The following is a 72,089-nucleotide window of genomic DNA, read 5'->3' as shown; positions in this document are numbered from 1 at the left end:
TCTTACCTGTGGTCTGAGTTATACATAACTTAAAGTTATCATAGTTCGCTCACATTTCTGCAACAGCACGCAGGAATGCTGGAAACCCCAACCAGTCTGGCAATCCGGCAATTAACTGAAACGTTGAGATCGCCACCTCGCGGCTCCTTCTTCCACTTTAACTCCTCCTCTTTCGAGTCAATCGAGGAATAATAGAGAGTTTTAGGTTAGAGGACGCAAGTGGTTTGCGTCCCCTAACCTAAAGCTCTCTAATGTCATGCGTGCACAGCCAGTGCTCCCTCTTTGTTCCGCGTGCCGACCGCAGCATAGCAACGATGAGCAAACGAAAAACGCTATGGCGCTAACTTTATTTCAAGTGCAGGGCAAAATGGACGCAAGTGTAAGGAAAAACGACAATGAATGAGCGCCGACGGACAATTTTATTGAAAAGAACACAGAATAAGTACAAAACGGGAAAGTGTACTTCTCTCTCGTGCTTATACGTCCCCTGTGCAGCTTAGCCAGTTTATCCACTGGCTATCCACGCGCTCGCTGATACCGTTCTGCATCCACACTTTCTTTTAGTTTCAGAAATAAACAGCTATACGTGGGAATACAGAGCGGCCACGGCAGCAGGGAACCGTGGTTGAACAAAATAATGCAGACAACACGTAGAAAACGAGAAAGCGCGGACCCTAGGAAGGCAATCTTACACCGTCGTAAACCGGAGCTGAAGCTTCACGGCAGCAAAAGAGAGTGATTTGTAGGCTAATTTCCTCTAGCATGTTTTCGAGGTTCCCATTTCCCAAAGGCCGTAACGCTGTACTTTCGCATACGCGTGTGAAGTACACGACCGTGCCATATGTATAGTGTGTCCACGTTCCAACGGTTCCGGCTTTACATTATGGAGCCCGAGTTTGTAGTAACGACCGGCTCAATGTGCCCCGAGTTCATACGCGAAGAGCTGGTTATAATACTCGGGAATAGAAACTCGGCAAATGGATTCAGCCTATAATACCTCTTTCTACTGAAATGACTTTTCACATCCCTCCACATACTCGAAGCTATTACGCGTGGATACGGCTCGGTATTTTAATAACAGCACAATAACCTGCACCATCCAAAACGTAAAATCGCACACCGCGAGAGAAAGATCTCTCGTGCACATTAAGTACAAGGTGCTTCAGTACCTTGCGGGACACTAACTTTTTATCCTTAAATACACAAGTAATACAGTACTAGCATCATTTACGGATGTCGTTAGTAATGTGATCCTCTTTGGCCAGGGCTCGGATAACTGTCAGATCCACTGGTAGGCACCCCGACACCTCGGGTCCGGCCATTCAGTAGTATCACTCTTTCCTGGAGGAGTGCTTTCTCTCCTTACTTCACCTTCGTTTATAGTATTGGCTGCTTCTGCCGGATAGGCACCCCTACTGGAAACAAAGCACATATGACAGTTCTTTCTCTACAGACTGATCCATTCCCTTCGGCGCTAATACAAAATTTGTTCACTGTCCGTATCTTAAGTACATCTTGCTTTCTTATCTGGCAATATACTTATATTTAAGGAGTTACAGAGCCAGCCACAGGAAAACTCCTTTTAGCCACTTGTTCTATATGTGCAATGTCTCAACGTTGCACTAATAGGTTGGCCGATTCAACAAATGTTCAAAACAATGTGTGCATGAAATATTGAATGCCCGCTACTTCTACGATGTTTGCGCCATGCGTGTTTTTGGGGCGTGACAGGCACATTCAAAATGCGCGAAGTATAACAGTGATTTTTCTTACCTGTTTACCAAAGCAAACAGGGCTTCAAGTATAGGAAAAGGAGGCTACTTGTGTTTAATTCCACTGCAGCGACTCCAGCTCACCCTTGGCATTAAAGCTAGTGCGTTGAGCCTGCACGATTGCTGCCATCTAACAGTTTAATTGTGGTGCCCTGAGTACGATGGTGGGTCGTTTGCAGATGCGTCCCGGCTGTGCAGACATTGATTGCATTAAGTTTCACACAGTCGTTTCCACGCAATATCACTTTCAAAACCACTGGCGTAAGTGAGCGTTTTCTCGATTGTGTCACCTTTACTCCTGGCTAGAAAAAAAGCCTTTTGCAGATTCAACACACATTTTGGAATTTAAGTAAAACGAATCTTTCGTTAAGCAGCTAATTAAATGTGATAAAAATACGTTTCTTCAGAAACGCGCTTTGCAGCCTAGGAATTACGTGTCTGCCATGCAAATCAGAAAGACATGACCGACGTCAATCGCACTGCCTCTGGCATCGGCTCACGTTTCATCCCGCCATCTCCGGTATCAGACCAGTTTACTATTGCACTCACTCTAGGAACAAACCACCTTGCTCGGCATGAAGCTGACCGAGCAGACGAGCCAAACCCAGGGATGGAAGGCATAAAAAAGCTTCCTTTAATAAAGGAATTACGCGACTGAAGGCATATATTTGTGGCGCTGAGGACATTTAGGTACCATTTGCTATTTTACCGCGTAATTCCGTAAAGAACGGAGCCGGCTGCAGGTACACTGTAGGTGTAGCATATGTGGGGCTGCATATAAACCGATTCGTCATGTAGGGTGTCCCCCAGCTAACGCTAGCTAAGCGGTTCAAAAAATATATATATATATATATATATTGAAATGCACGGTGCGAGACACGATTTTACGACATTTGGCATTGGGGTAGTCAGTTCTCTGACGACCAAACACCGTAGATCTTATAATTGTATCTTGCAGTGGTGTTTTCTGAATCTCTTGTTTTTCATCAAACAGCTTCGCTAACGTTAGCTGGGACACGTGCTATATGAGTGCTGTCCTTTGTGGGAGCTATTCACAACAAAGTCGTGAAGGGTTTGCCTAGAAAGCTTCGCTTTAAAACGTTACACTCTCGTTCAAGATTTAAAACCGAGTGCCGAGCCAGTGTGTCTATCATGTGTAGCCGTTAGGCTCTGGGATGCCGAATATGCCAGTCATACCTACCCGGCAACCGAGAAAAGTGCGGACGTTGTACTGGCGACGCCGACGTGAATCACCCGGCTGATCGGCAAGAAACGGCGGGCTATTCGAGCTAGCGACGCCAGCCAACACCGCCGTGCGCAGTGCCACCCGCAATGCGCTAGCGGCAGCCTGCCCACAAGAACGACGCGGCGTCCACCGTCATCTGCGTAGCATGCAGCCAGTCGGCAAAACACGGCGATAGACGCAGCAAACAGAGATCAAGACGCGGATGGTACGGGGTCTCAGTTCGACACGGTTGCATTGGTTACATCGTCTGCGTCCAAGCTATAGGGTCCTCTGTACAATGACCTTTTTTGTGTCGAGCCCTATAACAAGCCTTTACTGCAATGCCATACGACAACCGTCAACGTGGCATCTGGCGTAAACCAGTCAGCGAATTAAGCGATGATTTTCCTCTATTGCGAAGTCGTCGCTCGCTTTTCTATACCGCACCGTGCTGCTGCGTCGTGTTCGCCCTCGGACGTCACGTCATCAGGCCTACCTCGGCCAACCCGCCGACAGCACAGTTTTGGCGAGGCGAATTTCGTCTGAGTCTTCCACATGTTCCGCTACTTCTGCGTCGCCTCGTTTGATTTCAAGCGCTTTATTTCAATAGCAGGTTTGTTTTTTTTCCTTTGCTTACGTCGTTCGCTGTCCTACTTGTGAACTCCTTTCATTCGGGCCAGAACACAACAGCTCGTAGCTTTTCACTGCCTTCCTTCATCGTGGATTTCACTAGCTCTACGGAACCACCTCCGTTCCTCTAGACGCCTGGACCTCCCCCTATATCATGATCACTGCGGAAAAAATTTTCGACACCTACTTGAAGGCTGCCGGCGGGGACGACATAGCACCCTGGCGCCAAGCGGCGTTGCTCGTCAACGCCTTGAATATTGAAGGCCAAGTGGTCTACTACGCTTCAAGAATAGAAGAAGAAGGGTGAATCGACAGCGGCAAAACAATGGATGCGGCATTGACGCCGACAAAAGCAATCGGATGCTTGCAAAGCGACCTTGACCAAACTTGATGCATGGTTCGCAAAGTCAACAAATATTCTTCTCAGACGGGAGCACTTCATAAGCAAAAAGCAAATGCCAGATGGATCCTTTGCTCACTATGTCAGTGTCCTTATGTGGTTAGCCATTTAGTGCGAGTATGGGGACTATTGTGACGCCAGGGTCTTAGCTCAGTTGACCTTCGGAATCTCCCGTTCTGCTATTCGCAAGCAGCTCTTGACTATCATTTATGGAGAACACCTAACGTAGCTGAAGATATCGGAAGGTCTATGGAGAGAATTGCAGCGGCCTCTTGGAGCTTTCAGCAGCGGCGAACGAAGTCAAGGCGGCGCAGAGCACCGCACCTATGCGAACCCGACATTCTGGGGGTGCAGCTGAGGTAGGAGGCAGCAGACAGCATGGGGGCAGTCACGCCGAAGTCTGTCGAGAAAGTCGCCACGAAGAAGTCCATTCTATCTTCTTCAAAGACATCGCGAGGCACTTACTGCTATCGCTGCGCATCCGCAGCGCACAACGCCAGCTTCATTCGCCGTCCTGCGTGTTATCAGCGATGCTATTCCTGCGGGAAGATTGGACACTACTCAAGAGATTGCAGAAAGAAAGCGGTCCGTCTGAAAAAAACAGCACGTAGTGGTGCTGTACCTAATATCCAAGAAAAAAAATTGTTCTTGCGTTCTGTTTTGCCTGTGTGCTGCTATGATGTTTGCCATATAGTTGTTGCTTTTTCGTTGAGTATTATTTATCTGTGTGGTATAAAGCTGATGGCCACACACGAGACCACGCTTGCCATAAGTTTCTTAGTCGCTTCCAATTGAGCATAGTGCTTGTTCAATGAGTAAGTTTCAACGTTTATTCTATTGTTGAATAGTGGCACCAGTGTGTGTTAAAGTTGTAAGAGTGTTTTTATCTACTCGTCAGAGCTGAGCTGTAAAAACATTTTTTTGAGAAATTTGCAAAAGGGGAATATATTGATGAAATGTGGCACTTGTATGCTTTTGCATCAAATTTGTATCGACTTCTCCTGCTTCACATAGTGCCAGTTATGACATTCCTCCGCATGCTAGTAACTTGGCTTACTTCGTGTTAACTAAATCAAAATTTATTTTCTATATACTGTTGTAATGATTGCTATCAATCTGTGCATTGTTCGGGTGCAAAATGTTTGGTTGGCAGTGCAGTCCAGCAGGCTGCGGGTGATATTTTACTCAAGAGGAACTATCACCACTAACATCGTATAAAGCCGTTCCACATGGTGTATCCAACTCTCGTGGGACAACTAACGTCTTATATGCACGGATGCGTACAATAAAGGATGGTCTTTCTCCGAAAACGCGTGCATCTTTTCTACTGCTGCAGCATGCACGCATGCCGCCGCAATCCTTTGGCTACGCAGGATCACAGAGCACGGCAAGAAACACGTCCGCCCGACACTGAGACGCGACCGCAACAACGTTGTCAATTTTTTCGGATGGGGACAACCTGTGGCTTGCGTTTCAGGGTTGTAGCAGAGAACTTCGTAAACACTGTGTTGCCCATCTCCGCTTCCTGTTTATTGATGCATTGCGCCAAGAGGTGATTATCTTCACAGGAACAAAAAACGCTTCGCATAAGTGTAAATTCGAACAAAATGTAAACAGCAAACCTTCCTTCTGCTAGTGAAACGCTTGGAGTCATCCGTTCTGGCAGTAAATCATACGTTATTGTCATAAATTTATATCTCCGATTATCATTCCGTTTTCTTCAAGCTACAAAGGCACAAAGCGCGAAGTAAAGCCAAGCAGACTCGCAAGCACAAACTTGTATCCATGATGTACGCGAAGTGACTGAATCTTTCCGGCTCTTAAAAGCTTTTGCTTTAAATATTTCGATGGTAACCGCGACGTAGGTGTGTGGCAGAAGACCCTCATCTCACCCTGGTGCTCCTTTGGGGAGAAAGTGTAATGGAATCCTAGAGAATTCACTGTCGCATTCCAATTAATTCGCGACGTTAGCAAGATTGAAGGGTTTTTTCGCTTAAATAAGGGAAGAGGTCTCTGTAAAAGGTGTCACATTTCGGCCGTCCCTTATATTATTTGGTCTTTCGTTTGTTTCTTTTCTCTGGCACTGCGTCTCGACTCGGTATCTGCTCATTCCAAAGCTCAAAACATACCTTTGAAAGTACTTTGCCTGGGGAAGAAGTAGCCAAACGACCGTACTTGACAAACAAGCATGGCAGTTTCAAGAAGAAGCGCGCTCTTGCTGAGGTGAACCCATTTTCAGAACAAGCAAAACAATATCCGCAGCTGCGCAGGGGTTCAGCAAAGGGAACTCTAGAAAAACGCTGCGCTGACAGTATACAGAAAGTAGAAACAAACTCACGCCTTCTTGGCCCGAAAATGCAGGCTCCTCGTTGACCGCAATCGATGACCGCAGCACCCGCAACCCGCCGTGGTTGCTCAGTGGCTATGGTGTTGGGCTGCTGAACACGAGGTCGCGGGATTGAATCCCGGCCACGGCGGCCGCATTTCGATGGGGGCGAAACACCCGTGTACTTATATTTATGTGAACATTAAAGAACCCCAGGGGGTCCAAATTTCCGGAGTCCTCCACTACGGCGTACCTCGTAATCAGAAAGTGGTTTTGGCACGTAAAACCCCATAATTTAAGCAGCACCCGCAATCCCCAACGGGACCGACAGCCTTGACTGAGCCCTGGACGCCTGGACTGCGCGAGCTTATGCGTAGCACGCTATAGTGTGGGCTGGCGCGCTGTGCGCATGCGCGCGCTATGTGACCGGCGCTGCCCTTAACACCACAGGTGTGATAAGAGAGCGGCGCTCGTACCACGAGCGGTGCTCTGCAACTTTAACGTCATTCGCTTGGCCAACAAAGACTCGGACTTTTTTTTTTTTCCCCGCATCTATTTTTGACACAGCGAGCACTAATGTCAAGACAGCCGCACTCGCATGACACGCAATGTTAGTTCAATCCTCGAGTGATTCGCTTCCAGCTGCGGCTCTATCACGGGTGATCTTGTATCGGGTTTGCCAATCAGAGGCCCAGACAGTGTCAAGGTCATTTTGTTCGTGGTGAGGCTTTCGGTTGATAAACGACCGATTCCCGATGTCCGAAACTCTGGCATTACGTCTCAGAACTTCTTGTTAGACTAGTTCATTATTTTCAACAAGAATTATGGCGCGAAATACGCGCAGATAAGAATAACACCGACGAAACAAAACGGACGAGTGCCGTGCTGCCATTCTAAAATTATTTAGTGCTGTTGTGAAATAAATTTGCAACAGACCGATATCATGAAAAAATTGGCGGCCCTTCCATCGTCGCCGAGGATTCCGGTAGCCTTATCATAGATATATGGCGGTAGCTAGAGAAGGATCTTTACAATTCTTTCTCCTCGTTTCCTAGCGCAGGAGAGCCAATCAAACACTTTTCTGGTTAGCCTCCCTACCGTCCTCTTGTCATACAATATCTCTTTCCTTCGTTCTTGCTTTTTTTACCTTAACAAGGTAGAAAAACCTTTTTCACCTTAACCCTTGAATTAATGGCCAGGGGAAATGAGAATAACAAGAAATCTTTACTTTCCATTCATGAAATGGAAGAATTAATCCTCGAAACAAAAAGGGAAATAACTTGGCTCGAAGAACTTCAAGAACCCTCCACGTTGCAGTTACGCATGTAACAAGTTGTTTAAACCATAAATTTCGGCCAGCAAAGCTGCAGTACAATTAAAATAATTACGATGCCGAGACAAGAAAAAATACATTACAATCACACAAGCGAACTGCACCACAAAAATAGCTCCTCAGACAAACTAAGTGGAAGTGTCAAATTCATAACGTAAATAACAGAAAGAAAAGTGCAGCCAAGCTATCAGTTAGACGTGACAAATATAAATATAAGTGTGTCACTTTGTCAATTTACAAGACAGTCAAGGACGAGTGCTAACATTCAACTAAATTTTTATTAATCGAAACAGCGTGAGCACATGGGAATCACCAAGGAACGGCTAAGAAACACACCATAATATGAATCAGAAACTCCACTGGAGTTGTCTAACTATGCGTAAACATGCCCCCAAATTTAAGTTGCCCCCCCCCGCCCAAAATTCAAGTTGACCCACCCCCAAACTTAAGTTGACCGACTCCCAAATTTCAGTTACCCACCCCTACGTAATATAAGCTTCAAATTTTCTGAAGATCCCTATGTATCTCTATGAGACTGATCTTTTTATTTTATTTTTTAATTTAAGTTATTCCTGATCGCTTATAAAGCTACCAATCATCTACATTTATACTATTATAATGATTAAAAGTCTTAACTTCGCAAATTACGCATTTTTAGTGCAGATACAAGGTATTACACTTTTCGCGTGACGGGACTGAGGAACTCGCCAACGAATGCTTACGCGTTAAAAAAAAGAGGGAACGAGAGTATTATCCCATCATGCACAACTCAACACTATAGTGCAGTACGGCGTGTGCAGGTTCGAGACTTAGGGACGCTAATTCCTTTTGACGAAGGTGATCTGGCGCCACGCTGTTTAGTTCATTTGTATTTAGTTCGAAGTTAGTGTCTGTCCTGGTCCTCCCCGTCTTTCGGGCTTTAACTCTGTAGAGCATTATCAAGTCTGCCTTGAAGCAACCTGCCGAGAAAAAGCGGCGAGGATCTCTCCCGCAGGGCAAGTATCGCACGTACTTTGTATGTGCTTAGATTTATTTGAATCATATGTATTACTTAGTTCTGTTCATATCAAACCATGCCACACAAATTTAGCCTCACGATCATTTTGCAGGTAACATTTTGCTTCTCGAATAGTCCAGAACTGCTACGTTTAGCCGAGAATCAAGATGTGTTCTACAGGAGCGCTTCAAGCAACGCAGGGGCCGTATTATACGACGTACAATGAATATTCTTAATCGATTCTGTTCTTTCCTTATAACCCATCGCAATAAGTGGGTGATACCGGTAATAATTTAGGCGTCGCGTTCCGCCAGACAATGACGAATGGTGAAAAGAATGGAAATTGAAATGTAGCGTTACAAAATACGGGTCCTGTTGTAACGTCCCATTTCATTTTCTATTCTACTTTTCTTATCACTTAGCGCACCGAGTGACCACTCTCAGAGACAACGGCGGCGTGTTGGCGTACTAGTCATGTCCGAACCAATAACCAAGGACGCAAACAGAACGAAAAATCAATGAAACCTTGGAAAATATGGCCCTGTACGGCGTATGAACGTGCAATTGTTAGGTCACCAAACGCGCTTGGAAGGGAAACTGCTCAACTACATTCTTGTCATTGCTCTTTTTTTTTAGCCAATCATAGGGTAAAGCTTAATAATCTGCGCGTCTTATATTTAAATTCGTTCTTGAAGTGAGAAGTGGTAGTCAAGATACCTTACCACGATGCTGTAAAGTTCTAAGGAGATTGCTTGAGCCGCAATGATTGCTTTTACAGAAAAAAAGTCACGAAGAACACCGTAAAACTTCGTTCTGTAAGAGTAAAGTATCCACTTTCTTTATTTCCTCTCATTTAATTTAAGAGTGGGGGAGCGTTGTGAGCTCCTGAAGTTTGGCAGAGCGGACGACTAATTAGAAGACGTCTATCTCGGTGAGCGGTGCCTGACACCTCAAAAGAAAGGCGCTTTGCCTCTGCTGCTAAAATGAAAGAAGCTCTTGCCCTCGCGACTGATATTGCCGCTAGACCTCTCAGACTCGTGCAGTGAAAAAGATGTGAGACGCTATAACAGAGTTCCCCCCGCAAAGAGACACAAACCCAAACCTCAGGTAGTCGAATATTGGCTTCTCGTTCTCTATCGCTTATTTACTTAGTCAGCGGGAGAAACTTGGTGCTCACCCCCGGTGATCACTGTATAAGAAAGTCAGTTCCATATATATTTGCAAGGTCGAAGTTTTACGAAAGAGAATATTGTCATCCGGGTCACCCGAAAATTCGTGAGTCAAATGCTGTAATCCAACTTAACTTTTGTTATGCCTACACAGGGCTCCCGTGCTCAAAGCTGTCGATCGATTCGGCCTTACGTTGCCACCTGCTAGCCTCCTGGTTATCTCAGATGGTAAAGTGATCGCCTCTGAAAGGGTGCTGGTCTCGAAATGAACCTCGGACATTTTTTTTTTTTTTTTTAACTGCGAAGCTCTCAAGAGAAACCCGCATGTTTTTTCTCTATAGCTTCTCGGTACCCGCAGGTGGATGACAACTTTTCGCTTTCACCTTTCGTGTACTCGAAACCCATTTCCTTCTCCAGCCTCCCAACAGTTCCCTCCTCACAAGGGTGATGTTTCTCCGAGGTAGATTGGGGCTTGGGTAGCTGCCCCTCTCCGTGACGACCTCTGATTAGGAGGTGTGTCATGGGTGACGATACCTGTCCCAACTGCAAAACCCGGGCGCAAGATAACGCATGTGTACGAACCCTGCATAAGGACTTGCCCGTGTACAAGATACATCAAGGAACCCATGCTAAGAAGAGTAACTTGTTTCCGATGCTACCTGGTCAGAAAAAAAAATCCCCTATAAATGTCGTGTGTGTATACTGCCCTTCTTGACGTAATATGTGATCCGTGGCCCAGAAATGCACAACGCGTTTTCGCAACTGCGTGAATTAGGGAATGTTGAGTTATAACTTGCATGAATTATATGTACGTATCAATATTCTGCCTTAGCTTAGACGCGGAATGTGTACCAGGGGAAGCAGGGATGTGTACCAAGGACGCATTGTTGAGAGGGAAGGTACTGTTCCACAAAAAATTCTCTTTTGTGACGTATTTTCATTGAGAGAAAGTACCAAGTGTAACAAAAACAACTCGTCTTAATCCGTGAGGCGCCCAGCTGACCTTACTGAGTGCCAGCAATAGATTACGTGTAGTACCGAAGAAATGGTCACATGAAGTACTGCCTTCTAGAGTCCTTACGCTGTGCATGTTTCGTTGCTGGTTCAAAACTGTAGTTTGGAAGTAGTTTCGCTGAGGGAGGCGAGTTATGTTCTACTTTCTTTCGTTAAATTATAAAATCTATAAGAGCGTAGGTTCACATGGGCTTTCGTTATACTGTGGTCCCTGCATGGTAGAAGGTCGATTTCATTAATCGAATGTGGCCTGCTCTCTCCTGCTTTGCTTTAAAGTAGCCCTCCGCGAATCGCTAGACAGGATTCAAATGGACAAAGAGGAGGAATCGGGCTGCCAACTTTTGCCAACTTGTAATATTTGTTGCAGCTTATTTCGTTTCGTTATCTACCGCCAATCTCTCTAGTGGGCATGTGCTATTTGTGAACGAATGACCATCAACATTCAACTTCCAAAGGAAAGTGAACAACTCTTGGTTGCTTTACACATCAAAGGGAAACAAACAAATCATGAAAGTGAGGAAATGAAAACACTGCATGATCACGAAGGACAGCAGCAACGGGACGTAACGACAGTAAGCATAGAGCGAGATATTCGCCGTATGCAAGGGACGAGAAAGAAACAGGCGTGGGGAACGTGCACACGAGCCTCGAGAAATCAAGAAGCCAGAGAAGAAGCACGAGACCACCGAACCTGCCTGGCGTTTTGTCGTTCTCCTGCGCCAAGCGGCAAATCCACGCCATGCAATTCTTGCTCTATGCTGTCACTCTTGCAGGAATTGCCATCGGTGTCTTCTTCATGATAGCCTTGCAGCTGTTTGGCTTCTACAAGTCGGTGAAGCTTCCACCTAGGCCACGTACCAAGCCTTTTGCCAAGTTCCTTCCGATTCACTTGCCGCAGGTGAGCTCGCCCATGAATTCCTATTAACAGATAGTTTAGCACATTAGAGAACGGTATACTTTTGACAGAAACTGCTCAGCGGACGTTATATTCTACTTAAATGTCTACGTTACGAGGTCATGCCACAATGTGCACCCAGCTGATGTTACTGAACTACGTTGCCCAAAGCTCATGTTTGTCCGTCATTATTTACTCGTTACCGCTAGGCTGCCTTTTGCAGCTTGAAATACGTGTAAATGTATTTGTTTCCCTTAGTATAAGCATCGAATTGCGCAATACTGCCCATACTGGCTCCCGCGTCGCATTCTAGACACTCGGATGAACAGTGTGCCCCGTGTTCTGACACTTCATTTCGCAAAAAAAAAATTAATGAAGGGCCTGGAACTGTCTAGCTCGACAAATTAGGTTTCGATATCGCAACATGTTCGTGTCGCGTATATTCTTGCCAACGTGTCACTCTCCACGGCGCAGAAGCTGCTGAGGCTGGTGCAGCCCGGAAACTGGAGCAAGCAGCGAGGCTTCCTCATCGTCGCCAACCTCTTGGCGCAGTTCTTGTTCCGGGAGTGGAAGGACAGCATCTTCTTGCGCAGGTAAGGCGACCAGGGGGGTGCCCAGCGCAGACATTTTCTTTGGTCTCATAAAAAAAAAATGGTCTCCAGAATAAAATAACCATCACTCCCGGCGCCACTGAAAGTCACCGATTTTAGCTTTATCGTTTTAGCTAGATTAGGCGAATAAGCAACGAGCAAAAAGTAGAGTGCACACTTAAACCCCGTCCACCTGATTCTGCCTCGGCGTGAAAAAAAAAAATTTTAATTGGGAGGCCTATAGTTCCAAAGCCACGATCTGATTGTGAGGCACTCCGTAGTGGGGAAACTCCGAATTATTTTTAAACGCCTCGGCTTCCTTAACGTGTAACCCAAATGCAGGGTACGTGAGCGTTTTTGCTTTTCGCTCCTCCATCGAAATGCGGTCGCCGCGTGCGGGGCTCGAACCCGCGACATGGTGTTAAGCAGCGCAGCGCCGTAGACAATAAGCCGCCACTAAGCCAGCATCGCCAGCACGCAATTAAGATGTGCACGTAAAATCTTGAAACTGTCCATACTTAATACAACAGCGAATTTCGTTGCATAATGGAAAGATAGCTTTCCTGCTGGCGGCAAACTCTGTCTGTGTACTTTAGGTATATTACCTTATACATGCTTCGATATTTATCTGAACAGGCAAGAAAGAAACTCAAAAAGGATATGCCAAACTCTTCGTGCTTTCACCAAACCTGCGTATTTGTGCTAGCTAGAGCCCTACGGACGAGATTTGCGAACGGCAGGGTTATGGTTACGGCAGTAATCTCGCTTTCCATGCATTGGGCCCAAATTTGAGACGAGGCCAGGATGAAATGTACTTGCGAGCGTGCAGTTGACATCATGCAAGCACGTCACCACGTTAAAAAAAACTAACTCAGTAGAAGCAGTTATTTGCTGCGTAACTACTTAAGGCGAACAACCGACGCCGTAGATCTATCACTAAATATATGCCACTACATCTAGCCAGAATAACAAGCCCAGTGGCACGCAATTTCCCGTAGCGCAAATAATCCTCATTACGCGCTTCTAATTCTGATTACGCGCATGTCATTCTGGTTACCATGCATCGTGGTTTTTTTTTTTTTTTTGGCCAGGTTGCTCCTGAGTGCCATCAGCAAAGGTCTCCAGGAAGCTCAACGTGGCGCGGCCGGAAAGATATTCGAGAGAATCCAAGTGAGTTCGCCAATCAAACGAATGGTTATCGGTCGCTCACATGCTCTGAATGGAGCTCTATTTACTCAACCTCATCTAGCTGGAGTTACTTCGGAACAAAAAATCTTACTGTATATAAAGAAACATATTCAGAAGGGCTCTGCAAGTCATAGCAAATGAGTGCATTATTTGCAGCCTTGGCGTTTTCGTGGCCATCTATATCGCTCTATGTGTATCTCTATCGTACATGCTGATTCTCGGGAACTGGAAAGAGGCGCGGCGAGTTCGACTTAATGTAGCGTTATGCCTGAAAGCAGACAGTGGTATTAGTGTGCTGTGCGCGACAACTTCTTCAACGTTTAACTTGCGTTACTCCTTTTAGGTGTAAAAAGCAAATTATGTTTCGCATAACGGTGCCGTAGTGCGCTAAAAAAAAAATTATGGGGTTTTACGTGCCAAAACCACTTTCTGATTATGAGGCACGCCGTAGTGTGGGACTCCGGAAATTTCGACCACCTGGGGTTCTTTAGCGTGCACCTAAATCTAAGCACACGGGTGTTTTCGCATTTCGCCCCCATCGAAATGCGGCCGCCGTGGCCGGGATTTGATCCCGCGACCTCGTGCTCAGCAGTCCAACACCATAGCCACTGAGCAACCACGGCGGGTGCGCATATATACGCAAGCGTGCATACAAGAAAGTCAGGGTGGAATGCAACGCTTTCTCAGCTTGCCCTTTAAAAATACTAAGCCGCGCATATTAACTGCTTAAGGCAAATTCAGAGTACTGTGCAAATGTATGTGGTCCTCAAAAACAAATTCTGTGGAGACAACTGTGTGTAACTCATGAAAACAAGCGATCTGGTCACGGTACTGCCTCTTTAGTAGTCAAGGCTCGTTGCTCAACTTTTAAATTACCACACTCTTATCACCCGGCCTAACGAAGTGCTATCGCGTCAAGTGCTTTTCTCTTTCTTTCTTTATTCGCTCTTTGAGAGACTGTGAAATTTGTTGCCGAACGAATGCATCAAAAGCACCAGGAGCCCCCATCGAAAAATATTAATTTGCATGAGCTGAACACCTTTTTTTCCTTAATAGTTCAGTCTCAGCTTTTCTCATTACCGTTTCTTCTTTCCTTTCTTTTTTTTTCATGTTTGTTATAAGACGGCATATCCTAAGCACATCGCTCTTTCCTTTTTAATAACAGAAACATAGCCATACCAATACTCCTTGGAACAGTTACAAACCTTATCGTTGGAATTCCGGAACTTTTATTTCTGCAGCTACGGGAGTTTGACCTGAACAGTGATTTCATTACGTTCACGAAGATATCCGTCGACGACGTCGTTCTCCACGACACTTGGAAAACGCTCGAGGTAAGAAGCTAAGTTAGCCAGCAGGTTTGTTACTGATTATCAGCACGTGCTGGAAGCTATCGTCATCTTTTTGTGTACAGTACTTGCATGCCGGTCTTAACCGCACCTATCTTAAGAGCATTTGTGCAAGGGCCTAACTGTGTTCCGACGTGAGAGCCACGACCGACGGTAATTCGATCATCGTCGATCAAATCCAGCTAGCAGTTTTGACGTGGGTAGCCTAATTTGGTCATTTAGCCCGTTTTCGAGGTGGTCGGTGGTCGTCAGGACTTTCCCCACCGATAAAGAGGCGACACTGCACGAAAAGCACGCGTGCCCTTACGCAACTGAGTTGCGAGGTGCGTTCGTCATCGAAAGTTCAAATATTTAAATAGAGAGAGGCACGGTGGCGGGAGAGGAGCACTTTCCATGCCGGCGCTAAAGCCGCTGGAGATAAGACGTATGACCAATCGACTTGCACGTATACCCACCCATACTAGCGCTGCAGATTTGCTGGTTAACGCCTCTGAAGCACGCAGAGGAACAACAAACGCCCCTAAAATGCCCTCGCTGCAACAAACGCGCGCCTTGAAGCGCACCATTCTTTTAATAAGGCGAACAGCCTTGCGGAAGCGTTCGGCTGTCTCTTAAGGCGCGTCCACACCAGTGGGGAAACACTGGTGAGGCATCGGCAGAACCCGGCAGCACTGGCATCGCTTGAGGACATCTTTGCCGCCGCGACAAGCAATCGATTCGTTCTCATCTGTGATCACTGCGGCTGAGCTCAGCGAGTGCTGATAGAGGCGGGTATTGTTCCTCGCGGCGTTTGGCTACGTGAATGAATCGGCCGGTAACCACTGCTCTCCCCGATTGGCGGCGAGTGGCACGCCGCAAAATACACTTCAGAGACCCATTCCCTCCGCAGCAGGAAAATCTTGCCGCTCGGCTGCTTTCGCGGCGCGCGCATTATTTCGCGGTACATGCTACGCATGGTTTCTTCGTTGTTGTTGTTTTTTTCTTCGCTAGTGCGGACGCATCTTTACCTTTACGATCATTGTCTTATTGCATTCTTCTTTTTTTTGCCACAGTTTTTCCCGACAGCCAGCGTTACGTAACGCCTACGCGATAATAGTCGTCGTCTTCAGCAAAAACTCCCTTTCGTTTCGTTCGCAGGAAGTGGACATCTTCATCAGCCTGGACTACGCCGGCGGCGTGACTCTCGCCGTGGACGCCGAGCTCATCATCGGCGGCGTGGCTTCGCTGGCGGTCAAGGTGAACCACTTCTCGGCCAAGAGCCGCCTGCAGTTCTCCAGGAAGCCCTACACGCACTGGTCGTTCGCCTTTTACGAGGTGAATTGTTCCGCTGAACGCGAGGCGAGGCGCGCTCAGTCGCAAGATCATCCAAAAATGTTCACTCGACTGACCACGACGTGAAAATATTGCCGATGTAACGTACACCTTAAGGATTTTTCATTTACTCTGTTCCCGCTGTCAGAGATAATGCGCAAACAGCTGCAGAAGTGTATAACTTTGGTAATATCGAATTTATGTTCAAATCAAATCAAGTTTATTCATTACAAAAAAGGAAACGGTTAATCTTTTTTTTTTTACAGACGAGGTAATGTTATAATGGTAATGGCTCGAAATGTAAAGAAAACGCGTTTAGAAATCAACGTGTAGTGCTTTAATATGTCAATCTAAATGCAACTCTTTTAAGGATAATGCGGGATACTCGAACAACATAATCGCATTCAGGCGATGCATGCTTAAGAAGTGCACGGGAGATGTTAAGGAGGGGGGTACCACCTCGCACATTGTGGTTCCTCTCTGATTTCTTTACTGTAGGCTGCCATCACATCCCGCCTTTTATTATTCTGTGGTTCTATGCCACATCATCATTACCGTGCTTCTGCGATGCTCTAGCATTAACATTGGGAAATGGCGTCGACCTACAACCCTAATTCTGACTCTCCGACAGGAACCAAAAATCGTGATCTCTGTGGAATCCTCGCTCCAGGGCCAGAGCTTCCCACAAATCGCTAACATCATCACCTCAACGGTGCGTGTTCACAAACTCATTCGTAAGAAACGGGCCGAGTTCACGAAGTTTTCACTCGTAAATGCTGTGTTTGCCATTGGCCGACTGCCTTCGCTAATTATTACGTCGCAAGACCGCCATTGGAGGGCGCCTGTTCTCGAAAACAGTACTAGCGCAAGTATGCGTGTGTAGAATAGTGTAGTGTTGTGTTGGTGTTGAGTAGTGTAGTGTAGTGTAGTATAGTGTAGTGTAGTGTAGGGTTGCATTGCGTTGCGTTGTGTAGTGTAGCGTATTGCACTTTAGTCTAGTGTTGTGTAGTGTAGCAAAGTGTAGTTTAGTGCAGTCTAGTTTAGCCTGTTGTGTTGCTTAGTGTTGTGCTGTGTCGTGTTGTGCTGCGTTGAGTAGTGTAGCGTAGTATAGTCTAGTGTAGTGTTGCATTGCGTTGCGGTGTGTAGTGTAGCGTAGTGTAGTCTAGTCTAGTGTTGTGTAGTGTAGCTTAGTGTAGCCTAGAGTAGCGTTCTTTTGTGTTGTGTTGTGTAGCTTCGCGTTGTGCGCGATAATAGATTGCGAATAACAGTTTTCTTCCTTTACCGCTGCGGATTCCACAGATCAAACGAACGCTGCGCAACAAGCACACGATCCCGAGCTACAAGATACGCATCAAGCCATTCATCCTGCTGCCGGACTTGCGTATCGCGCCGCCGCTCCAGGAAAAGGTCAGTCACAGCGGCAAGCTCGAGGTCACCGTGGTCGAGTGCTCGAGGCTCGTACTCTGCGAGGGATCCTTCCAGCTGTACTGCATGGTCTCCATTGGTGAGGAATGTCATAATGTCATACCAACCAGCCCCTCACCGTACGCTACTAGACCTTTCTTAACGGAAAATTATTATGTGAAAAAATGACGAAAGAAATAGTCAACCCAGTCGCGTTTGTTTGAAAACGAAACTAAGTGATAACAATCATTCGTACTTGTTTACACAAGCTGATTACACGCTTCTCGTTTATCATTTGGAAACACTCGTTTAAAAGACACTAAAAGGAAACACTAAATCAGTGTAAAAGATGTTGCTCCAAAAATTTGTTTTTGGTAATTTCGCAATAATATGTTGATTATTAAAGCAGAAAATGATCTTTTTTTTTTTTTATTTCGCGCCAATCACGACGTGTCGCGCCGGTACGTCATTATTTTGTGGTGGTGTTTAATTTCTTTATGATTTCTTTTTCATTTTGGGCTTTGTAGCCCGTTAAATGTTCTTGCAACTTGCTCAGTTCACTCTTAGATTGTTCTAGAATACGGTGCAATCAATGATTATCAATAAAAAATTTACTGCATAAATAACGCCGTCAAGACCTCATGACATCGCGGCGAGCGTCAGAGCGGGAACTTGAAAGGCGGCGTCTCCGTTCGCCTGTCCGGTTTATCTCGCATCCTGTCACAGTGAAATTAAGTGGCATTCTTGGCATTGTAGAAGGGCAATTAATCAATGTAGCTCAATTATCTACCGCGGCTGAATAAACGTACGCTCGCCAACTAAAAAAATTCAAAACACAGATTGACGTTTCGGCGCCCAATACGGGTGCCTTGTTCACAATGAACGAATGCATGGTGGTCTTTAACATAAACGCGTCGGAAGACGTAATGCGCTTGCGTACAACTCAGGGAGGGGTCCCCGTGTCCGGTCTATCGTGTTAGTAGTAGAATGTATGCAGAATGATTCAAGGAGCAATCGGTATGATAATTTTTTTCTCTCTTTCGATGATAGAAGCCGAATTCCAGTTAATACTGTGTCCAGTCTTTTCGTGATGCTCCGCCAGGGCGCTGGAGACCGTGTGTCATTTGGCTACATCATTGCGATGCTGCTGTAGACTTCTTTTAAAGTTCCCCGTCTCGCCTACGTAGCACGCATGGCAGTCCTGGCAAGGCATATTGTACATGACGCCCGGAAATTTTTCTTTTTCGAGGCGGTCTTTCACTCGGACGAGTTGTTGTTTTAGCCTGCTTGAAGGGACGTGGCAGATTTGTACATCATAATCTTTGAAAATTCTTGATATTGACTCGCTCACGCCTCGTGCATAGGGAAGAGACGCCCGTTTTCTTGTTCTCATCGGCCTTACAAGGGGTTCAGCTGCACGCTTTTCTTCAGTCTTTATAATCTGGCCGGGGTAGCCATTGCTGACCAAGTCTTGCGTCACTCTCTTCAACTCAGCTCTGCGTGCGTCAGTAGTCGAGCATAATCGGAATGCACGGATGAACAATGTGGAGGCAACAGATCGTTTTTGTTCAAGGGGATGGGCCGAATCAAAGTGCAGATATTTCCCTGTGTGGGTAGGCTTTCGGTAAACACTTGTGGAAAGGCCGGATGCAGTGCGCATGACTTCAACGTCAAGGAAGGCCAAGCGACCATTAACTCCTTCTTCAACGGTGAATTCTATTGTGCTTTGGAAAGAGTACAGGTGCTACAGAAAAGGTACGACGCCTTCGCGGCGGATAATAGAAAAACAGTCGTCGACATACCGCAGGAACAATTTTGGGGCGGGCTGAAACGTCGTGAGGGCTTTATCTTCGAGGGCTTCCAAAGCAATGTTGGCACAAGAAAGTTTATGAAAGAAAGCGAGCGTACGTTTATTCAGCCATGTTCTTTCCTCGCCAGACGAGTTTTCGTCAAACCCTAGACTTCAATTATCTACCGCGTGTCTCCCAGGAGCGGGCAACACGTGGCAACCCCTCTTGACCGGCTGCTTTCTGTAGCTGCCGGCAGGCGGCGACAGAAGTTTACGCTTGCGTCGTACGCGGCAACAGCTCGCATCCCCGTAAGCGAAGGCAAATTTGCACTTTTAAAAAAGAACTAAACAGTTCACTGGGGCAAGTGTTACACTGAACGACTTTGACTCCAAGATGTCATACGTCTGCAAAATTTTAGCAAGAATAGCGCAGCGGTAAGAGCACAATCTATTTTTTCAAACACTTTAAGCGAAATATGCAGCACCCGGTACTTAGTGCGCGTTTTGAACATGTGTTATAGAAGGTAACGTAATTATTCGTTGTGTTTTCGAGTAATAGGGGCTCCATAGTGGAATTACTTGGTCGACCGCTATCCAATCGACACCTAAAAACAAGACAGCTTTTTTTTTTTTTTTCGTCAGTACTCCTTTACACTTCCTGCTGTTTGCGAAATTGTGCTCACACCAGCAGTATTATAGCTCTATGAAGGATAGGAAAAAAATGTTTTATTCCAGTGCTTTACATTTGGACACTTTTTCTCTCTTTGTGAAATTGCTATGGTTACGAGGCTAATCAAGTGGCGGTTAACAATGCTTTTTTATTCTCGCCACCCTCGGTTTCTTCACTGAAATAAAAGATGAACCACGTGCCTGCTCTTGAAAATCAGCTGATTTCGTACCCAGAGGACTCGCAATGGATCAACATGGACAACATTGTCGGCACGTCTTGGATACCCATCGAACTCGAGATAAACAAGGAAAGAGGCCACGCCACTGGAGTCGAACTTAAGGAGGTAAGCTCAGGGGAACAGCGACCGCTGCGAGACTTAGTAGGAGTAATGTCTTCTTGCTTCAGACTGTCATGATTGAAATTAAATAAGTAAACAACGCGAATGAGATTAATTGGAGTAAATCAAGCACACATAACAAACACGTGTTTTGTTTCTTCCTTTGACAGAAATTAATAGAAGGAAGGTTTCGGGAATGTGTCGTCGTGGACACCATAGCGCCGAACTCTCCCTTTGCAGCTGGTGGACTTGTCGAGGTAACAATGTAGCAGTACTTTTAGCTGTACTCGGTTGTTGTAGATTGCTTATGCGGCTCCTGTTGTTGTTGTTGTTGTTGTTGTTGTTGTTGTTGTTGTTGTTGTTGTTGTAACGGGAGGCTCTGAGCAAAGCTCACTTATCGGCGCTTGCGCTTGATACGCCCTCGATTTTTATATACCTATGATCCTGGCAACTCTCAAGTAATATTTGATAACCTTTATCAGAGATAACTTTACAAGGGCGAAATAGTTTTCTGAAATGCCCCTTCCATCTTTCTTTTAGGGAGATCTCGTGGTGTCGATCAAAGGCACGGATGTGACCGACATTAAGCAAGCCTACAAACTCTTGGCCAAACACGGTGAAAAGTAAGAAACAAATAGAGGCATGCGCGTTTTCTCGCGATTTGGTATTTATTTATTTATTTATTTATTTATTTATTTATTTATTTTCAATACTGTTGCTCTCCTTCGAGAGCGTGGCAGTTGGGCAGTACAATAATTCATCTGTACAGTGCAAGGAAAATAAAGTATAGGCCATACAAAAAAAACGACATAAGCAGTGCAAGTCATACATACTATGCAAGTATGTATGAATAGCTAAATAGTAAAATAAAGAAAGAAAGGTGAATAAAAAAATAAAAGAGGCATTGCAAGAAATGGCCAAGGAGAATGACGACAGCACATGTATCACTAGGGGCAAGTAATAAAACAGAAGTAACTAAAATGAAACTTCGAGCGTTTGAGAACCATCATGGCAAACGAATAAGCTGTCGTAAATGAGATGGTTTATTAAAATTTCCTAACGAATAAAGCAATCTGTACCGGTGTCCCTGCATGCATAGGTACTCTTATACGCACACACTCTTTTTTTCTATTTCTGAGATAAATTCAGATGATGATTCAATGTTGGTGTTAGTAGCATCAAGTTGGTTCCATTCTGCTATTGGGAGCGAGAAGAAAGAATGCTTAAACGTGTCATTTTTACACACGTATTCTGCCAATGTGTGCACATGCTTATTACGTGTAGGTCGAGCGTCGCAAAATGAAATGTATTCGGCGGTATCTATCCTAAAGTAATCTTTTATTAGTTGAAACAAGAATTTTAAGCGAGCGTATTTCGCTCTTGTCGATAGCGTCCGCAAACCGGACTGGGTTAAAAAACTTGTTGGCGAGTCTGTTCGTTTATATTTGTTATGGATGAACCTCACAGCTTTCCTTTGTATTGATTCTAGTTTGGTTATGTTAGTCAGTGTATGCGGAAACCAGACTGCGTTAGCGTATTCGATAACAGGCCTTACAAATGATGTGCAGGCTAGCAGTTTCGTTGACTTGGTTGCTAGTGCCAGGCTTCTTTTTAAGAAAAATAGTTTGCGCAACGCCTTTCAGATTATATTACTGATATCTTTGTCCCATTGGAGCTCAGAAGTCAATGTAACGCCTAGATATGCGTGTTCTTCAACTTCATTAAGTGGAGTGTCGTTAATTGCGTACATAAAGATTGATGATACAGTTTTCCTGCTTACAGTCATCATCGCGAACTTTTGTTTGTTTATTTCCATTTGTCATTTAGAGCATCAATTAGCTATGTCAGCTGGAGAATCATTTAATTTGATATGATCATTGTAATGATGAATTTCTCTGTATATGACGCAGTCGTCCGGGAATAGTTTTATATTTCAATTGATGTTAGCTGTGATATCGTTAATGTAGAGTAAGAAAAGCAATGCGAAAACACTCGTGTGCTTAGATTTAGGTGCACGTTAAAGAACCCCAGGTGTTCAATATTTCCGGAGTCCTCCACTACGGCGTGCCTCATAATCAGAGAGTAGTGGTTTTGGCACGTAAATTTAATTTCAATTTTTAAGAAAAGCAATGGTCCGAGAACATGACTCTTGAGGGACTACGGATGTTACTGCGACTGTGTTAGAAAGCGCTTCTTGTAAACCACAAATTGCGAGCGGTTACACAAGAAATCTGTTATCCAAGCAGAAAGTTCTCCTATACCACCATCATCATTAGTATTGTAATAATAATAATGATGGTGATGATATTATTATTATTATTATTATTATTATTATTAATAATAATAATAATAATAATAATAATAATAATAATAATAATATTATTATTATTATTATTATTATTATTATTATTATTATTATTTAACATAACGTTGACTTTACGAACGCAGAGTCACGATGAAAGTGGAAAGAAAGTCGGAATTCAAATGGCACAAGCAAGCCGCACTGGAACAGCAGCCCCAAACTCACAAGGTATGTTCTCAAATCAATTTCAAAAGGTGTTCATTTTATCTTTGTCCGATAACCGTAAGCCCCAACGAGCCAGTCAGCCAAGTACAAATAAGCGCCGCCAAAAGAGAGCAAAGTATAGACGACTGGCATGCTAACCAGGTGATGAAAAAAAAGAAGACCATGCCTGACAGCCTACAAATTCTGCTCAAGAGTCTTCTTTTGTATCCCTGTTCAGTGTTGCTCAATGTCGTGCGCTACTGGGTACGACAGATTGCATTAACACTTTAGAATTACAGTTCCCAGTGACCTATCAGAAAATCACCTACGAAGATCATTTTCTTTATCACCCGCCGTGGTTGTTTAGTGGTTATGGGTTTGGGCTGCTAAGCATGAGGTCGCGAAATCGAATCCCAGCCACAGCGGATGCATTTCGATGAGGACGAAATGTGGTAACACCCGTATGCTTAGATTTAAAGGCAAGTTAAAGAACCCCAGGGGGTCCGAATTTCCGAAGTGCCTCGCTACGGCGTCCCTCATTATTAGATCGTGGTTTTGGCACGTAAAAACACCATAATTTTAACTTTCTTTACCAGCATATCAATGATCAATACTGAAGTACAAGTATTCGATGCAAGATCCGACTGCAATCTAGCACGGGAGCAGTTTCCAAATCTCTCTGTGCTATCGGCTGCGCATGATGACGTAATAAGTGGCCGAGTAGACGTAATGCAGCTTTCTACAGTGTTCTAAGCTTCAAGTCGCCGGTAATTGATGCTTCCGGGAGTGTTAACGCTTGTGTGGTAAGAGAAAAGCCAATTCGAACACTTCGCGAAGCCGTAACGTGAATGTGGTCAAGAACCAGATTCCCATGTCCCGAAAAGGAAGAAGCATGGGTGACTAAGGTGCGACGTTAAGTGATAGGTGCAAAGTTCTTTTTTCTTTTGTTATTGGTTCTCCTTTTTTGTGTGTGGAAAGCTACAAGCACACATAGGGCGGGAGGGGGGGGGGGGGGGGGGGAATCGCACCAATAGCTCGTAAATTAGGAGCCTCTAAGCACAGCTGATCTCCTGCACTCAACACAAATGAAGATGGTCATCCTATGCCTTGAAACAACATCAAGAAAAAGGGGGAATACCTAGAACATAAGCGCACAGACACAGTTAGGCGATTTTTTTTTTTTCATCCCAGTGTCTTTAGCATACTTGTGACGGAAAGTAGCGCGCGATCACAAGGAAGTGTGCGAATAGCAAGACTTAACTCACACTGTTTATTCACTGGCATGGGCATGATGACGTAATAAGTGGCCGAGTAGACGTAATGCAGCTTTCTACAGTGTTCTAAGCTTCAAGTCGCCGGTAATTGATACTTCCGGGATGCCGGGTACACATGAAACAAAGAGCGCATGTGCAGAACACGGCTATCACAACGAAGGTGTCTGCAAGCGCTTGTCTCTTGTGATTGTGCTTTCCTGGCACCCCCTTCCATTACTCAGTTAACGTTTATTTTCTCTGTCGCAATCTGACGCTGTACGGTTTCGACCCTAAACTGAAGCACAACATGTCTTTCGAGAACCTCTCTTCTGCGTATGCTTATACACCAGCGTTAACACCAGGTTGCCCTTTAAAACACAGAGGTCGTTCGAACGTGACGGCGCAGGGTCAGCCTAATCAATATCCGCGTGCAAGACTAACAGAGCCCCCTACAATTTCGTGAATTGCGATTGCGCTTAACCTAATTGTGTAATTGCCATTCCGCATTGCCATTCGGATACCCGAATAATAGTTGAGTATAGGAACAATTCAACGATGGCCAATGAAATTCCAAACAAAAATTAAATGCGGATCCACGGGTACTTATATATTACTTTTGGAGACAGAGGGATAACAGGACGCCGACGGGGGATATTGGTGGAACGCAGGGCTCTTAGATGCGCTGCTTCGTAGCGAAAAATAGGCGGACATGTTAGAAACAAAGTAACAGACAAGACAAGACACCCACTACTCATCTAACCTGCCTTCTTTCTCTCGCTGCGCAACAGCTCCTCTCGCTATGATAAGGAAGCACAATAAGGCGTTTCGAGTTTTAATTTAAAAACCCTCCGCGCTTGTTTCAATGCTTAGTAATGAAACGGGTAACGTAGTCGCTGAAACCACGACTTGGGCACAGTTCACAGACATTTTTTCGTGTGTGAAAAGCGTCAAGGTCTTTTGCTAGCCTTAAAATAAACCACGAAACCACTTCTGCTTCACTTGGTTTTTTGTTGTTGTTTTTCTAGACTGGCGATCAAACAGGGCCAGCCCCGGGAGTATCCGCGATAGAGGAAACCAAAACCAAGAGTACCTTCGTCACCACGAAGACAACACTGGCTAGTCTACTCGGTCCGATCATTTTTCTTTTTTTTTGTTCTCTTATTTTTTTTCAAGGCAAACTGGGCCTTGTTTCAACTCTGATATTTCTCTTCAAATTCACATTTGCAAAAGACGCAAAAAATTTTTATTAGAGAGAGCAATTTGACTTAAATTTTTGCTGCTATTGAAATGAAATACCCAATTTTAGTGACTGTCAGGCGAATACATTTTAGTCTAACGAAATTAAAAATAAGCTGTAAATTTTAATATATAAGCACCAAATGTGCCTACTCAATGATTCTGCAATTAATGCACACTGTTATATCGCAATATTGTAAATTACATGCAATGTTAGTGTCTCCACAGTCGGCAAAGTTAGTCCAGTGTTTCACGTGTATTTTATTAGCGATGGCGTAAGATAATCCCTTTTATTATGGTATTAGCTTAATGCTTCCTTGCACCATTCTTGGCTTTCGTCCCTACCAACCATCCCGTGTCTTTTATGGGACTAAGTAGACATTTCGAAACGCATGCGACGGAGTAAAGCAGTATTAAACCCAAATTTGTCGAGCGTCGGTAACTTTTCGCAGTAGATATGACGAATAGAGAACAGACGACTGAAAAAAAAATGAGGTACGAAGACCATTTGTCTCTAAATTTCTTGTCTTTTTCGTTCCCGCTAGCTACCTCAAGCTTGTAGATGTTCATCAGAGTGAACCTGTGATCGCATATGATCACACGAGACTATCAAACATATGGATCGCGTTCCATACGAGATACTTTACCCATTCCTGGTCCCAACGTTAAAACTGAAACGAAAATTTTGTTATTCGTGCTATTGAATGGCAAAAGACAGGCAAAAATGGAGCAATTATTCCGAGTGGAGTTTTTGGCGTATTGAAGGCTTATCTGACAGACTGCCAAAAACTAAACGTATTGTAAATAGCGTATAATTCTTTGAACTTCTCAATCATAACAATGTGAGGTGTTGCCGTAAATTATTAAGATACAAGTTTTACCAAATACCAGGAGGCCGCAACGGTATGGCATACATGCCCAACTATAGCAGAATCATGCGACACATGCGCATTCACGAATTATCAGGGAGAACGACGTTCGAAGTCGACAAAATGCGTAATTGCAAACTGTGACACTGATATTTCTGACATTTGTTTTTCAGTTTGGTTTAATCCGTGTCAAACATTTCTTGTAAAGCATCGATTCCTGCTAAAATCGTTGAGCCACGGAGAGTTAAGGGGACGTTTTCTACGTTTCTGTCCGTAAGTCTCTCCGTGGGTCTCGGTCTAACATCCCCCCCCCCCCCCCCCGCCATTGCAGGTGGCCAAAAGACGAAGAAAATTGGCGACAGCGAGGACATTCAGACGCGAGCGAAATCTAGGAACCAGCCCATCGAGCGCACTCAGTTTGTTCTGTCGACGAGGGTGAGCGGTATACAGCAAGTGGCGAAAGCCACGAAGCTTCGGTTAGAACCCAGTCATGATGATGTCACAAAAAAAAGAACAAGAAAGAAAATGTGGTACTGCTGACGTGCTGTCTCAGATGGAAAGCTTTCTGTCGCCATAAAATGGCTATTATCCCATTTCTCCACTATGATCTAATTTTCCCCACCCTCTATTCTTCGCGTAACGATCATAGTAATAATGTGGGTATCAACACACGTTACACAAAGGCCTTGCAAGTAATCGTACATCTCACGGGCTTCGAAGGACTGGTATCGCCTTCCCGGATTAATCCCTTTCATGCAATATATTGCTTGTTTTCATGAATTATTAGATATTATACAAGAAATTTGCCCTTTGTTACTGGATTTGTTAATCATACCACCCCCATCTGTGATGCCTTCAGGCCTTTGAATTACACTAACTAAATATTATATGAGAAAATGAAGGGGGGGGGGGGGGGGGGGCAAAAGCTGTATTTCGTAAGGAATTCTTTCGTCTGATTCTGTAAGCTTTTATCATCGGTCCCAATGAGAGAGAAAGGGGCAAACGCTTTATTTAAACATCAGTGATGGAGGCGGTGGAGGCCCTCGGTAGAAGCCTCGCTGGTACAATTCTTCAACGCGGCATTGACGAACTCTCCACCAGGTACTCCTGTGCCGGTAAGGAGGTGGCGTCCCACCGAGAGGCATATTTCAGTGATAGCGTTGCCGCGATTTCGTACAACCGGATGAAGTAGGACCAAAATATTTATGAATTAAAAAGGACGTTACAAAAGACTGCCCCAGGTTTCTTGTTACCTTTAACCAAAATGAACAAAACTTTATCCGCAACAATCTTCCTCGCGTTCAGAACTACAAAGAGAAGTTGGAACACTTTTTAACAAAACATTTTACAAAACGTTTTGCACATCGTTCACCAGTCCATGGAGCACAGCTTCAACTACATACAGGAAAGATGAAGGCTCCTATTCATAAAAAGGTTCTTACGTAAGAACTATTCGTAAGAGTTGGTGTCAACCACTCATGATGTAGCACATTATAGCGTAAGACCTCCGGCCAATGGGAAAACAGCATTTATGAACTGAGGGCTTTGTGAATTCGTCTCCATATTCGCTTCCTGTACAAGCAAAGCTTCGAACTTTAGCTTAGTGACGTTTAGCCGCCAACAGTGGCAAAATTTAGTTTGTGAACACAGACTATCATATGATGACTCATTTAGAAGAAGAAAACAGCGTGTTTCCATGGCATATGCGCGAAATAGTTTACAGCTCTACGTAGGCAGTCCGTGTACAACTGCTGAATAATACTGCTACATGCATATCGCTTGTTTCCTTTGGACACGTGCTTTCAAAGGAATGCTCAAAATTGACAGTTTTGTTCTCCGCAAGGACCCTGTTTTCCTGGAAAAATTCACGATGGAAATAAAGAACAACTTGAAGTTCATCAATGTCGGCATATTCAGCAAAGGCCAGATCATCAGCCTGCATGGTATGAAGAAAAGACCTTCTGATACCATGTTGGCTTATGTAAGTACATTGCGGCTATATTCATCGATAGTGAAAATAGTTCTTTCACTGTTAACGAGAGGACCTCGACAGCCAGCATGATTTTTTTAACTTGTAAAATCAGTACCTGTCTGGCCACACTCCTTCAGCCGGCTTTATGCATAGAATATGCTTTGCGTAACGTTAGGAGACAGGAAGAGAGCGGTGTGTATCAGAGAGCAAACGGCAATGGCCGATATTCTAGTTGAAATTAAAAGGGAAAAAATTATGAAGCCGGGGAGACCATGTAATGCGTAGTGCAAAGAACCGGTGGGCTATTAGGCTTACAGAATGGGTGCCAACGGGAGGGAAGCGCAGTCGAGGACGGCAGAAAATTAGGTGGGGTGATGAAACTAGGAAACATGCAGGTGCAAGTTGGAATCTGTTGGCACAGGACAGGGGTAATTGGAGATCGCAGGGAGAGGCCTTCGTCCTGCAGTGGACAAAAAATATTGGCCGGTGATGGTGACGTTGGTTGTGATGGTGGTGATAGCGATGATGATGATAATTGTGATGGTGATGATCGCGATTATGATGATGATGATGATGGTGGTGGTGGTGGTGATGGTGGTGGTGGTGGTGATGATGATGATGATGATGATGATGATGCAGGGCCTGATATATGCGTGCGCCTCCTTTTTTCAGAACAGTATCCCGCTCACGTATGTCCTGGACGAATGTCAGAAGACCACGCAGGGATTTTTCGGTCCGGTGATCAAGCTGCTCTGCCCCGAATTCCAACAACTCCCGAAGTGAGCGAACGCGCGTCACCAGTCCCGTTGTTTTTGCCATCATTGTTCTGAAGGCAGCGCGCTTGTTCAGACAGGCACGAACACTAAGTGACGCAAACACGTGCGCTGAACCGCAACTCAAGTTCAGGGTTGCAACTGTTCGTGTTATGCTTGTGTTTGAGCTGCCCCCGTGTTCGCGTAATTCAGTGTTCGTCCATGTCTCAACAAGCGCGCTGCCTTTAGAAGGGCGCTGGCCGACCATCATTATTTGCTTCGCTTCAGTGTCTCATACTGAGATGACGTCTTGCGAAAAAAAGGGACGGGCACTACTCACAACTATGCTTATTTTGTCGGCAGCAGCTCGGCAAAATCATACGTAGCGTACATGCGCACAGAAGTCGATTACCTCACAGCTATGGTTGTCAAAGAGCTACAAAAACTGATTGTATGTCATTAAAAAACAACTGCAACGAAGTTTCATTTTTGCTGAATTGCTTATAGATGACTCGTTATACCTATTTTTAAGGCGCCGAAAAATCGCACACAGCACACACGTGAGAACAATGGGAATGAGCGGCACATGAGTACATACTAGGGGAGGGCGAATATTCAAAGTTTGCAATACGAATAGAATATTACACACTGATTATTCGTATTTGTATTCGAAAAGTAACTATTCGGTATTTGCGAATACTCGAAACTAACCAAATATTTCACAACCAAATGTTGAAGTCTTCCTACTACTATCTGTCTGCTAAGCAAAATATCACGAATGATAGAAGTTTGAAAAACGACAAAAGTTTTAGAGGAAGTGCAGATACAGAATGGGAAACGAAAGCTTTTGTTTTGACTTCGCGGCAGAAGCCTACTTGACAACCGTGATCCTTGTTTGTAGCATGTCGTTCGCGTTTCTGTATGTCTAGTTATGTAGCAGTTTTATCTTTGGCTAGTACATCTTATGCTCACGATACCGTGTGTCAGTTGCAGACAATGCGATGCGCAAAGTGTCTTTTTGTATTGTTCGTTGGGGAAACTTTTTCTTTTTTTTCTTTCTAGGATGAATTTGCCGTCATGTTGCTTGATGAGCGGGTTAGGGGTGAGCGGATATGACGTAAATATAGATGTGTTTTTATGTGTATGTTTGTTTGGTTGTGCTTTACAATAAGGCTAGTTGTGAATAGTGTCTGCTCAGCATTTCTTTCTCAGCGCTGTCTCATTTCATGCTACTGTGCTTGGATTGTCTAAGCTTTTATCAACTAGCTTTGCGATGACTACTTTTAAATCTTCTCAGATCATTTGCTTGGCTATGAAGCATGTTGCTGAAGCAAGCACTCCGCCACGTCTTACGGTAATACGATGATGATACCTAAAATTATCTCCGAGGCATTCTAACAGATAAGGAGAGCTCTTGATCGCACGCATGTGTTTACACATAGCCGAAAAACCAAGGTGCTTGCGGAAGAAAATTGATCACATTTATGAAACAGCCGCAACTTTGTCCTCGTGTTTTGCTATTTTATTGCGATGAAACATGTACGGTGAACTACTATGACAAGGTTTCGTGGAAAGTTGTGGGAAGATGTGCCTAAGATGCTCGAATATTTTAACGTTAAAATAAAGAAAACTCGGTGCACATCACCCTTAACAGCACTTATGAACTACATAAAAGTTCGTTTTAGAGCGAGTTCAGCGAAGGTGGAATATACATTTCTCATCGGAAACATTTCTCAGTGGAGACCTTCACAACCGAGATGCCTTTGCATGGTACATTTTACAACGTGTTGTACATACATCATGCGCACTTTTTCGCCTTCTTAGCGTTATGTAGACGAGTTAGTCATCCCGCAGGGGCTCCAGTAGTTACTGCGTCGTCGTCTTGGTTGTTGCTACTGGTGTTGGTGTTGTTTTCGTCGTCGTCGTCGTCGTCGTCGTCGTCGTAACGAAGCCTACCTTCCCGTGCTTTCTATATCCAAAATTTAAAAAAAAAACTATTCTCAACAGGGACCTTATCAAGTACTCCACGCTCAACGGATTTGACCCGCGGCTGTGTTACGGCGACATCACTCTTCACTTCGTCTTCAAAGGAGAGTACAAATTCAAGGGCGGTCCCCAGCAGGAGGTGGAGGAAGAGCACGACCTGATGGGACTCGAATCCAGCTGGTAAGCGTGTGTGTATACTCTCCTGTATCGCGAAATCCTGGCGAAATCCCAGCGGAAATCATTTTGTTCCTACTTCTCAATGTTGAACGTGAAATCACTGTCTTCAAGGTCTTCAAACACATTCTGAGATATGCAGAAGCAAGCGGACCAAGCAGGTCTAAAAGAGTCAGAACGCAAACTCTAACAATAGTAATTACGTACAACCTTTAACTAAGCATTGAAAATTGATCCATGGGTCTCTTTGGACTGAGGGCCTTTTAAAAACCCCACCACTAATGAATTTTTATTTATATATCTTTCTCGCGCTACACGGTGTTAGTTTTAAAAGGAAGCTGTTGTTTAGTTCCGAAATAGAAGCCTGCCCGTTGAATTATTTGTAAGCAGCAGGAACTTTCGTATTTGTCAGCCTCTGGAGCAATTTAGATTAAATTTGTTGCATTTAAAAAGAAAAAAAGGAATTCTGATGACTTTCTGCCCTCGACTGCAACAAAAGTTGCCGCAAATTTGAAAATGTTGAGAGTTGCCACTTGCGATACTCAGTTTACAATCGTGTAACTGCCCCTTTGATAAAGACACAGCCGTGTGTTGGCAAGCGTACTTGGAAAGCATTTTAGCCCAGGCACACAGGGAGAAGGAAAATATTGACAGCATGGTTTATTGCCTGGGAGTTCGTATACACGTACACGCGAAGTGTTCATTCATATCCTAGCTTCTGCTAGGAACGTCACGCAGCTCCCTGTGATAAGGTCTTCTCTTTATCTAATCAAATCAGCAGACTCCGCGCTTACATACATTTCGCTACTCCTTCTGGTGGTCTCTGCTCCTATTATTCCTCTGAAAAACTTTGCCTTTATGCTCGCCAAAATTACGTATTCCTTGAGCAAGAGCGCAAAGCCGAACTCCTGACAGTCAACAGCAAGATGACGGTGCCGATAATTCTTATTAACCTTCCGAACGTGCTCTCAAAGGCGATAATTTCAGCATGTTTTCCGCCTGTCTTACTTCTCATATATCGAACTCGTATATTGAATGCATTCGCTTTAGGTGCTCTAACACACGCAATTTACACAACTGCAATACCTATTTTCAGAGCAGAGTTGCGAATTTGTATATTTTGTAACTTCTCTAAAGCTTCGCAATCTCCGGCAATTCTTTTTAACTTGAGGCACGAAATCACAGTTGTGCTTCCTACACTCATTGTTTTTTAACTTGCTCTCTCAAATGCTACAAATTTCTTTCAAATCGAATGAGCGGTTTTTCATTAGTTTCATACGGGTTTCATATTAATTTGAATTAAAACAATGACCGTTAATATGCTACACTGCGAGCTTCACTAAAGCAATCTTGTATGCTTTGCGCAGGTCATCCACCATGAAGACTCAAGCCTCGAAAAGCTTGACCCATGTGTTCGAGGACGTCGCCCTCAAGAAGATCGTTGTCTGCAAGTTCTGTGACAACCGGGTAAGAACTGCACGCTGAGAAAAGGCCATATGATGCAAATAAAGCAGTTCTATTTCCTACCACTATCTACTGCAAGAGTCACATGTGTTTGAACGTTATGGTTATTTTTTTGTTAGGTCTGAAGCCAGCAATGTATTCGGTTGACAGGGCGTAAGCGTCAGGCAGATTAAGTGTCCTGAGCCTTGTCATCCAAAGCATTCACTGTGTCTAGATGAAACGCGTGCTATACTGATAAATAAAATAAAATTTAGAAAACTGTCGGTTACCTGCCAAAATGTGAAAATGTGATCTTTAAAAACGTCACCTTGTTGAGCATGTACATGTATTTGTTTTTTCAGTATACAAATATGCGCTGTTAATCGCGAGAGCTGCCGTTGAGAACTTGAATGTGACGCAGTGCCTCCAGTCTCGGTTACTGTTGCTCTGTTCCAGATCTGGCTGGGTTACGGATGCCGCTGCAAGGAATGCAACATGATCGTGCACAACAAGTGCCACCCACTGGCGCAGCAAAAAACGTTATGCAAGCAGTACGTGCATATAATGCGATGGCACCACGTGACACCTTAGCGCCTAAATTGCCGAGTAGCAAAGCTATTCCGTTGTTTTAGCGCTTTTTTTTACACACACAGCTTGCTTTTTGTTATTTTTTTTTTTTTTGCTGCATGACCGAACGTGTGTGTGGCGGTGGTCACGTGACTGAGCTCACGTGATCAAGTACTTAGGATTTGAGAACGCCAGCTCATATGGTCCATTTTTTTTTCTTTCATTAAACTTTCTTTCTGGGCGCGATGGTGCATTCTTGACTTAAAAATTGTAACTGTACAAAAACATGCATCCACAAAGTAACAAGGACGAGACATATCGCCCAGGGTGCCAGAAGTGTTTTGTTACCTATGTGCAAATATTCGAGATATTGAATACGAATCAGTTGGTATATGCTATTCTACACGTACGTGACACGAGAAATTGCCGTTCGAAACTGTCCAATAGTTACATCTCTTTTAATTTGACGGACGAAAACATGCGTTGGAATCTCCACGGATAAAGATCGATATAGGCTGCCACTGACCCAAAATATACAGCTGCTAGAGAGTCGTGGTTCTTGCGTGCAGGCAACAGTTTATGAGCGAACGTTTGGAGTAGATAACTTCTGTTCATCAGTTTCCAGCCATTCAATAAGGTCGCCTAGCCTTTAGACGGCGTGTGGATCTGTTGTCTCGATTCAGGCAAAGCAATTTATTTAGCCAGTGTCACTGTGCTTGTAGCCATTTCAAACGAGGTGCGGTGCCGTGGCACCACACTTAGCTTATTCAACCAACGCAACACTCTTCGCACATCGAGTAACATGTTCTCGTTTTCTCTTCCTTTATTATAAGATCCGTTTTTATAGTGCAACAACTACGATCACCTTTTGACCTTTCGATTGCTTCTCATTTACAAACTTCATATATTACGGGACGTCCTGCAGTGAACGGCGTCACCACATGTATTAAATTATGCAAATAAGGCTTCTTTTTGTTTTGACTAAATACGAAAATGGACTCCACAGAGCCTTTATAAGTCCTTTTGCTAAGAAGTAGGAAAATATTTGATGTCGGATCCGATAATCAAAGGTCCTTTTTCTCGAATAATTGCGTTCGCTTTGACTATGCAATGTAGCTATTCGAACATCCCTAGAATAACATTAGCAATGGATCACGTGATCATCGCCATCACGTGAGCTACTGGACTGTTGCAAGAAGTCCACCAGGGCCTTCTAGGTGAAACAAAGAACGCAGCGTTGTTCCTTCTCCGTATCCCATTTCTTTCTTTTTCTTGCGCATTTTTGGCAAGGTTCTCAATAATGCCCAGTAACTTTCCCGCGTTACAGGCTGATGGACAATAATCGACTTATATTAAGAAGTATGCTTTAACGTGATGCTGGCCCTACATAGCGTGGCAGATGTGTTGGAGTTCTGTTTTTCTTTTTGTATGTACACTGTTTTTCTTCTTGTATATACACACGCTTTTTCTAATTTTAGGCAAAGTCATCCACACATTTCTTTTAGACTTACGGTCTTAAGAGGAAGCTTTAGCTCGGGAACCAACTCCAATTTCCCTCTTCAAATACTTGCAAAATAGTGGTTAAACAACCACTGAACCGATTTGGTTCAAATTTGTTGCATTTAAGAGGTAAGGCTGAAATATACAGATGACGGGAAGTAGAATTTTTAATGATCCCTCAAATCTTTTTGAAAAAAATTCCAAATATAGGTAGGTTTAAAAAATGAAGCACGAATTTTACTAATCTGTAACTGTGAACTAAAATGATGCTGTAAACTGCATCTGCTAGATGATCTCTAGCAGCCAAATTTCACATATTAGTTTAAAGCTTACGAGGGAATGGTAAAGCTTACGACGTTTTTTGAAAATTGCCTACTGACAAATCGTCGGTATATTACACAAATGTGTAGATCATGTCAACTTTGTCCCCTTTAAATTCCTCAACTGGTGCAGTTTACAGAATATTCATACCGTTTTCATGGCCTAAATTAACATCTACTTCCAACATTCAGTAGAGTTAGACGTTTATCCTTACAGAACCAGCAAATTTCATCAAACTTACTAATGTTGTGGATGACGAGCAGTACGTCGTCTCCGTTTCCCATGCATTTGGACAGGATGATATGCTTAACGTGAAAGTAATTGTTTCGCCTGCTGTTCGTACTATAGATCACCGTTTGACAGTCCACCTGCCCGCCTAACGCCGTTTATGAAAATGCGCTGTAGATGACTCCGATGAAACGCGTTGCTTAAGGGGACATTACTTTTTTTTCCGTGCTGCTGTATACGATTGCTAGCTTATTGCCAATCTCAAGGGCAAGCGGAATCGCCACTCAGAGCGGCAGCGCTCTACAAGCAAAGCAGGCTTAATTATGTACACGCGCATGTGCATGAATCTTTTGAAACGAAGCTTACGTAGCGGACCGTCGAATATTTAACACACAGGACATTCCTCGTATAACAACGAGACTTCTATGTAATCCCATCTGTATACTACCTCTACAGATGTGCCGGTGGCCAGCTCTTTTCTCTACGGAATTACGCAGTGAAACATCGAACGGTATCTATAAGCATCCTCACTGCAACAAGCATAATTCTTCAAATGCACAATTGCTTTATTCGAAGCTAAGCTTTCTGTGCCTTCTTTTCCGGGGTCTGGCGCGTCTGTACGGTTGGTGTGTCGCCGAACAATGCGGGCAGGTCCCGGAAACAGTGCCGTATAGTAAAGTATGCCGACCCCCGGAGACAGTGTAATAGGTGATATGTTCTATGGTGAAACAGCGCTTTGCAGATAATGAGCAGTTCTGTGAAGTTTAATTAACCGCTTCGAGACAGCTATGCCTCGCATATATTCCAATGTTGTTGTTGGGACTGCGTACATTTACTTTCTTTATTTTTCAGAAAAACTTGGCCGGACGAGGATGCCGTTGAGAGCGGTAAGGACGACTTTTTGTGTCTGTCTTGGCATCGGTGAATGTTCTTTCCTTTGGTGTAGCTCCGCTCTGCAAGCACCTCTTTTCTTAAGTTATTCAAAGAAAGCGATATAACGTTTAACTAATCACTGCCTCCGTTCTTTAAATTGGATATAAATATTTACGTCACTCCGTTTCTATCTAGAAAAAGAAGAAAAGGAGGTAAGTCTACCAAATGTTCCTTATCGTTTCTCGACTGTTCTTGTCCACTAATTAAACTGTGGTAGGTGGGCTCCACAAAACAGATAGTACGCATCACAGTTTAATGGGCTACGGTCACTTTCTGGTGACTGTAAACATCAGCGTTCATTTACTGAGTGTTCACGACGTTTATAATTTGAAATTACTTTTATAATGCGGTGCAATTCGCTTAGCAACAGAACAAAAGTTGAGAAACATATATTAGTTGTGCGACTTTCTTAAGATGCAGAACATAGCTTTATGGGGATTATGCGTCCGCTTCACCCTTTAGGACGGAACGTGGAAAACAGTTGCACGTGACAAAGAAAGCTCTGCGCATTTTTGGTTGAACCGAGCTGTGCGTGTGCATGTGTGTGCATGTGTGTGTTCCGCCATGAGCGCTGCGTTTCCTGTCTTCATCTGGGTACTCAGATGTGTACTTCACGGTAAAACATTTATATCTGTGTACGGTTACGTTAGGTTACGTTAGGTTGTAGGGCCACCTAAGAATGCTCTTGCGCCTCCCTCTTATACGTCAAGCTAAACCCCTTTATTTCTGTTTACATCGCAGGTTTAGTGGTGTTAGGTTAGAACAGGTTCTCTACTACATATGAATACTGTGACAGCCATGTGTAGCTAAGGCTGGATTACTTCTTTTCTTTATGCAGTGCTAGGTTACGTTAAGACAAGTTAGATCTGTGGTTCCACACCCTTTAGTGACTTCATTTAGCATTCCCTCCATCGTGCCCTTCCTTGCTCCAAACATTTTTTTTTCTTTCTTTTTTTATGAAGGCGTCAATAAATTTTAAGGTACGACGATGAGCTGCTGCTTGAGCGCCTTTCTCTTCTGCTGTGCCACGTCTCAGTACTGGCAAGCTACGCATTTTACTGTCTTGTTTCCTTTTGTTCATGGTTTTTTTTCTTTAGCACAATATGTTTTTCATTTCCTTAAAGCTGGGACGAAGAGGCGGCAAATCTGAACATACCGTGAGCCCGAAGACAAAGGCGTCTATGGCGTCAAGACTTTTCCATGTGGCAGCGAATGAGGTGCGTTTTCCTCTTCCTGTTTAAGCACAGAAAGTGAAGAAACAAAAAAGAATCGGGGGACTTGATTTCTAAATGAAGCCAGGTTACCGCAGAAGGCGCAGCCGTTGAGGGCCATAGGAACAGAGAAAGCCGTCACAAGTAGGTTTGCAAGTGTACTACATAATTGAAATGCGTACTGCCCGTGGAAGAAGAGTACATTTCGAGCGCATGGACCAAAGGGCAAGAGAGCGACAATCATCTTTAATTATCATAAGAACGACGGAGTAGCCTTAGCAGGGATGCTCTCGCTTCAAACACAATTCACTCTCGTTACTTGCTCTTCGTCGCGACAGCAAAACGTAAATAGCAAAATCGGATTTCCTTTTTTTTTTTTCTTGAGAACAAAGTATTGCAGGCGGTTTATCGTCATCCGTCTATTTTGATGTTACAAGGCCTAAAAAAATACCACTGTTGCCGCGAAAGTAATTTGATTTCTACGTACCAGACGGTGCCACGGCATTTAGTGTTGGCGGCCTGAGGATTGAAAAAAATCAATATTACCAATAGCACACAAATTGTGTGGTATTGCGTGCGAAAACCATGATCTGATTCTGAAGCACGCCGTGGCGGGGTACTCTGGATTACTTTTGACGACCTGGAGTTTTTAACGAGCACCTAAATTAAGTACACGAAAGTTTTTGCATTTCTCCTCTATCGAAATACGGCCACCGCGGCCGGGTTCCAAACCGCGACCTTGAGCTAAGCAGCGCAACACCATAGCCACAGGGCCGCCTATTGCTGCGGATTAGGGTAGTTACATACAAGATCGAAAACACGCAACAAGGTAAGGCGCGTGTCTCAAATCCAGAGACGACTCGGCACGTTGAAATGCAGTGCCAAGATATTCACCCAACCAGGACCGTAGGAAACGTCCGCCTCCCAATACCCATAGGGTAGCTGACGGCAGCGTTAGCTTGTCACTTGTCGGGATAAGCAAGAAACGTTTAAGAGTATTGGTAGAAAAAAAGGGATAAGATTATTGTTAAAGGCATAGATTGTTACAGGCATAGGTAACTATATATAACGTAGACATAGGCAAAATGGTATACTGCAATAAATATGGAAAACCCTGATTAGCTCAAGCAGACTATCGGTGATTATTTGTGACCGCCCCGTTTCAAAGGTGATGGCACTATACATAACAATAATTATCAACATCATCATTGGCCATCCGTTCGTCATGCGGAACGCTCGGCTAAATCTATGCGTATAATGCGGCCATAGCCTTTCTGTCGGCATTTACCTAAACAGCCGTAAAGCTTTACAAAAGCTCCCGACTAAAGATTTGAAGGAAGATGGCATTCAAAGATTCCTGACTGCTTCTCACGCTCCCCGGCAACTGCAGCTTATGTGACCGTAATGTTTACCGGGAAACGCTTGCGGTGAACGCTATGCACGAAGGCGCGCTTTCTGGTTCTCTTCTCGCCACCTCCCCCCCACCCCGGCCCAGATGAAGGCGCCGCCCGCGCCTCTCGTCGAGACGGACCGCGAGTTCTTCCGGAAGATGGAGATGTCGGACACCACGAGCGGCCTCAACGGCGCGCTCAACTACCTCAGCAGCAAGCAGTACGGGCTCCGCATGTACGCCGTCGCTGTCGAGGAGGCGAAGCACATACACCAAGACCTGCCGCCCGAGCAGCGCATCGAGCGAGTGCGCAAGGTGGTGCGTTCTCAACCGTTCACTACTGTCGCCCATTTACTACTCGCCTCAGGAGGTTGCGGGTGGGATTCACTCGGACGGCCGAGTTCCTTTTCTTTAAGGCGAAAGCATTAAATGGCTCATGAGGCGGCAAGTACGGCGTTGGCGGCGTTGACCACACGACGGTACAAAAAGGCTACGTACGAACCCTCGACCTTTGGTGAGAGTCGACTCCACGACCTTTGGTGTTAAATAAGGCGCATTTAATTAAGATATAGTTAATTAGGGTACCCGGACCCACGACCTCTGGTGGGAGACCAAGCCACGACCATTGGTTTTTAAGGCGAAGTTAATTAAGACGCAGTTAACTGAGAAAATTAAAGCATTCGAACCCACGACCTTTGGTGAGAATCGAACCCACGACCTTGCGTTGTGGCATAATGTCTAAGAATTGCACGGTGGCCGCAATGCTTTCGCATTCATCCACGTAAGGATAACTAAGTGCCCGTTGAATTTTTGTGACCATTCTTACTTACTTGTATTCCTTTATCACAAATTTGAAATATAACGACGCATTGGTTTTTGCATTATACGTAACTCTGAGGATATAGCTGTAACTGGCATTTTGTAACATGTGCGTGAACAGCGTTACGACTTCACGTATGCTGTTAACTATATTTTGTCGCTTAGGGCATTTCCATATTTCTGGGACATGCATGTTGTGGCGCGGACTCGGGGAAATATTAATTTTATAACCTCTTTACCAAAGTTCGGCGATACTTGTGAAAAAGCTGATGGCCGAATTCTAAATTGTCCTTCCGGCAGTCGGTACAGTTTGACGTTCTTCTTCAATTGGTTGTGTCTCCTTGAGTCTCCTTCAAATTGGTTGTTGTCGTCCAATATGAAGCATTTCTGTTTTTCACATGTCTAGGCAAAGGAAGTGCTGGACCAGAGCTAAATCCGATCTAAGTGTTCACGTTGTTTACCTAGAATTGGTGAGTCCTACAAAATCCCCAACTTGGTGGATACACGCCAAAATAACGCAACTCTGTAATCATCTCTTAATGTCTCAGAGCAACGAGTGTGGCATATCAGTTTGTAGTGCGTGGAATTGTTATAGTGTCAGCGTTAGTTTTATTAAATGACTATTCGGCAAATTAGTGTTAGAACAATACCGTATGTTTATGACAGGTATACCGTGATTTGCGTTTTCATTCTATACCCGAAGACAAGAAATGTTGGCTTACTGCTTTGTTCTCACTCAAATTTCGTAGCAATAATGCACTTATATTTGTGTCTATCTATATAAAATATTTGACCCGCTTGTTAGCCTTATTTGTCTGGGCATTTACTTGCCGACAGTCGTCGACATCAGACCACGTCTATTCAGTACTCAGCTTCGTCGATGGTGAAACGCGTTCACAACGGTAGTTTGGTAGTTTTCTGAGCGAACAAGGCCAGCGAGCGCAAAGGAACCACAACCGCAAAATCCTCTATGAATGATGTTAAAAAAAAGCGCAGATATAGCGCATCAACTTTGTCTGCTTTGGATGTCCTTAATTAATGCAGTTCACAGTATACTATGATGTTTAATATGTTGGAAAGTGCCAACCTGGCGCTTCAATTTTTTTTTCTCGAAATTTTGGGAATTATTTTTATCAAGTTTAATGGCTCAGTGAAGAACTTATTTTACTAAAATATACTAAAAGATGCGCATGCGCCTTTTTTTTTCTCAGTATATTAACCCACGCTTCCGAAATCAGCGCTTGTGTTTTGTTGTCCTCTTTCTTGCGTATTTGTCTGTTACTGCGCGTAGTTTCCGACGTGAATCAATATTGCTACACGCGTGTGGTACTTGATTGTTCGAACGAGAAGCAACGAGAAGCATATCAACTTGCCCAGATGACTCTTCTTTTTATCTCCAACAGTCATAACCTAACCTAACCTAACGTTTTCCCCTCGGCGCAGCAAACGTCACTGGAATCAATTCAGTCGAACCGGAGCAAAACAATTTCTCCTGTCCCGTATACATTAGCGCCTTCGGGCGCCTTGTGCAAAATTTTACATGCCAAAATATCGAATCAGAAGCAAAAGCAGCCTGTTTCGTACTTCCTGAAACATCCTTGAATGTCTAAATTGTTTTAGAAAACCATTTCGAAGTTAAGCGGCTGAGAGTATGCTGTGGGCGTCAGTACTCGTATATGGCGTCGTGTGGAGGGTTCGCTTCTTTCATTGTGTTTCACTATAACTTACCTCAGGCATACACTTCAAGCGGCTGGATAGGTGCGTGCTTTCCACGTTAGAGTATGCTACGCGTGAAATGGATCATTTTCTAATATCCAACGTTTCCTCAGGGAGTTCTCAGACGGAGTCCACATTCTGGAAACTCCACGAAACTCAGAAGAATAATGAAAAAGACATCTTTACAGCAGCTGTACGCTCTCTCTTTCGTGATTCAGAAGATGGCGAGAAACGCGGTGGACCTAAATCTTTTGAATGCACGGAATTGGTGCCTGAAAGGGATAGTTGGGAGGTTCCGTGGTGGGGCCTAATTTCTCCCGATAAACTCGCTTCTCCGCAGTACCAACGCGTGAAAGCCGTGTACGAGCGGGAAAAAGTGGAGCGCGAGAGGCTGCAGGCCCGCACCAAGACGCACCACAATGCCGCGAGTGCGAAGGCTCTGGCCGCCGCCGAAGAACGGGTCAAGAACCTCAACCTGCTGCTGCTTTACTACGCTTCCGGCCTGAAGTGCATCTACGAGGACCAAGAATCGAAGAAGCCCTGACCGCTCTCCCTTGACGTAGGCCTTCGTGCTTGCACGTCGCAGTGATGCATTCGTTTTGGAGATGTGAACGCACTTTCGAAATGAGCGTGCTCTGACGAAATAAAACAGTAATGCAATGTAGGCGACGTTCAGGAAAACTTCGTTGCTCTTGAAAACCTCCGTAGATTTGTTTTTTTTTAATCGCGCGACCTTATGGACGGTGCGACTGTCAGAGCATAGTAACACTACTCAACTAGGCTGCCGAGTCAGTTTTAGTTAAAACTCAATAATTAGAACGCGATGTAATGAACTTCACTGTAATGTGGGCGGCAGTGGCCATGTAGTACAGTTAGATTGTGTCGGTCTTCCTTCGCGGCAGTGGTTACATATCGTTATATTAAAACACCGGATGAGCACACTTTATGTTAGCGCTAAAATTACATGGCGCTTTATTACCGTCAAGTTATAAAAGGTAAAAAGATGCCTTATATCGATGACTTTGTCACATTGAACTTCGTTAGATTAAGGTTTAACAGTAATTGTAATTTTTGACTTATGGGGGACATGCGCTTGATTTCCAGTGACCTTCTTTGGGGGGATCGCGATTTTCCCGCCTTGAACTGGTCACAACATGGCGCTTTTAATGTGATTCAGAAATTTTGAACCCATCTATCCATCCATCCATCCATCCATCCATCCTCTTACGCAATAACCCAAGTTGTCTACCAGCTTGGGCCACAAGGTGTGCGCTCATGGTGAGCGTGATGCCGTCGTGTGGTAATTCTGTCGTCATCATTCCAGCTTCGTCATGTGACACTCGTCGCGCCGCCGTGGTCACGCTTTTCAGAGAACCAAGTTGTCTAATAGCTTGGGCCACCGAGTGCCTGCTTGTAGTTGTGATGCCGTCGTGGTCGTTGCATTGTCGTCATTTAACTTTCGTCACCCGACTCTTGTCATGCCGTCGTCATCACAGCATTGTCTTCATGCATTCGTTGATGCCGTCGTGGTCGTTGCATTGTCGTCATTTAACTTTCGTCACCCGACTCTTGTCATGCCGTCGTCATCACAGCATTGTCGTCATGCATTCGTTGTCATGGCATCGCCGTCATTGCGTCGTGGTCGTTCCATTGTCGTCGCTCCGCCTTCGAGATCCGAGTCTCGTCATGCCGTCGTTGTCACGCCACCGTCGCCTTACCTTCGTCGTCGTCCCATTGTCTTCATAACGTTGTCTTCATACCGTTGCCATGCCGTTGCCGTAACTGCGTCGTCGTCATGCATTCGTTGTCATACTGTCGTTCCATCGCCGTCATTCTAACCTCGTCATCTGGCTCTCGTCATGCCGTCGTCTTAACGTTATCGGGATCGCACGGTCGTCGTCATACCATTGTCGTAATGTCGTCGTTGTGATGCCTTCATTGACACTTCGTGATAAAGCCGTCGTCACGCCGCCGTCTTCATACCACTTTCGTCGTTATTATTATTATTCGTTATCATTATTATTCTATTGTCGTCACTGCGTCTTCGTTATACAGTCGTCGTCATGCTGCCACGCCCATGGCCGACATTTGGCAAGCAAGTGCCAGAGCAACGTGGGACGCAACCTGAGAATAGTATGTGTGCATATACCCTAAGCGACGCAAGTCTCAGAAAGGCCACTGCAGGTTCTAAATAAACATGTATTTAACAATCTGCTGGGCCGCTACATTGCTAGTATACTAATCGCATTACGATCGGTAGTCATAGATCGTCACATAGGGTTTCACGAAATTTTGGAGCGGTGTCAGCCGCTTCGAAATTCCGAACTGGTAACCCCTTCAGCCTTCAAGCATGCAGGACGAACACAATAGATCAGGGAAGCTTCAGAACTAAAACCAGAATATGGAAGATCAAGATGCGAAACATACAGATATCATGGCAGACTGCAGAGCTGGCGGTAAATAAAATTATATTATGGGTTATGGTTATGGGTTATGAGGCACGCCATAGTGGGGGACTCCGGAAATTTGCACCCTTTGGGTTTCTTTAACGTGCGCCTAAATCTAAGTACACGGATGTTTTCGCATTTCGCCCCCATCGAAATGCGGCCGCCGTGGCCGGGATTCGATCCCGCGACCTCGTGCTTAGCAGCCCAACACCATAGCCACTAAGCAACCACGGCGGGCTAAGTGAGTGAGTGAGTGAATAAACTTTGCTGCAGGTCCGGCGAGGACCCGAACTCGTCGCGCACCCGGCTAGTCCCACGTCGGGACCGGCAGGTCTAGCCCACCGGCCCGGTCGCAGGCACGTCGGACGGCCAGGATTTGCTTTTCTAGAGCGGGGCTACGCAGAAGCGAGTCCCACTCCTCCTTGATGAACGAAATGGTAGAATGCTAATCAGCGAAAGTTCAATTATATATATATATATATATATATATATATATAGCTAGCTGGCTGGCTATCTCATCTTAAGGTGGGCGCGTGAAATTATTAATTGAATTGAACTTGCCGAGGCACGGCTTTCCTGGAGGATAAAAAAAAATCATCCGCCAGAGCTGTATTGCTAAACTCCAAAGAAACGACTTCAACCACGCAACGTCGGAAATTAAGGGTGAGTACCACTCGTTGCAAAACGAAGTAGCGCCACTTACGTGTATAGTAAGTTACTCGCATGTTATGTACGCACATACACCCCCTACTCGAACGCAAACTGACGCCCACTCTGTCACCAAAGTATCAAGAATATGTGAATGGGCGCACACTTGAGTCAATGCCCCGAAGCATGGGTGACGACAACACACGAATGTTCGAAGCTGAACGTTTCGCGATGGCCCACAGAATAAGCGAGTGACTAGCGATGATACGTCTTTCCTACAAGCTATCACAATGTACAGAACACTTAACATTATGTTACATTACATTACATTATGCCAAGCCTTGTGCGCAGCATGAACAAATCTATCGCAACTGAGCACAACCACGAGCGATTAGGCTGAAAATAAACAATCAGATAGTGACCGCACCGAGAAACTTTACTGAGTCGTGGACATGATAAACCGCTGCTTCGAAATGTTTGCCAAATAAAGAACGACGAGTAAAACACACTGATCCTTATATCACATTATATCACCTTATATCACATTACATGGGAATGCGTTCAGAATCAACAATTCCTTCAAATAAAAGACCCGAGTGCGGAGCAGTGGGAGAGGGTGCTCTCCAGCAGCGACCCGAAAGTTCAGCATGGACTAGTAAGGCACGCTCGCCGAGTAGCCACCCTCAGTGGTGCCCTGGAATAGGGGCGTCGACCCTGCGCAGATGGGGAAGAAGACCGTGAAGACGGCCGACCGCATCTGCCACCGCAAATTTCTAACCAATTAGAGCAAATAAAGTTTTTCCTCCTCCTCCTGATTTAATTCGTAAGCGAAAATTCTGGACAGCTTGGAATACATTTCTATCCCCACTTTAGCACTGTACATATACAGGTCCCAAGCACTGTACATATACGCTCCTTGCGCCGTTTGGACAAAGCGTAATGAGCTCTGAAAGCACTTGTATGTCCTCTAAAGCTGTGGCCAAAGCTGCGTGTCGTCCACACAGTCACCGTCTACAATATCCGTTAAAACGGAGGTTTGCTGCGCCGCACTGGCGTCATGCGCACGCATTGTAATCACAGAGGCAGCTGAGGCAAGCGATGGACGCGTCACCACGTGATCAAACATGGCGGTACCCACGGGACCGCCGGGAAAGGGTCTACACAAGCCTACTTGCAAAGTAAACCAGCTAAATGTGCACACCACGCACAGGCGAGCGACCCGTAGAAAGTCTTAACGCAGGGCGCTTTTGGGAAGAGGCGCCTTCAGATTCGTGGCTCTTTACACCGCTGCGGTGAACACCTCGCCCGTAAGCGCGCCTCACAACCACGGCTCTGCTTTCATTTCGAAACAATGCATCGTCTTCCTCGAGGAGACAAAGCAGTTCACCAAGGACAGGGCCGCATTTTCAGAACGAGATAAACGGTTCGGGTAATGTATGTACTCTCGCTGGTGTGCGGCCGCACGCTCCGAATGAGGATTTACAGACCACGGGCGCTTTGTTCGTATCTGCATACCACGAAAGAGTTTCTCGCTGAAGGTGTCGAGGCGAGTAATTGCACTATATAGCGGAATTGTGCAGCGTTTCGAGGGCGAACCTCGCTCACAACGCGGCTTTTGTGAATTCGCATAGGCCGCGAGGCAGGGAGGCCCCATTTGTTCTGCGGCCGCAGACGCGAGTGAAAACAATGTCGCGGACGAGGCTGGGCTTCCGACGTCGTGGCTGTGAATTTCTCGGCGACGGTTGCCCTATACTCAAACAGACGCACGTTCGGTTTGGCTATAATGTGCAAACGGTGCATGGTGTCACGAGGGTTTAAACAGAGAGCAGCAACTATAAACACCAATATCCGGGCACTGACGTAGCATTCAGCGTAAGCATAAACACCATTTTTGTACTAAACCTTTTTTTTTATTAAATATCAAATAATGCCCCCATAAACCTGCCATTAAACTGCAAAACTACAATGTAGGCGTAGAGCTGCAACAATCATCCACTTCACTATTCACGTGTTATGTCTTCCCACTTGTTAACACGGGGCGCTACAAATCTTCCTGCCGACATTAGCAATAAAGTGTATACGCATTACAACAAATAATTGCATTAATTGCATTAATTACGTGTGTGTGTGTGTGTGTGTGTGTGTGTGTGTGTGTGTGTGTGTGTGTGTGTGTGTGTGTGTGTGTGTGCGTGCGTGCGTGCGTGCGTGCGTGTGTGTGTGTGTGTGTGTGTGTGTGTGTGTGTGTGTGTGTGTGTGTGTGTGTGTGTGTGTGTGTGTGTGCGTGTGTGTGTGTGTGTGTGTGTGTGTGTGTGTGTGTGTGTGTGTGTGTGTGTGTGTGTTTCAACATTGCTCTTGCAAGCAAACGGAACCACTCTTTTGCGAATACCTTCTCAGCGCGCGCACAATCCAAACGGTTGGTATGTTCAGAGTTGGGACGAGAATAAATCTTTGGCCGGAGTGCTCCATTCTCACCACGCGCGCATCGAATGGCAACAGGTAACGATAACGATCACTCCGCGGGCGGAATGAGTGCGTAGCTTTTTTTCCTTTTGTCCTTGCGCAAAAGAAATTTGCGCTTGCAGTAACTAGTGACAAGTATAGGCTGCAAGTCACACAACTGTTAATAGAGGAGATAAGTAACGTGCGCATTGGCTTGGAAAAACAAAATATCGTGCTTGCATAGTGTATTCGGAGAATACACTATGCCCCATAGTGTATATCTTTAGCAAAGTTGCGCCCGCAAATAAGTGGCTCTTGGTATAATACTATAGGCTGAAGGCATGGCGCTGGTTTCTGTACTCGTAAGCTATGCATTTTCGAGAATAACAGCGTTATGTTCAGTTTGTCTATAACGCCTAAATGGGTCAACGTTAGGCGCCCTGCAAGAATATATAGAGTTGCGCGATTCAGCAACCGTTTGACAGTATAGCCCGTATAGCAGCATGTTCGGACAAGGACGCAGAACACACGGCACGTCTTCATTGCTCCTGTTTCGGTCTTAAAGGTCGAAGTTAAGCGGTTTGGTTGGTTCAAATGGGGGATGTGGGGGGGGGGGAGTTTGGAGATTAACACCGCGGTAACAACTTCCTGCTCGGTGGTGCTGCTGAAAACAACACCAAGCCAGGGATAAGAGAAATACATTATTATTCTTTCTTTTCAAGAAAAACACTTTCAGTCTTTACTTGAGAACAGTGAGACATTGTGCCTGTTCTGAGTATGAACGGGTTAGTGTCGCCTGTGCGTGCAATCTTTTCCTGTGTGCCGTTTCGTCTTTCACCTATCATTTGGAATAACATGCCTGGTCTATAACATTAAACATCTCTCTCTCTCTCTCTCTCTCTCTCTGCGCTATCTATCTATCTATCTATCTATCCATCCATCTATCTATCTATCTATCTATCTATCTATCTATCTATCTATCTATCTATCTATCTATCTATCTATCTATCTATCTTTCTTTCTTTCTTTCTTTCTTTTCTTCTTTTTTTCTCTCATTTTCTCTCAGCATTGACTTACCTCTAATAGTAATCTACTTTGCATGTAGAGGAACAGCGCTAACAGAAGTAACAGAAGACAAGAAGCAGAGAGCTAAAGGAACAAAAGGAATGCGGGTGTTGATCTGTGAGTGATGTATTGATACTAGTTAAGCACACTGATGGAACGTAACCCACGACGAACGCTCAGAATGGGCCACCAAGCTGTGAACGCGGCCACTCCAATGGGAAAAGTAGGAGTTATCTCGTTAAGACCAGCGGCAAAAGGAAGCACCAACAGATTCTGCAGATTCCTGGCAAGGTGTTTGCCCGGGCAGGAACTCAATTATACCGATATCTATGCACGTGCACAAGTGCATGCCACGGTATATTTCTTTTCCTGTCGTGTGACAGGCGAGACTTTCTAATGGCTGCATTCCCGATTGCATGTTGAGTTCATTGTGTTTATTGCGCCATCGTCATATACACGCTATTATGTGTCCTTTGTCCTACCGTTGCTGTCATACCGTCTTGGTCGTGCCATCGTCGTCATTGCCGCGCCTTCATTCGTTTATCGTCAAATGGCCGCGTCACGTCATCTTCGTGCAGTTATCGTCATCTCATTGTCCTCATATCGTCGTCGCGTTGTCGTGGTCATTCCATCGTTATAGTTTAACAATCGACACCTCAGTGTCGTCATGGTGTCGTCGTTATACGCCTTCGTCGTTCGGTCCATATCATTCGTTCTTTGTCATTTAATCGTCACTTCGTCGGTGTCTTACAGTCGCCGGCATGCCTACATACTGATGGGCGACAATGGCAAGCGAGTGCCGATGCAAAGCGGGCCGATATCGGAGTATGTGGCATACAGCCGAAGCAACGAGTCTCGTAATTACCACTACGCGTATAAAATAAATGTGACTTTAGGAATATGGTCTTTCGCTACATTGCTCGATTGCTATTCACATTACTATCGACAGCCATCGTGAGGTGAGTCCTGCCGTAAATAGTTGTACAGGAAAAATATTGACTCACAGTGGAGGAAAAGAACACTGAAGCTCACCAGTAAGTATGCGACCTATTCGCAAGTAACATGTCAGCAAAGAACGTTAAACTCAAAGCCAGGGAGGCTGGGACAATCTACTGGGTGGTGGCAATGGAAAAGAAACCGGTAAGAAGTAACAGGCAGAAAACGAAATCAAGGGAAAAAAACAGTGTATGATAACTCAAAGGGAAGCTCTTTGTTTTTCGAACCGATATCAGGATTCCTTAAAACACATACTTATAAAGCGAAGTAGACCAAGGAAGAAGAAGCATGTGCTTGCTGCGGTAAATCTAGGGGAACTATGGAATTTTTATTAGGCTGTCAAGCTATCTATCCAGCTGTCTGTTTATGCTGTGCTGGCCTCCTTGCAGTCTTTGGTTTCAGGGATAACAGGGGGAAAGTAAACCTGTCCGCAACAGAGATTAGTAAGAGGCAACCGGAGGCTTAGTGGCAGAAAAGTAGGGAGACCGCAAACGACAAAGGCGCACGAAAACAATGTTCCCGATAATGGTTCAGGAACTTTGATGCGGAGAATTTTTATCTGTAAAATAAAGTAATAATAAGAAGATAGGTTAGAGATCAGGCAAAATACGAAAAAGAGCTTGGTGGCGCAACCAGCCACGCCGTTTACAAGGGAATGCTCATAGAATTCATCCATCATAGCATCCATTCAGCTGACGCCAAAGTATGGATAGGATGGCGTAAATCAATCTCGTTGCTCGTGAATTCTGTTGGAAAGGGAAAAAAAAGCAGCCGAATACCCACTATCCCCACAAGCATGATTACGTAAGCACGAGCAGCGATGGGCAGCGCATCATTCGTGTGTACTCCCACTAAGAGGGCGTATAGCTTTCAGAGTGGGAGTGCCTCAAATTTTCATTTTAAATGCAGAAACATGTAACGGTATTTCCTAACTCTGTTACATGCTGACTTTTCATTGCACTTGCGGAAGCAACAAATAAATACATTGTAGCGTAGCGCTTTCATAAAGTTGCAGCCGTGGCGCTCAAACTTGCTATTATGTAACTTGCAAATAAACAAGGCGTTGAAACCGTGGCTTGTAAAACGGCAGTGGTGCCACGTTCAATAAAGGATCTTTCTCGTCTCCACGTTCCTCCTTTGTCATGTAAACGACTCAGTGGGGCGATGCTGCGCTATTCATGCCAGGCAAGGTTCCTCTCATGCGCATTGATTACCAACGCACCTTTTCCTGACGCTAGACTTTGCACTATAGAAAAGAAGACACCACAGTGCTTGTGGTGTTTTCGTGTCTCGTCTCTCGTCTACATTTTGCGCTGTTAACAGCAGGAAGGAAAGAAAAGTTTCCCTTGACTTCAGTACCCTTCTTTTTGAATGGTGTTTGTCAGACAGAAAGATTACACCCGTGAGCACCTGTAGCAAAAGACTTTCACCACTTTCGGCACGATCCCGGTTTACTGCCTGCAGTATACAGATAAATGAATGCTGTCCGCTTAGGAAGAAGCAACGGCACAAACATTCCTATGAGATCCAAACTAGAAAAAAAATAAGAACGGTCACAGAAACATTGAGACCTGGACTTATCAACAGTGGGCGGCGAGGGAGGGGAGTTTCAGTCCGGACTCTGGAGCCAGCTTTTTGACAAGGCGAGCTGTCATCGTCAGGCAAGAGCCATCAGCACGAACTTAAACGCGAAGAGGAAATGACTGATCAGGATGCCTGTTACGCATAACTACATGGAAGTGCGACGTGTAATTGCTCTGTAGCTAGGTTTATAAGCATGGAGTAGTCAAAGGCGTAAGTTTTTTAACGTGAATTGTGAAGAGGTGACAAATGCGGGTGAGCCTGAAAACAGGACAACGTAGTGTAGTAGCACCGGAACTGTTCACGTTTGAATTTATGGCGATGGTGTTTCAAGAAGCGCCAGCTTGACGAAGACAAGAGACCTTGTCGTAACATCAGCTCCGAACAGAGGATTTCCTTGTTCGCTCGCTAGTTCAGATTCCCGCGACGAGATTATGCATATTAGTCTTGAAAAAAAAAGAGAACATATGTGCTGTTAGCGTGGGAAACATACGCAAAGAGTAACCCATGATTTAGTAATCAAGCAGTTGAGTCGACCCTGGTACCGGGAAGGGCAGCATGTCATAGTGCAACAAGCCGTAAACACGCTTGATGGAGCAAACAATATTACCCATACTTGCCAAACAGCAGTGGTCACGTTGTTGGAACAGGGCTGATATACCTTGGCGGACACGAACATCGCAGCGTGAAGGTTGCACTGGGGATGGGCCCGTCCTTGGCCAATCATCCAGAATGGGCACATCCCACTGTGACACATGAAGTTGTTGTTGTTGTTGTTGTTGTTGTTGTTGATGATGATGATGATGATGATGATGATGATGATGTTGTTGTTGTTGTTGTTGTTGTTGTTGTTGTTGTTGTTGTTGTTGTTGTTGTTGTTGTTGTTGTTGTTGTTGTTGTTGTTGTTGTTGTTGTTGTTGTTGTTGTTGTTGTTGTTGTTGTTGTTGTTGTTGTTGTTGTTGTTGTTGTTCATACCCACAGTGGGCGACTGGCCTTGAATCAGGTGGTTATATTTGGTGGATAAAAAGAAAAGAATTAATAAGTTGAATGTCGAAACTTAGAAACCGACATTTTTGTGAGTGAATTAAGATAAAAAGCCGTGAACTGAGATAACCAAAACTAATAATAGGTAAATAAATAAATAAATAGTAGGGAGGGGGGACCATCAGTCTAGCATGGTAATCGATTATATTTAAGCAGGTAATTTTGGATTTCCAAGCAAACATTACTGTGACTGAACCCAATAACAGAGGCTGCAAAAGTTTGGATAGAAAAAAGATATAAACAAAGATGGGATCACATGCACAGATAAATCTAGGCCAATATTGCGAAGCGAGGTTTCCTGTAATATTTTTGTTATTACAGGAAAACGCCTACAAGGTCACAACAAATGGGCCATTGTGTCCGCTTCGCCACAGAATGAGCATAATGGTGAGGGGACCAGACCAGACCTTTGTAGATAGAAGTTTAACGTAGGTATAAGGCAGCGCAGCCTCGTGATGTACACTTCTGGGCAAAAATCTCTGAGCCAAGTGCATAGAAGACGTAAGTAATCCACAGAGTTAATTGTTGCGGATCCTGAAACTACCTGCATAATGACACTCCTTCGAAGTCTAGCAGCAGTAGCATGAGCAGTCAAAGGGCAATAAGGGAGAATCAGGCCACTTATCGATGCCTTGGCTAGAGAATGGGGAATTTCATTTATAATTAGTCCTTTATGGCCAGGCTACCAAATCAAACGCAAACTTCTCAAGTATCCAGGTACCCATGAATGAAACATCCTCATTACACGAGAGTCACGAGAAGCAGTAAGGAATGAGCGCAATGATAACGAACCAGTGACTATCACGGCTGGTGAAATTAATGGATTTAATTTGTGTAGAGTCAGCACCACTGCAATGTATTCGGCCAAAAGGATGGGTATAAAATCGGGCCGCCGAAGAGAAAACGTCCAATCAATAATTGATAAAAATGTACGTACACCTGACTTTTATTCACATTGCGAAGCATCTGTTGCAATTACGATATTTGAAAGCTCTGCAGATGACCTTGCAATAAACCGTCTAGAATACAATGTGGAAGTAATTTTGCATCATTAGGGAAAATGTCGTCGGATTGAACATCAATGGCAACAGATCTGTCGGGAACTGTAACTACATCGCAGACGCGTACATACAAAGGATCGAGTAATTATCGCATGAATGTAGATTATGGAGTGTGTAAGCGCGGCCAGTTGACAATTAAAAAAAGAATAACTCGGGATTATAGATAAAGAACAGAATTTACAACAAATTTAGGGAGCGCCCCTAAGTATTATTTCATACTTGTCGCATACTTTTCTCTGTATGCACCTGTCATCATCAGATTGAACGCGCGACCGTTAGCTGCAGAGCTATACCAGCCAACTCTCCCGAACTTCCTCGCTTTCTTTTTTCTCTTCACTCCCTCACTGCCCACTCCTGCAATAGCCTCACCGAGGCTGCAGTATGTGTAAATAAAATAAAAATAAATAAACAAAAAAATTTCGCAAAGTTTACGAATTTGAGCTCGTTCAACGATGTTACGAATGTTTGCGTCATGTTTTACGAAATATACATTCTAATTTCGAAAGCAGTTTTGAAATTTTGATGTATGGGGTGACACAATATATAAATAATTCATACAAGAAAAAGTAATTACTTGGTACTTTCTCGGCCTTCTTGAGGCAGTGCAAGACGCCGTATACCAGTGGTGTACTTCCTTTGAACAAGGTTATTCGGTATCGCACCTGAAGCAGGCGAAATCGGCAACAGCAACGTCACAGAAAACGTAGGTGCGATCTAAAGACAATGTCTTTTTTTTTTTTTTGTGTCAGTCTCTGCTGTTCCAAGTTTACTGCTGCTTGTGCGTTGCCCCTGAAGTTATAACAATAATAAAGCGCATACGTATGTGTGGGTGGTGAGGGAGGGGGGTGCAGAAAAGGTATGCTCACGGCAAAGTTCTTACGAATGCGTGCCATACGCACAGGGCTCATCCTCCCCCTCCTACCCTCACTGGTCGCGAGATATGTTTAATTTTAAATCTGATAGGTTGCATGCGTTGAGTTAATCGCGTTATTTAGGCTTCGCTTCGCATAGTTTCCAACATGTGCGTTGGATCTGTATTTTTTTTTTCATTATTTACTACGGTCCACTTTCTGGAGTACTGTGTAGTTTTGAGACTCTCAAGTAGACCGCTATCACAAGCACTCTAGAGGGCATGCGTGCCCTCTGTAACAAAAGCGGGGAAACGCTATACTTTGGCGCTATGCAACGGTCGGAGCTCCGGTTTCGTCATTCGCCAATGGTCAACACGCCGTGCTTCGTTGCCACCGGTCACAAAAACTCAAGCGTATTTGTTCTTGTCCAGTACAGGGTCATCTCATAGAATGGCCGGTTTATGGGCGACGCCCGGGGAGGGGTACGTCGAGATGGGGGAGAGAATCGCGTCGCATAGTCGGGACATGTCCTGGTGCAGAAATAAAATCGTCACTGGAACTACTTGATGCACGGTTTTAAGAAGCACCCCGTTGGTGCAAGAGAGACGAACACTTAAAAGAGCATGTCAAGTGAATGCTATTCTTGCGCAATTAAGTGCTCTCTTAAAGACCATACCGAGCTCTGCTCCCTTCAGAGCTTCTAGACATAAAATGTCGCTAAGCTCAGTGGAGTGGATCTGCAGCCCAGAAATGTTCTTCAGGAAAATATTCCAAGGTCCATGAAAGCTGCCGAGTTTTGCAACCTCCACAGTGAGAAGTGAACGCTGTGCTTTTGAGACAACATAAAAGAGGAAAGAAAGCATTGCAGTTTCTCAGAATGAAATGAGCTGTAGCAATGAAGAAAATATGACGTCTTGTTCCTCACCGCGAGAAAGGCATTCACGCAGAAACTCTTCTGGGAGCTGTCTAAGTATGCGTACGCATTTTGCCACTAGCTAATCTGCATGCATCTCAGTGTCATTATCAATGTTACGAAACTTGATCCGACCAGCACAAACGACCGCGCTGCGGTGACACGAACTGCTTCGGACGGCAGCGCAAGGTGAATTGAGGACACAAACTAGTGCAGATGCCGGCGCCAGGTGCGCTGATGACGTTCCGATCATTATAAGCCGTTCTCATTCTTTAGCGCTTTGTTCGTCCGCGTCAGAACCATCAACCACCGTGATCGACAGTGCTCCGGCGGCGGCGGCGGCGTATGGAGCGGCCGCTATCTTGAAAGCGATCTGCGATGAGGACAGAGTGCGCCGAGTGCTGATAGCTTCGTGTTCGCCGTGTTCTCGCCGCTTAGTTCCCGTTGAAGCGAGGGGCAGCACGAAGGGGAACTCGATCGCTGGTGAGGGTCATATATTGAAAGCGATCGTCTTACGTGACGGACGGACGGACGGACCGGATTTCCTCAGTGGGCCGGCATAGAAATGTTTGCGCATTTAAAAACTTAAAAGATCGCCTATCAGAGTCATCAGGCGCTTAGCTTTCGACGTTACAGCGCCTGTCAACAAATAGCTCGTGCTGAAAGCGCAAGACGCGACGCCGATTTCCATTGCTTCCTTCTCGACGTGTCACTGTCGTGACTTTTTTAGGCTTGTAGCGCAGCTCAGAAAGAGCAAAGAAAGGAAGGAGGTAGGGGTAATGAAAGGGAACGGAAAACAGAGTGAGCGCTAACTTCCAACTGATGGTTTATTTCGTGACACAGAAGGCTACTTATACACTCGGCAAACCATGTGACATCAAGAGATTACAAAAAAACAAAGCAACAAAACCGATAGTAACCATGTGACAACATATTCAGACAGCCTGTGGCTGCAGTCGGAGATACGCCAATTGATTGCTTGATAATGCTAACGAAGGTGAGCTTACACATGCATGGCTCAGATCAATGATAGCCTTTGCTTCGATGATTTCTCTCGTGAGCTGATTACGACTACGACCTAGAATGACGCGTTCTATGTCGTAGTCGTAATCAGCTCATAAGAGAAATCATATTTATTTATTTATTTATTTATTTATTTATTTATTTATTTATTTATTTATTTATTTATTTATGGCGCATGCTGAGAGTTTGCACGAAGCAAAATTGTGCGGCCTTTCGTGGTTATTTTCTCGTTCGCAACACGTCTTTCCCACTTCCAGAGGCTTTGGTGTCCTCCCAGTGGCCGCGCCTATATCGAAGGCTCTGACACTGTCGTAACTTGAGCTCATAGAATTCCCTTCCAATGAGAAGAAGCACGGCGGCAAAGTCAAACAGCAGTGTCGAGTCGAAAACCGTTTATGGATAAACCGTAGGCAGGCTCATGGCATACGCGACATGTAGGCCTAATGACGATGACTGTGCTCGTGGTTCCGGACATTGTCAAACGCCGCCGCGTTGACGCTTTGAGAGCCAATCAGAGAAGTGGTGCAGCCGTCCTGTGATTCAATCGGAGATGACACTATGGCAAATCGGACAATGCGGCGCTTTTCGACTGCGCGATAGAATAGCACACCCCTGTTCTGGTCAGATCCTTTGCAACACGTGATACTCGAGCGATGCGCGATCGTTCGCTCCCGTGCGTTCACCGCGAAAATAAAGTGGGAAGGAAACATTTTTTTTTTTTTTTCAACTCTACTCGGCGAAAACGAACGACCATGCAATCCATCACGAGTGACGCAAAACACGAGCACGGCCAATTCCTTAGCCTATACTCGCTTGTTCCACCCTCAGTCAGCCGTCGTTTCCGCTGCAATTTCTTTTCTTCGTCGTGTGCTGACGTAATCTACTTTGCTGCGCTTTTCAGCGGAATGGCTCGCTTCGCCTACTAAGATCTGCGCGTAAATTTGAGCTTCAGAAAATAAGATAACAGATAGCCTAGAAAACGAAAACCTTCCGAGAAATCCTGTGTGCGAAAGTTTAGTCAATAATTCTCCTCGTGTACTCCCTGTTCGAGTGAATTCTACCATTCTGCGAGCTCTGTCACTGTCTCATTATTATTTCTTTTAGTATGCGATTGTGCGTTTATTGACTTACGACGCTTTACCTCTGGCTCCCTCGAGTCATTACGGATTCGTTTGCGCTCGTTTCCTAGTCTCGGCACTAACGCACTTGCGTTTTATTTTACATATTATTTTTTTAGTACTAATGGAAGCCCTAAGCAATAGAAGACTCGGCAGACCGGTGGTTTTCGTCATTCGAACTAGAATAACTACTAAAACCATTCACGTTAAGAGAGAAGAGATTCGGAAGCGAGAGACACGCGACGCTGACGAAAGCGTTAAAGACGAACTGGGCGCTAAAGAAAGCAAGGAAGGAAGATTGATTGCTTTTCCTCGAGAGGAACGTAATAAAACAAAAAAATCATGAGGTATTCCACTCTGTGAAGGTGCATGACCAGCGAAGCTGTTTAGCACACGACACAGAGGTACGCGACACGGAATTTTGAACAAAGCTATGCGAACACGAAGACAATAAAAGTTTTCGTACCGAACGAACACATTTCCGTTCCCTCCGACTGAAAACCCTAAGGAAGCAAAGAGGCGAAAGCAGCTCAAACAGAAGTGCCATGAAATACACGAAGCACTAACACACACCGCCTACGAGGATATCCGATAGTTCCTTGATCAAATTTTATGGTATTCGCGGATTCAGTGGTGCGCTCTATCACCAGTGACGTTATTACCCGTTACAGGACACGGCTATGCTGCAATTTGGGCTAGATACCTTGCAGGTGTGGGGCTTGGGCTTATTGGTCCTGGCCTCAATATTATGCTTGCGCTAGTAGCCTGAACTTCTTGAACGATATTTCATAGCCAATTCATGGCAACCTAGCGCGCGTACACACGGACAAACGTAAGGAAGAAGTTACATAAGAAGGAAGCGAGCGCTAAGCATAAGCAAGTCTTGCTTGTCAACTATCTGCATTTATAAACAGCAGCTTGACGTAAGCGAATTTCTTAGGAAATATATATCCTTATCAAAAAGCCCTCCTCCTCCATCAGAAAAAGGATGTTGATAATTCTACAGAGACTGTTCTGCCTGCTCTTGAGCGCCCTTGTCCTGCTTTCTTTCGGGGCATTCGTGCTCGGACACTTCCCTCCGTAAATGTGTGCATCGCCATCGAAAGCTAGCCCTGCGAGCCTCATCGATTTCATTGTTCAACTTGTTGATGTATTAAACCTTTCTTTCCATTTCTCTATATTTATCTCACCCCTATTTGTTGCGCTTCTTTGGTGTGTTCATTAAACGTAAATTAGGTCCGTCTGGCTTCTCAGTCACAAACACTTCCTTTGTCACAAAGACACACACGTTCTTCATATTTATTTCTTTTTCCTACTTTCTTTGCCCCCGCCGTTTTATCCTTCGAGAAACATATTCAAAAGTTGGCATGCCTATACTACAGACTTGCCCGGCAACTACCATTACTCGGCGCCGCCAAGCCGCCCGAGCCTTGGTGGGCAGTCGAGACGAAAAAAAAGGCCTGCAAGAAAATGGCTAAATTATCCATGATATCGCATGCTCCTCTTCTACATACGCGAAGTGAAGCCAACCCCCGACCTCGAGCTCGGCGAAGGCAACACAATAGTCAATGTGCTACCGCAGCAGCTCGCTGCTGTCTAACCACCATCGCATGACTCTCCCAAAAAAAAATGCAATGCATCGATCCTTTGCAGATGATTGGCGACGTTGATGCGATTATCAATCTTCCTTATGATGGACGTGTAATTGGTGATGGAGATGAGGCAGGGGGTATATTTTATATGTTATGTTGATTGTGATTATTATTGCATCCCCATTACATTTCACTATGCCATTAGTGAATCACAAAACCTTGTGGGCACATCGGGAGAGACACGAAATGGCAATCTCGCTGCCAGCCGCAATGCCGAATGATACCACGACGTAGTATATCTTGTTGCAGTCACTGCACCCCATTTGCAACTCTGTAGCAATAGCAATCGCCATTCCGCTAGTATGCTGACTGCAACTTTTTTTTCAATGGGCTATCTATCAAGAGGGAGGGAGGGAAGGAGGGAGGAATAGATAGATAGATAGATAGATAGATAGATAGATAGATAGATAGATAGATAGATAGATAGATAGATAGATAGATAGATAGATAGATAGATAGATAGATAGATAGATAGATAGATAGATAGATAGATAGATAGATAGATAGATAGATAGATAGATAGATAGATAGATAGATAGATAGATAGATAGATAGATAGATAGATAGATAGATAGATAGATAGATAGATAGATAGATAGATAGATAGATAGATAGATAGATAGATAGATAGATAGATAGATAGATAGATAGATAGATAGATAGATAGATAGATAGATAGATAGATAGATAGATAGATAGATAGGGGGTTGCATAAAGGGAAAATACGCTATTTCTTGTTCCCTGCAGGGAGCATAACTCGGTGCCTATAAGTGAAAGTAGAAGGGGAGCGAAAAGGAGACAATCGGAGGAATCGCCTTTGGCAGCATCGTCTCGCGAGTAGTGATATATAGCAAGGCGGGCCCCTAGAACGACAGCCCGGTTGACACCAGGAGGCTTAGGAGAGCTCTGAAGACTAGGCTGTGGTGACTTTCGAGAACAGAAAGACGGTGTCGAGCGCTGTGGAGTGTGTGCAGTGCACATTGCAGTGTGTTGTTGCAATGTGCAGTGCACATTGCAGTGTGTGCATTGCCGCATGCTGAGCAGGCTGGGGTTCACTATCGGCCCACAGTAGTGGGGGGAGGTGGGGGAGGAATTAAACGCTGCAATTCCCCAAACACCATTAAACACCAATAAAGATTTGAACTTGTTCGCCTTTATTGCTGTCCATAGTGAATATATTCTCACCAAAAGAAATGTAATTGCGTAATAAAATAATTACTACAAAATATTATTGTCATGAAGCTAATAGGTCCCATGAACATGGAAAATTTATCTTTGATTATACAACAGTTCGAAACAAAATTTGCGTGCATGTATGTTGAAACAATGAGTTATTTACAGGTTTTAGAGAAGAACGACACCAATGATATTCCAGCATTACAACTGCTAGATGCGGCCATCTTTCTCAAGCTTACAGGAGTGTATCGCATGAGATAAAAGGCTATAGAACAATCTCCTCATCGTAATGTAGTAATGAACTCGTTAATTATACAACGGCGCTGATACCTATTTAATTCGTAGATGATATGGCAAAAAATAAGGAATCGTAATATAAAATCGACAAAACCTGAATCTCTTAGATAACATATACGTGTAAGGTACTAACTATAGTACAAGCTCCTCGAAGCAATGTAAAAAAAAAACACGCGGTAATTATAACGCCGCGCTAACACCGACTAAACTCTTAGTTCGCGTGGCAAAATAAAAAGAAATAGCAAATCGACGGAACCTGAGAAAGTCATTATACTAGTTAGTTACCTGCGCGACCGTCTTTACCGCCCCACGACACACGATATCTCAGGTACATAACTGCACGTGCCACTAAGCACACGTATACTGAATGTGTGCAACTAATGTGCCACTGCGGCGGATCCCTGGCGATCTTCCGCATTACCTACCATCGCCACCTACTGTGACCACGTGCAGTGTTGGAGAGCGTCTATACGAGGCAGACAGTTATGACCAACTTACACCAATGCGGTTGGTTTCTAAGCTTTACCGCACGTTGGCGGTCCAACAAACAGATTTGAGCGTTAATAAGTAATTTCGTTGAATTTAATAAAAGTTCGAAATGGCTCGCATTGTAGTAAAGTTAGCGCGATATAGTAGACGCATTTCCAGGTCCGATTAATTTACTACAGCGGTGTCCTGCATCAAAATAAAACGCACGAACACCACCTGATTCAACGCGATACGCCATAGGTTTTACGAAATTAGACGTTCGATCCTTAACTGGCAGTAATATCGCTTGCCTCAGTGAGAACGTCTGCAATCTTGAGATGGCGCACCACTGCTCGCCAACAGTGGGTGTTCAGCGCGTCCAGTTGCGTAGTTTCGGCTGGCCGACACACCAGAGAATGCTTGACAATTCCCGTGAGAACCAGATAGTTGTCCTCCAGGAAGTGCTGGGCCGAAGTCACATCTACCAGCGCTTCGGCTTCCGTTTTTCCCGTGACCTCCACCAGGTGAGCGAAAAGGCACGGCCGGCCCAAGAAGTGCTCGAAGTCCTCGGCCAAGTGCCTGTCGACTCGGTGCGTCAGGACGAATTCCGTGGCGCGGTTCAGCGCGGATTTGTTCCTCCGCAGCGATTCGAAAACGGGGAAGCTCGCGGTGTCGCACGTCACCTGGTCGGTCACGAGTTTGAGGTCCACGATTACCTTGTTGCGCGACATCCCACTGGACACCTGCTGGATGAATTGAGCGTGGTGATCGGTCGCAAACCAGACCGAAACGCTCGTGGCTGAGCTGTTGTGGGCCAACATGTAAGAGAACGCGGTGACCGTCCCGAGGCTCTCGACTTTGTCCAGGCGGAAGACCAGATGCGTGATGGACCTGTTGGCAGCCAGGGCGTGAAAGACGTCTCGGGAGAAGGTCGCGTCTCTGTCGTCCGTCATGTTAAGAAGCAGGCGTTTGATGGACCGGTTGGCTTTCAGCATTTCGCAGAGCGCAGCTCCTCTGCCCTCGGTGTGGCCCTGCACGGCGAAGCTAAATGAGCGAACGCGCTTGCTTGACGCCAGGGCTTCGCACAGAGGCCTGAGACTGGCTTCGGATAGTTGGCAGATGTCCGGCAGGTACACTTCCTCGGGGCATTCCGAAGGAGCGCTGAGGGCCGCTCCGAGGCCCACCAGGTCAAGGTCAACCCACGGCAGCTGCACGCGGCCGTAGCACTTGCTCTCGGCCAACTGCTCTGCCAAGAGTTCCCTGGCAGAGAGAAAGAGGGTTGTACAATATTACAAACCACAGAAGTTATCGTGGAGGGAATTTCTTTCGAATATCTGCGAGAGCTTAAACCACCTGACTGGGTGACCGACCGACCGACCGACCGACCGACCGACCGAGCGACTGCTTGACTAGGCCGTGACTGACTGACCGAGTGGTTTTGCGTTCTCTATCTGCACCACGGTGTAACATACACTCTTTAGGCATGCAGGAAAAGCGCTATCCTAAGTACCAACAGTGCACCAACAGTGCGCGTTGAGTGTATCCCGCTGCGTGGTTTCATCTGACCGGTGACTTGACAGAGCGCCTTGAAGGAAGGCCTGGTAATGTCCCCTAAATCGGAACGGCGCCACGAGGTGACTCTCCCATCATGAGTCTGTCACGTGAGGTGGTAATACTGTTTTATGGGCATGGAGGAAAGAAACAAAATAGGAGAGGCCCTGACGTCACGTTTCTGAAAATGACATGACAGGTTTCTTTTTTTTTTCTTTTTCCTCTTGGTTTTTTTTTTTTTTTTTTGTCAAATCATCGTCTGGGCAATATTTCGAGCGAAGACACTGAAAGAACTCGTTTAGGAGCTGCAAAAGAGACACTTTCGGCGCGCTATCAAAACGTATCCCGCGAGTAACCATGCATCGACACCCTGCACGCCACTGACAAGGCAGAAACATTCGCGCAAGTCCTGTGCGCGATAAGAGAGCGAACTGTCTGGCAGTTGCCATGGCGACAAGAACATTTCCTTTCATTCTGATATCGACGCCGATAGCGTGCGCCGATTTTTCACCTGATGGCGCTGCGATAATCGTTCTGTTTTAGGGCAGTGTAAAGGGTCATCATCTGGACGTGTTCCCGACGGCATTCGTTGCGATGTGTCCACACCTAAATAGTACACATATACATCTTGCACCGTGATCTGAACTGGTTGATTGACTAACTAGACCGGAACTGGAACTGACTGCCCGTCCGTCCGTCCGTCCGTCCCTCTCTCTGGGTTAGCTGACCGACTGACCAACCATGATATCAGAAATGATGGCAACAAACGTTGCTCCTCCCCAGCCTCTGTATACTACAGAGCACATCACGTCAAACGTCGACAAACTCGCCGGTAGACGACCATAGCGAAAAAGTTAAATGTGTAGCAAAGCCTCATGGCAATGCAATTTGTATAAGGCTACCGGGCACATTAGAACAAATATAATCTAAATAACAAGGCGCGTACCTTTCTTCCTGTGAAGCTCGAAATCCAGCAAATACGAGCTTCTTTAAGACCTTGTTTGTCGGTAGAATCTTACACAAGGCTGAAATTCCACTCAGAGGCAGTTGCTCACTTGACAACTGAAAGCATTCCAGTGCGCTATTCTTCGATAGAGCATCTGGCCACTCCGCCATGCTAGAGTAGTCCATCTGAACGTCCTCAATGTGGATGCTTCGAAGACAAGTGTTATTTCGCAGTGCCGATGCCATAGCCTGGCCACATTGTTCGTCAATACAACAGTACCCTGTAAGCCAGAGTTCCTTCAAGACAGTGTTCACTTCCAGCGCAGGGAATAGACCTTTGGGCAATGTGGCCGAGTCCGGTATAAACAGAGTGAGTTTCGTCAGCGTAGCACTGCACTCCAGAGCTTTGGCCGTCGCCGAAATCTGTGTCTCCATGACAGGGTCAACGGTGAGCTCCTTCAAAGCCGTGGAAGTCCGCACGAGCTGCGCCACTGCCTCCACGTCCGGCAGGCCCCTGACGAAATCCATGAGCGAACTGAGGCTCAACGACTCGCACTTGACGAGGCACTCGAGCGCCCTGATGATGTTGCGCGGCAGCCGGTTCATGTCGGAGATGTCCACCGACTTGATGGAGCCCGCGTTGCGGCGCAGCAATTTCTCGACTTCGGCGGCGAACTCGGCTCGGACCGCGCGCGCACTGATCCTCACCGTTACGAGGTCGGTGATGGCGTCGATGTCTTGCACGACGAGGGCGGCCGTGGGGCGCTCCTCGATCTCCAGCCAGCGGATGCTTCGCTTCGCGCCTTGCGCCGACGGGGGACGCAAGCGAATCGGGAAGGGCGTCTCCTCCAAGGGGCGACCGCACGGCACGGCGCAGGTCACGCCGAACTCGTCGATGCAACAGTGGCGCGCGAGGAGCCGAGAAACCAGAAAGGACGCCTGTCGGGCGGCGGCCGTCGTGTCGCCTCCCGCTTTGCCGCGCGGTATCGAACTCAGACGCAACCTGCCCGGCCTGGTCTCGACGAGCTCGAATGCCAGTCTGTGCATCACTTGGTTCCAGGCTGTCAAGTCGGCGCTGAGCCAACATTTCTGCCCGGCGTCCACCGCGTCGCACTTCCTTTCAAGGTCCAGTTGGTCTTGCCAAGGACTATTGCGGGCTACGTCGATACGATGGCAGTGCATTCTGTCCCTTGTCGCAACGGTCGTTGTTCGACTGAACACGATGCCGGCATGGAGTGCACCGTCGTCTTTGCCTCGCGTGCGGCGCGGCTGCCTGTGCCATGATCTGAGCTCACGAGCGTCACGACAGGATAATAACGATGACGACGACGACTACGACGACGACGGCGATGATTATGATGATGATGGTATTATGATAATGATAGTAGTAATTAAATTAATGGTGATGCGTATACAATACATGGGTCGTACCAACTATTGAGGGTGGGCCAAAATTTGAATGGTTCAGAGTCCTTTCATATTTTTCTCTAGTTGTACACACAGTTACTGAATTCAGAAAAAAAAACATTCACTTGAAATGGTAAAATTGCAACTTCTTCTTTTTATTTTTCTTCTTCGCTAGCTCTGGCACCACCATGATAGAGCATTAGCCGAGGTGTTTCCCATTCGTGATATAAAAAAAATTGCAGATCCAACGTACGTGTTTAAATTGATGGGAAGTGAACCTTTAGTAAAGCGGTTAAATAAACGTTTTACAACTAACGGCGATGCGTTCAGTTTTGTTCACGTTCATCCACTGCAACTTGTGATCTCATGGAATGATTAGGTTTCACCACCACAGAGGTCACAACTTCATTGTCATGTAATTGTTATGTTGATGCACTGCATCGTTCACAAGCTATGCCGAAATGCCAACTCCAAATCAGGTATATGCACAGTGTGCCATGTATATGCAGCCATGTATGCATGCTTGATGAGAGATGAATGGAAGTGACAGGTATACGCACAAAAGTAAGATACGCATCAAGCAACATCTAGGGAATCTGTAGCTTTTGAGTCACACTGGGTACATACTCATTCCGGAGGATTTGGTCATGAACGGAAACACACCCAGTGACACATACTGAGTGGCTAAATCAAAGTAAATCAAGTAAATCCAAACATAATCCACTATTCCAGAAACAAATCGATATGCTTGAGAGATATCTGTGAGCTGACGTCGGCTAATGTTTTATTTGGGAAGTTGTTTCTTTATTGCGCAGAGCGGAGGTGCGCATACTTGGTCGGCTGTGAAACAGTTATGTAAATCACTGCGTGGGCGCTTTCATATAACCTTTGTGGTCACGTTGTAGTGACGGCGAAGAACACAGTAGCAAGAACTGTGAATCAAGAATAACCCTTTATTGAAAAAACATTCTTAAAAAGTTTTCGCACCTTGGGGCTTGTCCCACAACGATAATCGTCATCTGTCTTGCCCGCCTTTCCTTTCTTGTAAACGCTGCGCTCGTTACTTTCCAGCCGAGAATGCTTTGTCATGCTGATATGCATCTCGTTCATGCATGATCATGCATCTCGTTCGTGACTCGCAGCGTTAAAGAAAGGAAATGCGGGCAAGACAGATAACGATTATCGTTTTGTGGCAAATATACACCCCAAAGGGTGTACTGTACATTTGTCTAAGAGTGTACATTCAAAACACAACGATAGCGGCGAAGGCATTCGGTGATCGTCGGAACCTATCACCAAGTAAAGCGCGTCAGCTTCTATACATGGCTCATCGATGGTTCCAAGGTAATCGCTGGTGCACGGGTGCCTTCCTGGAAGTACTACGCAATGTTTAAGAACAGCGTTAACGACACCAGACAACAGAATAGAGGATGGGACACACATGGCGCTGGCTTACAACTGCGTTTATTGGAAATACCCGTTTGCTTTTTGAAGCCTTACATCAAATGCTCGCATGCTCGATGTCAATAAAAGCACTTCTCATTTCCAAAACATTGCCTCGTGGTCGCGGGTGAGATGAACACCGTTGACCCCAGTTGAACAGCCCATTTCTTTAGAAGATAAGGGTACGGAAGGCTGACTACAACACAGTCACTACCTTTTCTCGTTATCTGAAATGCTTCCGTCACTTCTCTTGTACTGCTATCATTGCGCATAAGCAAAATTTTGTGTTGATGAGAGTGTATTGCAAAGTGAATCAGGCATTAACGCTGGATCCTTCTACAACTCCTGTCTTTCAACCTCAACAATACATGCGTTGTCTGGGAAAGCCAAACATTCATGCAAATGTCTGGTGTGTGTATGGCTACAAAAGTAGCCCCAGTTTTAAGTAACATTTTTTCTAGCCGCGTTGACAAAAAAGTGGAGAGAGACATGGCCGATGATTTTATACGTATATTTAGGTACGTAGATTATTTTCTTGCGTTTGTCGAATCCCTCGAGCCTAAAAGTGGGCCCCGTGCTCTTGATATTTTTAAGCAAAGTGGTTCCAGCCTCAAACTCACGCATGAAGTGCCAAAACATAGCATACTGCAATACTTAGATTTAAAGCTAAGCTTCGAACAAGACTGTCTGTATTGGCAGTACTCCTTTAGGAGCGAGAAGCCCCTGTTGAACTACAAGTCATGCCACTAAAGACTTGTAAAAAATGGAATAGTTGCCAGCTGCATGGGTATGGCAGTCAAGAAGTCTTGTCGTCATAAGATGAGCAGTAATCTTGATGCACACGTACATCGATGCAGGGAGGCCGGTTTCAAGGACTCGGTCCTTGTCTCATGTGCAGGTAAAATCCTCACGAAGTTAAAGCCCTCCAAACGCAACTTGGAGCAGGTTAGAAGTCCGGTTGAAATGGGTAAAAAGAAAGTAGCGGTGATGCCCTACTTTCATTCTCTCGCACACATATTTTAAAAAGGCAAAGGCCAGGTATGGCGTCAAAGTTTTCTTTTCAGCTCCTAATAAAGTTGGTAAGGTATGGGCAGTTGTCCAAAGAAGAAGAGAAGGAACAGGAAGGAACACAGGCTGTAAAATAAGCCATGGAAAAAAGCCCGTTCCCTGTAAGATTGCAGTTATCTACCAAATGTCCCCTTGTCCCCTTTGTACCCTTTGTCCTGAGGCCTTACATACATTGGGCAGACAGGCCGATGCATTAATGTGAGGCTATCTGAGCACCAGAATTCTTAAGACAAAAAATATACAAACCTGGCAAAGCACTGTTTCGAACGCGACTGTAAACCCTTCTTGGGTGAAACAAGAATCCTGTATGTGTACAATGATAGCAGTACAAGTGGCGGAAGCATTTCACATAACGAGAACAGGTAGTCGCTGTGTTAGCCTTCCTTAGCTTTATCTTCGAAAAAAATGGGCTTGTTGAACAGGGGTGAACAACGGTGTTAATCCCACTCGCGACCACGAGGCAATGTTTTGGGAATGACAAGTGATTTTATTGACATACAGCATGCGCGCACGCTCGGTGTCAGGAGTAAAAAAGCAAACAAGACTTTCCAATAAACGCAGTTGTGAGCTCCGTGTGTGTCCCATCCTCCTTGCTGTGTCCTGCGTCATTAGCGCTGTTTTTAAACATTATGGAAAACCACCAACTCGCCCAATCTGCCACTCTTCATAAGTACTACACAATTTGCGTCGCGCATACAATCTGATTGTACAAGGTTCGGCGAGTACATACACAACAGATAAAATCAACGATAACACTCGAGTAAGTTCCAAATTGTGCAGGTGCGTCTTGCGCTCAGCTATAACTGAAATTCTTAGGGGGGGAAATGTAGTCCCCGAGAAAATGATAAATAAGTGCACGTACATGTCAATACATATCCAGCAGGCAGCCAAGCCAAACCCGCAAAGTAGGTAAAAAAAAAAAAAGCTTCGCTTTAGAGTTACTGCAGCTTGAACAGAGTGACCTCGCAGGCGAAAGAGAGAGAAAGCGCGGGCGAAACACCGCGAAGACATTGAGCGCTGTCGTCATCTTCTTCGAATCTTAGAAGCTCTTGTCGCGATAAACTCCTAAGGCTCACTCACACTAGGCCGTCCCGACACCGATTTCGGTCTGCCGACCGTCGGCGACCGCGTTTTTTACCTTTGTGTCGGCGCCTCCGTCACACTGTACCGACGCCGAGCTCTCCGCCCACTGTGGGCAGATTGTCGGCGTCGGTACCCTGTGAGAGAGGCGCCGAGACAAAGGTAAAAAACGCTGTTGCCGACAGTCGGCAGACCGAAATCGTTGTCGGGACGGCCTAGTGTGAGTGAGCCTTTGGCAGACCTATGCGACTTCGCGGTATCTTTGACCAAAGAACAGTGAAGCTGTCCCACTTTGTTTCCGCCGATGAGGATCGTAACCCAGTCGCTCATTCATGTGACACGTGCTGCTCACGAGATCTGCCTTCCTACGCCTCTACCACGAAGTGAACCCTGCTCGGTTTAACACGCCTAATATCTACGATCTAATGTAGCAACTTTTAATGCCTGCATCAAATTGAGAGGAGAACAGCTATCTGCCACGAGATCTAAAGGCCGCCTGGCGGACTCAGACTAAAGCACGCGTATAGCTTCTGACATCGGGCGTCGCGCGCCACGCGCCTTTTGGTATCGCAAGCCAAACGTATGGATGCTTCGTCGCTTCCTCAGCTAGCCACTGGCGCGTGCTAGTGGGTTACAGTGTTCGTAGCCTCTAATACCTTCCCTCTCAATAGCACTACGGTACGCTCTAGTATTCCGAGTGTACCGTGAATTGGCGAACAGAACAGAACCCGACCTGACCTTAAAGATAAGTATGCGCGACAATTTTTAATGCAATAATCGTTGCTGAAAGAACTGAAAGGGTAGCAAGTTAGCAAATTAAGGTCACTCTTAGATACGGTTCCGCTAACATACGAGAAGTTCAAACAGTGAGTCAGCAATAAAGTGGGAGAGGGTGCAGCGGCTCCGCTCTCTCCATTCGGAAGGACCCGGCTGACCTCTAGTGCGAGCCGGACTGCTGCATGAAAAGGCAGAATTTTATGCTGGCGCTTTTTTTTTTTTTTGCAACCCATTTTTAGTTTTTGTCGAAATGGAGATCGACCAAGAAACGAAACGAATGATCAGTGTAACATTTTTTTCTTGTAAAATTGGGCAAGAATGATGCAGAAATTTCTAAAATGTTAGAAAATGTCTGCAAAGGATGCGCTCAAGAAAAAAAAACAGCGCTCAAGTGGTTCCAGCATTTTCGGGAAGGCCGTGAGGAACCCAAGGACGTTGCCAAGATCCAGAACTTACTCCACCTAGCGCGAAGATCGAGTGTGTGCGTCATCTGGTGCCCAGTGACCGCCGAGTGCGTGTTAGACATAAGCAGTTGGGCTTGTAAACGTAATCTTTTCACCAGGTTCGGACTGAAAATCTTGAAATAAAAAAAAAATGACAACCATTCCATTCTGTGAAGATGTAATGGCAGCGAAAGCACTTTGCTCTTCGTTTGAGAGCTTTGACTGTCGTTAGCTTTCGCTGTCATTTGTTTGAAGTGTCTGTTGATGGGAATTGATGTGTTTGAATGGATGATTTAGTAAAGACAGTGATTGATGTTCGATTGAGACCTTTTTATTTTGTCAGAGTAGTCAAGATTGCTTTATGATCACTGTGATATACATCCAGTGGTTCGACTGCCACACTAGAGAGGTTTTTGGCTAGAATCAAATCAATGCACACTCGGTAATGCGTGGTAGGTATCATGAGGTTAAAGTAACATTGCAGGCCAAACTCTTCCAATATGTATTGCATGAGCCATTTCTTCTCTGGCTTAGAAATGTCCACGTTGAAGTCTCCTTTGATGATCACAGATGTGGTATCATTCTTTCTAACCCACTAGATCTTTGGGTCCCACGTGTGACAAGAATAGTTCAAGGGCGCGTTACAGGTTCCCGAGTCCACAGGGGTATGTGCCATTGAGCTTGAGCCTTTTGTGCACATCACAAGGATTGGCCCACATGGTGACTTTTTTTTCTGTTGCCGGAGCGAGCGAGCGAGCGAGCGAGTGAGTGAGTGAGTGAGTGAGTGAGTGAGTGAGTGAGTGAGTGAGTGAGTGAGTGAGTGAGTGAGTGAGGAACTTTATTTCGAATCAGAACGATTCGCGTCCGGCGAGTGAGTGGGCTGGGGCACCCGCCGAGGTTGCGGCCAAGAGTTATTGGCTCTCGGCGGCTTCCGTGGCCCGCTAGACTGCCCAGAGTTGGTCTTCTAGGTTCGAGCTGAGCAGCGCGGCCTGCCATCTCGCCTGGAGGCTGTCGATGGAGGCTGCGCTCGCATTGTCCTGTATTAGTTCCTGGCATTCCCATAGCACGTGTTGTAGCGTGGCTCTGGTGCCACACACATTGCATCTATCTGTTGTGTTAGTCATGTACAGCTTTCGCTGTAAAAAAAGGCTTGCGTCAAGCTTGTTCCGAAACTGCTGACCTTTCAGCAAAAGTTGCGACGGGAAGAACGTTCCGTTGAATGGAAAACTTCAGACGACAGCGAGGAATTCTTTCAAAAAGTCATCACCGGCGACGAAAATTAAATTTACGGATGCGACATCGAGCTAAAGTCGCAAAGCAAGGAGTGGAAAAAGAAAGACGAGCGAAGGCCCAAAAAAATATATCGCGGAAGAACAAGGAAAAAAATCAGTCATGTTGACCGTGCTTTTTTGACTGTCATCGAATTTTGCACCGCAAATTGTACCTGAAGGTCAAACTATCAATGCAGCTTCCTACGTGGAGGTCCTGAAGCACCTGAGAGATCGTGTGCGCCGAGTGCTAACAAATATTTTGAGAAAATCTGCGCTGGATTATGTACATACGATGATGCCCCTGCGCACTCTGCATTGATACGGCGTGAGTTTGTGGCACGCAGTCTCATCACTGTGCTGGAACGCCCTCCGTACTCACCAGATTAAGTCCCCTGCGACTTTTTTTTTCTTTTTTTTTTTTTTTCTGACATGCAAGCTAGTGCTCCGATGATGGTATTTAGGGGACGACAATTCAAAAACGAAGAAAATCGCTGCGCAAGCTGCTTCACAGAAAATAATTTCCACATGTGCTTGCAGCAACATAAGAGATGGAATCAGTGTATCGAGTCAAATGGGGACTATCTTAAGGTGACCACAAAGATGCATCTGAAAGTTTGCATAATTACTTTATTTTTTAGCGTATTGCGCGAGCACTTGGAATAGAAACGATGCGAGTACGCCTTCAAAATCAGTTGTGAGTACGTGACCCGAGAGAAAAGACAACGACAACGGATGCTGCAACGACGACGGCTATACTGACGACGTGGCACTACAACAACACTGTACACGGGGATGAAGATGAGAGAGAGAGAGAGAGAGAGAAGAGAAAAAAAACTTCTTTAATGAGCATAAGGATGGCTTGATTTGTCAACTCTTCTGTCCGCGAGACGTGAACTGTTGTGTCATCTTCACACTTGTCTTCGTCGCGCGGTCATCGTCAATCGCCGCCGTTTCCGCGACCATACAGTGTTCTTCTGTGGCGACCACTTCTGCCAAGGCAACTTGATGATGACGATGATAAAAATGGTTATGACGCCCACGAATGATGCCCCAAAAGTCTGATGCACACTTACGGTGACCTATACACCAATCGTCGCTGTAATACCTTTACAGAACGACACGAAACGGGCCGTACCTCCGAGTGTCCCGCTTCAACCTGGCACCTTCCAGTTCTTTTCCAGTGGCGACCCTTTGCCTGGACAATGCATACATCTACACGTAACCAACTAGACGCGTTCTTCTAGCATGCATTGTTTCTCGCTGCTTCAATTGTGAGCTCAGTTAGGCATTACAGAAAAGCAAAGAGCGCCATGAAAAAAAAAAAAGAACAAAATTCTCAAGGAATTCAAAGAGCGGACGGCCAGCAAGGTCGTCCCATTCGCCCCAATTCATCTCTTTATCATGGAAATACAAGGAATAGAATAATGAGGCAACAGAGAAAATCCGAATTGGATCCCCGGGATGTAAAATGCACGCCTGCGGAACACGCCAGCCGAAATGAAGCAGAAAGCTAGGAGAGCGTAATGGTGCGCCTCCGGAAAAAAACATGGCGGCAAGCGCAGGGATCATTCTCTCCGCGACAGCTGCTTGGAATGGGCGATGAAAAGAGTCGACTGTCTCCGTGCGGCGCTCATAAATAAATGCACGACGACCAGCGCGAGGTCAAGAACGATGAGGACTGCAAGGCATGAGAACAGACCGCGAAGTCGTTTGAGTGTCGACGCCTCTACGTAATAAACATAAGAGGATATAAACGAGAAGGCACCGTGTTCGTCATATATAGGGCAACATGTAAGGAACCCTGTGTCGTACGCCATGGCGGTTGCAGGACGAAGAGAAAGGCCACGGGCGTTGTCCTATTCTTCCATTTCAATTTTGTTAGGACAAAGGGTGTTAAGAATACTGTATCTCGAGTTAAAGTTATTCTCGAGGTCAAACCTTGACGTCTCGGTTCTCTGCGAATGCTTTTGTCGACTCTGAGCATCGATAAACGTCACCGGTAAGGATTGTAATGCCAGGTAAACTGTTCATTAAGGCTCCGGTGCGAGCG

General features: G+C 45.3%; 2 protein-coding genes across 3 annotated transcripts; both read left to right on the top strand.

Moving 5' to 3' along the window:
* The first annotated feature begins 14,211 nt into the window (after window positions 1-14,211).
* On the top strand, window positions 14,212-36,209 carry LOC126536645 (uncharacterized). 2 transcript variants are annotated; one of them, XM_072287786.1, is made up of 15 exons: window positions 14,212-16,202; window positions 16,831-16,911; window positions 17,499-17,703; window positions 20,296-20,405; window positions 20,570-20,656; window positions 20,940-21,022; window positions 22,848-22,929; window positions 25,184-25,286; window positions 26,595-26,698; window positions 28,107-28,244; window positions 28,908-29,014; window positions 30,995-31,153; window positions 32,515-32,614; window positions 33,047-33,141; window positions 36,059-36,209. In XM_072287786.1, the coding sequence occupies exons 3-15, from the start codon at window positions 17,691-17,693 to the stop codon at window positions 36,129-36,131; spliced, it is 1,254 nt and encodes a 417-aa protein (XP_072143887.1). In that variant the 5' UTR covers window positions 14,212-16,202; window positions 16,831-16,911; window positions 17,499-17,690; the 3' UTR covers window positions 36,132-36,209. The 2 variants fall into 2 exon arrangements, with proteins under 2 accessions (XP_072143887.1, XP_054930097.2); XM_055074122.2 differs by lacking the exons at window positions 14,212-16,202; window positions 16,831-16,911; window positions 17,499-17,703 and having other exon boundaries at window positions 19,194-20,405.
* A 329-nt stretch (window positions 36,210-36,538) lies between these two features.
* LOC126536941 (uncharacterized) lies at window positions 36,539-41,939 on the top strand. The gene is made up of 3 exons (XM_050184013.3): window positions 36,539-37,356; window positions 38,846-39,058; window positions 41,616-41,939. The coding sequence occupies exons 1-3, from the start codon at window positions 37,243-37,245 to the stop codon at window positions 41,817-41,819; spliced, it is 531 nt and encodes a 176-aa protein (XP_050039970.2). The 5' UTR covers window positions 36,539-37,242; the 3' UTR covers window positions 41,820-41,939.
* The last annotated feature ends 30,150 nt before the right edge of the window (window positions 41,940-72,089 follow it).

This window comes from Dermacentor andersoni, chromosome 4, assembly GCF_023375885.2.
Source record: "Dermacentor andersoni chromosome 4, qqDerAnde1_hic_scaffold, whole genome shotgun sequence".
NCBI classification, from domain to species: domain Eukaryota; kingdom Metazoa; phylum Arthropoda; class Arachnida; order Ixodida; family Ixodidae; genus Dermacentor; species Dermacentor andersoni.
This window is presented reverse-complemented; position numbering and strand designations above follow the sequence as displayed.

Coding starts and splice junctions, on each gene's coding strand:
- LOC126536941 (XM_050184013.3), top strand. CDS start 37,243: ATGTTTTTCATTTCCTTAAAGCTGGGACGAAGAGGCGGCAAATCTGAA. Junction 37,357..38,845: donor TCCATGTGGCAGCGAATGAG/GTGCGTTTTCCT, acceptor ACCCCGGCCCAG/ATGAAGGCGCCGCCCGCGCC. Junction 39,059..41,615: donor TCGAGCGAGTGCGCAAGGTG/GTGCGTTCTCAA, acceptor GCTTCTCCGCAG/TACCAACGCGTGAAAGCCGT.
- LOC126536645 (XM_055074122.2), top strand. CDS start 20,250: ATGAACCACGTGCCTGCTCTTGAAAATCAGCTGATTTCGTACCCAGAG. Junction 20,406..20,569: donor CTGGAGTCGAACTTAAGGAG/GTAAGCTCAGGG, acceptor TTCCTTTGACAG/AAATTAATAGAAGGAAGGTT. Junction 29,015..30,994: donor GAATTCCAACAACTCCCGAA/GTGAGCGAACGC, acceptor TATTCTCAACAG/GGACCTTATCAAGTACTCCA.